This window comes from Saccostrea echinata, unplaced genomic scaffold, assembly GCF_033153115.1.
Source record: "Saccostrea echinata isolate AGI-Se365-2 ecotype Australia unplaced genomic scaffold, CSIRO_AGI_Sech_v1 ptg000048l, whole genome shotgun sequence".
Taxonomy (NCBI): Eukaryota; Metazoa; Mollusca; class Bivalvia; order Ostreida; family Ostreidae; genus Saccostrea; species Saccostrea echinata.
In genome coordinates this window covers 869,937-942,025 of record NW_026889797.1, presented here as the reverse complement: position 1 = coordinate 942,025, position 72,089 = coordinate 869,937, and the positions used below count along the sequence as shown (strand labels likewise).

The 72,089-nt window shown below is 32.5% G+C and overlaps 2 protein-coding genes, 1 long non-coding RNA gene and 1 pseudogene across 4 annotated transcripts; 3 read left to right on the top strand and 1 right to left on the bottom strand.

Annotated features, from left to right (window-relative positions):
- Nucleotides 1–1,954: 1,954 nt before the first annotated feature.
- LOC133203125 (uncharacterized) lies at nt 1,955–10,813 on the top strand. The gene is made up of 8 exons (XM_061338971.1): nt 1,955–2,021; nt 2,502–2,735; nt 5,389–5,415; nt 5,852–6,079; nt 8,512–8,640; nt 8,846–8,905; nt 10,425–10,536; nt 10,651–10,813. The coding sequence occupies exons 1-8, from the start codon at nt 1,955–1,957 to the stop codon at nt 10,811–10,813; spliced, it is 1,020 nt and encodes a 339-aa protein (XP_061194955.1).
- Nucleotides 10,814–34,058: 23,245 nt separating this feature from the next.
- Nucleotides 34,059–51,519, bottom strand: LOC133203124 (uncharacterized; annotated as a pseudogene).
- Nucleotides 46,487–47,802, top strand: LOC133203206 (uncharacterized). 2 transcript variants are annotated; one of them, XR_009723352.1, is made up of 2 exons: nt 46,487–46,718; nt 47,583–47,802. It is a non-coding gene; the product is annotated as an uncharacterized LOC133203206 (long non-coding RNA). The 2 variants fall into 2 exon arrangements; XR_009723351.1 differs by having other exon boundaries at nt 47,580–47,802.
- An 11,533-nt stretch (nt 51,520–63,052) lies between the features above and the next one.
- On the top strand, nt 63,053–70,200 carry LOC133203123 (multiple epidermal growth factor-like domains protein 10; the record flags this gene model as incomplete). Its single annotated transcript, XM_061338970.1, has 7 exons — nt 63,053–63,317; nt 63,691–63,945; nt 66,314–66,442; nt 66,734–66,871; nt 67,007–67,147; nt 69,760–69,897; nt 70,010–70,200. Coding segments are annotated over 7 exons (1,257 nt in total), but the record flags the coding sequence as incomplete, so codon positions are not given.
- Nucleotides 70,201–72,089: the final 1,889 nt, after the last annotated feature.

The following is a 72,089-nucleotide window of genomic DNA, read 5'->3' as shown; positions in this document are numbered from 1 at the left end:
TTAATACTTAATTTTAAATGGTAACGTTTCAATTTTATTACCTTTCTATGCATGATTTTTTTCCCAGGAGCCTATACATGTACATGTACTTATATTATACATAATATAGCGTTAACACATGAATCTGCATATTGGCAGCAGAAGGACATGATGCAGGAGTGTCTCAATTTTCCCCTTGATATTCAAAGTGGCTCGATAATCAATCAAATCCCAGTGGCTCGATGGCCAAGTCACTTCAGACGATACGATTAAGGAAAATAAGGAAAGTCTTGGAATTAATTCAGGTTCAGATTAATTTAAGTTGGCGCTTTAAAACTTCTTTGCTGCCGTAGTAGGCGGCTAAGAACTAAAGTCAAAAGGAACGCTAAGTTTATATCCATCTTCTTTCGGAATAATTGTTAAAGCTATATATGGCGTATCTGAGCTAAAAAATAAAAATACGAGATTGGGTGTAGCTAAACATGATATATGTTATTTACGTTGAAATTAAATTTTTCACCGATTTTGAATTTGAATAACCTCATGTTTCCATAGTTCGACTGATTAAAAAAAAATTAAACTGTGTCTGTTAATTAAAATCTGAATCGGTAAATAAATCGGTTTTTGCTTTAAATTTCTAATATCTTTGAAACGTGATTGATTTAAATTGTGTAATTTACAGGAAAGTCCTATTTTTATATAAAGTAATAAAACAAATAGAAAGATCTTTTTAACATAGGTAGTCTGAACTTATTTTTTTTTAAAAAAAACCGTAATATATGACTTTAAATAATTCTTACGAATATTTCTCAGTGGTTAGAATTTTTTACAGACATGATACAAAATATATTTAACCTGAATAAAGCATATTTACAACAGGTAAAATAATACAGGCACATAGCACCAGGAGGGCCGTCCCCTTCCACTTTTTTCCCCAAACATTGAAAAGGCGCACCCTTGACCCCTCTTCCACCTTTTGTTGCAGTATGGTACGTCAAATCATCCCATGAGAATGTATTATGATATAAAATATGTTTGTCGGAAAAGTTGTAATCCCTCCTTCCAAGAAAAAAAAATGTTGAGTTTGGATAGCCCCCTTTTCTCCTTGTCAAAGATTGTTCAGCTAAATCGTCGATTTTTTTTTTTTGTCCTCCACCCCCCATTTTTTCAAAAGCGATGCTACTGCTTGTAATAGCTGAGAAAATGATATAACATTCCACTGTTTATTCTGTGACATTAATGAAGCCAAAGAGATGACATTTCAGGCTTTCTGGAAAGCCAAACTTGTCCTACTGTTACTTTGCTTCTTAGGATACGTACAGCTGCTTTCGTAATCCATGCATGTAGGAGACTTTAAACCCATGCTAAAATATGCTAAACTTAAAACAGCTTTCTCCTGTACTGGTGATTTTTTGTGTGTGAGGGTGTGTGCGTTTTTATCTTTGTTGTAATTCATATCGATCTAAAAATAAATTAAAAAAAAATAAATAAGTAAAAACTTTCTGGTTAATAATCAGTGATGAAGATCGCTGGATCTTTTTTTTTTTTTTTTTTTTTTTTTTTTTTTTTTTTTTTTTTTTTTTGTCTGATCCTACTCCAAATCACAATTAACAAGCATTGTAAAACCATGGTATGCTATCTTCAGGTAAAACAATAACGACATATAAAATTAAAAGAATATTTCAAAACTGTCCTCAGAGTATTGCAGAGTAAAAAATACAAAAAAAAATATGAATGCAACATGTACCATACGGTTAGAAAAAAAGTAGAGATGATGTTCCATATTTTATACAGTATTTATCAGAAGCTATACATGCATTGAATTATAAACAATAAAAAATATCAATATGTCAAATCCAAATGTAAGGAAAAAATAATTACCCGTTTTCAGTTACATAAGAATGATTGAATATTTCTTACCTAACACCAGGATTAATAAAAGTCAAAGCAAAATTATTGATAATGCAACATAAGCATGATCATTCCATGTTTTCAGTTCATTTACGAAGAAGAGTTATTTTGTGGAGCAGTATATGAGAATTGTATTTTATTTGTATATGTTAAACAGTAATTTACTGACGTTAAGAGTATTCCCCATAGAATATATTATATGCAGCATAAGGTGAGTTTCTAATTTTGGCTGTCTGATTTTAGACACCACGGAGACATTTGTAGACAACAATCTACGTCTAATATGTATTGTTATTTTAAAAAAAAGTACAACATGTAGTAGTCAAACAGCGCAATACAGTGTGAAAAGTTCTTCGAGTATAACTCGCAAATTCGGAAGGACTTACACTTCAATGGATCATTTAGAGAAAAAATTTGCATTTCAATATTCCATACTGATTTGAAAATTCCTTGTTGTACAAGGCAAGATCAAGGCTAGGACTGCTATAAGAATAAAACGATCAGCATATGGAATAAACTGAAAAATCTTCGGAATACTTTTTTTTCTACAGTCATTTACCGACAAAGCTATGTTAATACAAAGAATAACTTGAGAATAATTGTCATTTTAGTGAATCTTGCTTTGAATAAACCAACATGGCAAGCCAATCAGTATCGTCCAGGAAACAGTTTATTCCACTCCAGCAACGCCGTCGATGGATTGAAATCTAACCTCAGCGGAAGGGGAGGTCAATGCACTTTATCATCCGGAGAACATAGAACTGCCACCTGGTGGGTGAACCTGACATCCGTCTACAGCATTCATGACATAAGGATTTATCACAGAAATGATAATAACAAGTTGGGTACGGTCATTTATTACAAAATTATTTTAGAACAATTATTACTAAAAGTTATGACTTTATAACAATGCAGTCTTTTTACTTCACGGTAGAAATATTCAATGAAAATAGAACATTAAAGGTCACATATTAGGAAGCTGGGCCTAATTTATACGAGAAATGTACTATGACATCACACATAAATAACAATTCTTCTAAATATTAAAAAAAAGAGATTTTTTTTTAATTTTAAACTATTAAAGTAATAAGCTGTATCAAAACATACATTCTTGTGAAACTTTGTCCTTAGATATAAACAAGGCCTTGGTCGACTTAAACTCATCGACATGACGTCATCCTGGCAAAAATCAGACGCATTTAGTGTGCAGTGAGAAGTGGATAAAGTTATTTTTAACAGTGAAAAATATGTTTTATAATGAAACAGTGTATTATTAACATATTCAATAGACCGTAAATTTTAATGTGATACCTTTTTTCAATATTCTAAGTAACATATTTTTTTTTTCTAGATAGGAACTTGTGAAGTAATATTGTCGTGTATTTATATGAAAATTCATGAACTGGTCATAATAAATATATCTATTGCAAGAACATACACTAAACTTATCTCCCTCATGCATAGCCTTGATCCTTCGACATATATGGCTCCAGTCTTTAGCACCTTTTCCCAGCTCTTTCAAGTCTTTTTTATTTAAATTTTTTGAACTTCCATCGTTTTTGCTTGAGCATCACTAAATAGACATGATTTGTCGAAATGCGCATCTGGTGCATCAAAATTGGTACTGTTTATGATTTATATAATTGTGGCTGGCCAGAGAAATATTAAATATGCGGTATTAAAGAGATTATTTTAATAATACAATAGTAGAATATGTTTAAGTTTGCAACATTTTTCACAAGATGCTAAAGGTATTTATAGATTAAGCTAAGATTATTATACTTATTATGCCATTGCAATATTAAAATTCATAGATGACCTCAATAATGCATGCATATTTGTTAAAACTACCTGATTGCCACATCACATTACCAGTCTAAATATTAAAATTAATATGTGTTTTTTGCTTTTTTTTTATCCGTGTTTTTTGTTTTCTGAGATTGTTTAAATTCTTAAAAAGAATTGCCCTATTTAGCTGGACTGTAAATGCTAACTTTGAAGAAAACAACAGCATATAAAAGTACTCAGTAGAATTCGCATTTCTAAATTTTACGAAAGCAGCAGGATCTATCAGGTTAAGAAATATTTTCATTTTCTTTTGTAAAAAAATGGTCAAGATCTGTTGAGTGTATGTCCCTGCGAAAAGGCGTTTTAACTATTCACCTCAATGTTAAACATGCCAACCCTTGACACAAAAACTAGGTATCATTAATTGAATTCATTCTCTCGATAATAATTAAACAATGGCCCTTAATAAAGATTAAGCATTTATATTATTAATTGACCATTAATATCTGTTTATAATATTCTGTTTAATAGTAAAATACACATTCACTGTGAAAAATTACTCGATCCGCCTCTCATTGCACTTGCGTCAAGTTTTATCATGATGACGTAATGTCGACAAGAACATTGCGATCAGTGATTCGTTTATGCGTTTCAAGCAAGGTCTGAGTTCACTTTTGTCATCACTGTATCATGGCGCATAGAAAATTTCATGGTGACGTCACTAAAAATTTTACAAATTGCATAAATCACCATTAGCAAACAATAACCAGAGCATTTAGAAGTAAATCGTGTATCAAAAATGACCTCATTAGCCTTGACGAGTGATTCATAGGAGTGATTGATTGATTGATTGTATGTTGTTTTACGTCCCATTCGAGAATTTTTCACTCATATAGAGACGTCACCATATACCGGTGAAGGGCTTCAAATTTTGACCTTTACTCGGCACTCAGGGCCATTGAGCAGTGAGGGATCTTTATCGTGCCAACGCCTGCCGTGACACGGGGCCTCGGTTTTTAAGGTCTCATCCGAAGGACCCGCAACTTTCACTTCAAAGTGCCGAGCGCATGGCGAAGGAACAGTTGCTACCCATTTTTTATCGACTTAGGTCAGTCGCGGCCGAGATTCGAACTCACGACCTCCCGATCACGAAGCGAGCGCTCTACCGACTGAGCTACCGTGAACGGTTCATAGGAGTGAATCCATTGGTTTAATTAAAACAAATATACTGAATTACATAACAAATTTTACGTCAATTTTGAAATTTAATCAATAAAACTAAAAGTAATTTATTAAAAGCAGTTTTATAGATTTTGATTTATTTAAGGGCAATGGAACTGCACATCAAGAGAAAATGTAACAAAGACACTGTCTGAGCTGAATTATTGAATACCAATATTATATATCTTAAAAGGTCTTGGAGCTGATTATGCTCTACGTTATATGATTTTTATTCATAACAGATATGAAGCAAGTGGGGATTTTCAACTACTCCCTAAATTTTCTGCAAAGTTAAGGGTACGCTCGAAGCAGCACAAACTACCTCCCAGCACTTTTAAGGTGTGTCAATTGTAATGTCCAGAAAGATGCTTATGCTTTGAACTAGCGTCATTTTCAACATTCAGCTATAAAAAGTATTTTGTTTGATACACTTTACGTGACACAAACCTGAAAAAAGTACAATGTAACTGCTTTTGAGTAGGGTGCAAGCCTATTCTACTGCTGTGCTTTTGCTGTGTAGGATTTAACTAGCGACCCAAATGAATGCAGCTTTTCTGTAGTTTAATACTGATACACAGTTAAACGCCACGATCTATTTCGTTTTCTGGTATTATGAGGGATTGTTTTCGTGATGTCACATTAAGAATCTCCCTAAGAAAAGCCCAATCGCCTTGGCTTTCCGAAGCCTTAACAGTGCTGTGTAGTCAAGGGTACACCTTTAAAACAAAGTCTTGATATTTCCATTACGTAACTTAACTGCATTGCATCTTGAAAGTTCAAAACCGTTTGAATAATAATTTCACATATATTTTTTAACTAAAAATATGTTCTGCGTCTTCACTTTTTTTTTTCCAAAATTAGAAAAAAAATAAGAAGAAAAATAATATAGTGTGTTTTGTGAAATGTATATTTTTTTGAATTACAGATGCACCCGACATGTTCATAAAAAGAGTTCTTGGATTTTCTGTGTATGTATCAAATACAACCAACCGATTACATGGATACCTATGTTTCCATGACACTAATTTTACCAAATCTACGATACCGGCCGTTGTCAATATACCCTGTATTATTCATGGGCAATACGTCATCTACTATAATGAGAGACTATCTAAAGTTAAATATCCTGATGGATATTCCAAGAAGGCTTTCAACGATATCTGTGAGGTTGAGGTCTATGGTAGGCTAGTATATTGCGTTCCAAAACAGTAAAAATATGTTTTCATCAAGTCAGGCAGCAGTGTTCATTTTTTTTTTTTTTCTCTTCCTAAAAATATTTCCTTTGCATTTGTTTGGTAGCATCTTACAAATAAATTCCGCCGTGTGTCATTGTGCATTTTCATATTAACATAGAACATGCTCATTTTGATATTTCAACATTTATTCGTATGCTTATTATGAATCAGCATCAAGAAAAAAAAAGGACATATATGTTTAAATTTGTTATGTTTAAATGCTCATAAAATATTTAAAGGTTGTAAAATTGGATACTATGGACACAACTGTTCTATCCCCTGTCCAGAAAAATGTCATTTTTGTCATATCGAGACGGGTAGATGCCATTTGTCTGAACCCGGGTATCAGGGATACCAGTGTGAATTCGGTAAGGAATCTAGAAATTGTAACAATTTTTGCAGTGCGTAAATTTCTATATGAGTGATTCCATATACAGAAATTTTTGGTCGCTGTGGAATAGTAGAAGGGCTCTCGCTTCTTGATCGGGAGGTCCGGTTTCGATTCTCGTTCCCGACGCCGTGTCAAGCCTAAGACGTTTAACAGGTAGTAAATGTTCCTTTGCCAAGCACCTTTCCTTAGAGGTAAATTTTCAGGTCTTTTGGACGAGACCTTAAAAATCGATGTCCTGTGTCACCGTAGGTTTTGGTTTTGATTGATTGATTGATTGTATGTTGTTTTACGTCCCATTCGAGAATTTTTCACTCATATAGAGACGTCACCTTATACCGGTGAAGGGCTTCAAATTTTGACCTTTACTCGGCACTCAGGGCCATTGAGCAGTGAGGGATCTTTATCGTGCCAACGCCTGCCGTGACACGGGGCCTCGGTTTTTAAGGTCTCATCCGAAGGACCCGCAACTTTCACTTCAAAGTGCAGAGCGCATGGCGAAGGAACAGTTGCTACCTATTTTTTATCGACTTAGGTCTGTCGCGGCCGAGATTCGAACTCACGACCTCCCGATCACGGAGCGAGCGCTCCTTATGGTTTTGAAGATAACAAGATATAATGCAAATTAAATGTGCATGTATGCTTTCGTCACTAGCTATTACAAGACGTTTCACCTCACCCGCCAAAATGACTCAGCTTTCCCCCTGTTTCCATGGATTCACAACTGATGATTTTAGATAGTAAAAAAAACCAACCTCCTTTTAATCTTAATTTTATATGTGCAAAAATTAGCAAAAGCTTGATAAACAATTTTGATGTATATTAATAAAAAGTACATTTACATTTAAATCCATTAGAATGGTTATTTTCATCAGATGAACGTCCAAACTATTTACCTATATCAGGATTTTTTAAATATATTTACATACACATATAAAATTAATGGAAACGTCTTTTTTAGCAGAAAAAAATATTATTTGTGCAGTGAAATTGAATTGAAAGATTTTATTGAGATGGAAACTAGTGTTAAGTTTTATCATCAAATATGGAGATAACGAATAGTTTCTTATAATGGAGGAAGTTAAAAATTTGATTTGCTATTAATTCGTAGATTAAATGTTTCATCCAAAGATAACTAAAATCTGCATTGATTCAAGACCTCCAATACCTATCCAAGTTCTCCACACAAAGTTAAAAAAAATATATTAAAAAAGTCACAGTGAATTTCTTAAATGTTCTCTGTACATAAATTTTACATAAAGAAAGTATTCGCTACATAAACTAGAAATATAAGGATTTAAATATGTCTTCTGCATAAATAAAATTATACTGCAAACAATTTGTCATTCAGTTGTTTCCTTCATTGCTGATACACGTTGTCATCAAAAACTTTAATATACTCTTTGAATAAAAGATTTAAATGTCTTTCGCTTAATAAGACCCCAATCATTTTGTACATTTATGTAAATTAATAGATCTGTTAAATGAAACGAGGGAAAAAAACCCTTAAAGATGATGAATGAAATGTATTTGTTTTGTGGGATATATACATGTAAGGTATGAAAATCACTCATGCAAGCCAAATTGCAATACACGTTAATTACCCAACAATTGGAATCCATTTGAAACCATTTTTAAAAAAAAAAATTTTATCTATTTTTTGTTGGAAGAGAACCAGAACCAAGTTACAATTACCCTACTACGAATTCAAATCGACAACACTTTTATTCAGAAAACTGATGCAAAACAAAGTTGTACATGTATACAATGCAAGAGCAATATGTGAATTGTGAAGAAAGTAATATATGCACCTGATCCAGCCTCAGATGTTTTTGGAGGCCCGTGTTTGCACTGCTTCTAATTTGTTTATATAAATGGTATTTGAGCTTGAATACAGATTGTTATCTCCAAATTTTATCCAACAATATAAATTATAAGCTTGCATAAAGTAAAAACCCACTTTTTATTATTGTTTAATTATTTTTTAAGATTGTAGAACTGGATATTACGGACCTAATTGTTCTCTCCCCTGTCCTGACAACTGTCGTTTTTGTCATGTAGAGACAGGAGAATGTCAGTGCTGTGAACCCGGATATCAGGGATATCAATGCGAAATTGGTAAGAAATTTAAATTATATTCATTTACCTGTAAAATATATCGCCAGTTATTCAACAACAGAATCTCTGTCTGGAATATGACATTGGGAAGCCGTATGTAGCCAGAGTTGTCTCTGACAATTTACTATTCATTAGATTTTTTTAATTTAAAAAAATGATTTAACACATTGTATCAATATTATTGATATTCCTATCTTAATTTTAGAGTGTAAAAAAGAAAAACTCCAGCATGACTTAGCGAATCTTGAGAGGGCATACATTGCTTGTAAACGATCAATGTCTGTCTACAAAGCAACTATAATATTCTCTGCTCCTAAATCAACTCTTAAAGATAGAACAAGGGATAAAATCTCTTTGGCATAAAAAAAAAAATTATCCCTCCGTTCCACTGTGCAAGTGTTGAGAGGGGGAGACACTTTTAAGTGCCCCCATTGTATAAACCTATATACTTAAGTAGTTGATAATCTTTGATTATCCTTAACAAATACAATATTTTGATAGTTTAATTACATGAAAGTATTAAATAATAGTTCGATTATAGTTTAGTTACACAATTAATATATATATATTTTTTACGAAATATGACACTGCTAGGCCGCCATAGACTACTGCCAACCGGATACCGCGATACCATAGAACTCTTTCGCGTAATAAAGTAAACAATGGTACAACTTTTAAATAGTTCCTAGTAAATAAACTCCCTGTTTTGTTAGATATTTTTACAGAACGAGTTAACTACCGCGATACCATAGGACCCCGGCGTAACATTATTAAAGAAAATATGAAAAAAATCATTCTGAACGCATCTGAATATTATAAATTTAAGAATTTTCTCTACCATTGCTTATTTAAAATTTGTAAATGTTTCCTAATAACCATGAAGGTGACAATTTTTTTTTTTTTTTGAACAATTTTCAAGCACTTCAAATTGACTTTATTCAGGAATTTGTGATAACTTGACCATTGCTTATTCATTATTTATCTATGATTATTTATTTTTTTATATGACATTTTAATTTGACATTTTTATTTCAATTTGCATTGTTTTCATGTTATAATGTTCTATATATTTTTTCAAATAAGTAAATTTGAAATTTGTCCCATCATGTTACGTCAGTAATCAAGTGTTATTTTTTTCCGAAGCAGAAAATAACTGTATTTTCCCGATCTTTAGTCTTTAGTCTCATTCATTTTTTTTTTTTAATTCAAGTCAATTTTTTTTTTCAAATTCAGCAGGACCCATCTAATTATTTAAATGTAGTATTTTTTTCTGTTTTGAAACTGCAGTACAACTACAACACCTCCAGGCAGCGAAAATAAAAACTGGATCAGAATATGGCAAACGTTTCTAAATTTACTTGAGACGTTTGTCCCTAGCTCTTTAACAGTATTTCTTTACATCAATGTAATAGAACTTCACCCTAGATTTTTAAACTTCAAAGGAACAATCAACATTTTCTTATTTTGTAAACAAAAGAGTTCGTTCCTATCCAGGGCACAATGAAAGAGAGAACAAATGAGGAAGAAACAATAAGGATTTTTTTTTTTTCATATCATATACAGTACATTAAACAGAGATCCGAAATTTTGAAATAAAAAGGTTCGTCATCCTTGCATAGGATACCATTGACAGGTAACAACACAACATTTCTATAAACACAAAACCAAAGCATAACGAACCATTTTTTCCTCAAACCAAGAAAATTTGACCCCAGAAAATGAGTGAATTTACAGTACTTCATAAAGTACATTTTAAGCAAGTAATATAATTTTTTTCATTGTAGTAAGCACAGAGGAAGGAACAGTCTGGAGGTTTAGATTTTATAGCACGCTCGGTGCTGTCTTCGTTTCCGTTACAGTTAATACAGTTTTCATCATTATAATCTGTCTGAAGTGGTATGTAAAGTTATCGAATAATTTGATTTAAATAAAATGCTTAAATTATAGTTGTGGTATAGTAAGAGGAAAGAAATTAATCATCAGTTACATTTTATACTTATATTTTCACAGGAAAAGAAGGGAAACAAAGGTACCACCAATCACGAAAGAATTCTGTACTCCTGTACAATGTGAGGCAAATAATATTTATGAAAATATCCCTGGTGAATATCAGGAACTTCAAAAGCTAGGAGAATCTTCTCATTATGATGCAATGCAGCAGAAAGATGGATAACATAATTCAGGAAATGAAAATTAAAATCAGAATTTACAAATCCTGATTGATTTTGGAAATACCAGGAAGAATCTGATATAATTGTTGCAATTGTCTTACTTTTAAATATATTTGAGTAAAAGCCCTTGGGGTATTTTTAAATTTTTTACTTTTTTGCATTTTTTAAAATTCCATTGTTATTCTATTTGGAACATTATTGAAATGCTTCTGTTGAAGTGAATAATTGACAATTGTTAGTTTTGGGCTTATGTTGCACATATGTACATGTATCACATTACCTATTCAGAAACTAGCTTTGAAAAAAAAAGAATGTTAATTTTATTGCTTAGCATAGAAATATAATGCCCATTTTTGACACATAGTCAAAATTTGAGGATTTAATTTGCAATAGTTTTAAAAATATATGTGTTTGAAAACAACATGTTCTATTGAAACAATAACGTCATTGGCGTTATTCAATAACGTCATCTTTTTTTTATTATTTTTAAAAATGGCGTCTTAGAAACAGAGACTAAGATTAATTTGATGATGAAATAGAATGTTAACCTAACTTTATCCTTACACATTTTGAATAAAAATATCACTAAGGACATTTATTAAATCATTAGTGTGTGAATCTGTACATGTTGCACAGTGAATGACTACAATAAATACATGTTTATGTATATCAACTTAATTTCATAAAGGTAAACCAAACCTCTTGCTTCCAATAAATATTGTTGAAAACGACAAAGAAAATAATTATGATGACAAAGAAATAGGAAACTAAATACAAAACAGAGCTGCGTCATTACATGTACGTTATTCAAGCGATTGACAGGCCCGATGGGAAACTTATGACCAGGTAAATGCTTGCGAGAGTCAATGAGACCAATGGGTTATGAAATAACTGGCCTATCCTGGTTACAATTTCTCGTCTTTTAATGTGCTGATCCTCACTTCTGCTAATGAAACTCATTCTTCTGCAGACACAATACCAAGCTCTGTACTTTGAAATCAGTGGTACTTTTGTCTTCCCCTTAGAGGTTTACGAAAGTCTTCCATTCCAGCCACTGTAATGCAGGGTACTGTGGAGCCGAGATTGCGACTGAAAACTGGCCCACGATTGTTTGAAGCTGATCAATGGAGTTGGTCTCTAAAGTTTTTTGATTAAAACAAATCCACCAGCTATGCTGCAAAGTGTATGACGCTGAAGTTGAATCATATATACTGTTTGTACTGCTGTCCCGTCATAATATGCCACTTAAAATGCATGCATTCCAATCATAAACTGTTTCTTGTTTTGGCGGTTGCAATTATCAGGATGAATTGCAAGTTCTATATTGAGAAAACGACTAGTTCGAAGAATTGAATCTGACCCATGAGTAGTTGTACCTTTACACACTATAGTTTCATGTTAAGATTTAAAAAAAAAATGCTTTAAGATATCGTCTACCCGAAACCCAAAGATCTTGGATTTTGCGAAGAGTCAAGAAATAGAGTGGCCCCATTTGGAGAACATAATGAGGTTTAACTCATTGGTATCGGAAATCAGTTTTTGTGATGTAACTGGATTATAACATGGTGTACGGGAGAAGTGCAGACCGCTGAAACTGCCAAGCTCCTGTAGATAAACCAGAACTCCATTTGAATGATGTTTGCCGAGTTAATAAATAATTAACACACATAAATTGAGGAGGGGGGGGGGGGGTCAGCCTAAAAGAAAATGTTAACAAACAAAATCAAAAATATCAATTTACTTTTTAAAAGGGAACAGCCGTAACTTAGCTTTACATGTATATTCTTTAGGGTTAAGACTTTTAATAAGCTTTGTTTTCTATTGTTAAGTATATAATTGTAAAAATATTGCCCCTTCCATTCCCCGGTTCTTATGGATATTATATATAGTACCGCATGAACGATGATTCTTTTTTCTTACGATGCAATTTAAGGTCATATCTTTCCAAGAGCACTGGAAGTTTGTGTAAAATTCAATGAAATATATTTAATATATGCAGGTATATAAGAATTAGTTATTTTCAATACAAACCACAAACTAAGTAATGTACTTCCAACAAGCACCTGAATAGTGGATAAAGGACATGGACTTATCGTCCCACCCCCTTCCCCGCCCATTCGGACGGAGTTTAAGTTGAGTTACTTTTCATGATATGCTCTACTAAAATCAAATCAACCATATCTCGGGAGACACATTTTAGGTGACTATCTTTGCTTTTAATTTATCTTGGTAGTATCTCCCCTTTTGCCAGCTTTTCCTGATTTTGTATATCTTAAAACAACGTGCACTTTTCGATCTCCAAAAATTCATAAACCAAAACTAGGAAAACACATGGCTGTTTAGATGTCAAAATTTAATTTGATATTAAACTTAAGTGTAATTTGATGCTATATATAGTACACTGGAAAAACTGATTTTTTGTATTTAATCGTATTTGTTTACACACTTTTGTTTTCTATGCTTGTACAGACTCGTGTTAGTTTCTACAAGTTTACTGATGATAGTTATATACAGTTATTTTATAAATTGTAAATGCTGTGGAAAATAATCACCCATAAAAACAAAAATACTATAAAATATATTGTATTTACCTAGTAAGGATTTTTTGATAGTCGTCACTACATATTTGTAGAATACTTAATGAAAAAATTATTCGATACTAACAAATATACACTACTACTTAACCGATTATAGTAAGTTAATATGTGAGTGAATTCTTAATAAAGGTACAGAATAATAAGAATGACAGATTTGACGGAGAATATTTTTAAAAATACATTTTGGTTATTAGGAGGAGGGGGTTGGTCCATCTTTGCTAGCCAATGATTTGTGAATCACAAACTCTTGGCTAGCGACACTCCAGCCAAGTTAGGGTGGTATATAAGTATCCCACTGTCTCTGTATCCCTCCATTATGTATCGGAATCGAGCAAGGATCTAGGATTTTTTTCCGGGGGGGGGGGGCGGGCTCCACCCCCCTAAAAATTAATCTAGACCCTAATTTGATGACGAGTACAAACGCTTTCCTTCGAATTCACTTTTTAAGCTTCAACAGAATTACTTCTCCTCCTATTTTAATAGGTGTCCTTGCTTTTTAGGAGAGGAAGAGGTACAAGGTCATTTTTTGTTAGTTTACTATCTATATTTGATTACTCCACAAATTTCGGAGGAGGGGTCCGGACCCCCTCTAGATCCGCGCATTGGAATAACATTAATATACGTTATGTGTTTAGATATTGATTTGATTTAATTATTCTTTTAGAGAAATATTCAGGATTTTTTTTTATATAATGTAAAATCCAGAAGCAACGCCGGTGTAGCACAGAAAAAAAAACAGCAATGCAAACGTGGAACCTGCTTTTAAAGTATTTGCTGATTTGTGAATATATAAAATGTCTATATGAAGAACTGCAAGCAATACAATGAGAAAAAAAAATCTTAAGGAGATTTGATCCTGCCATTTAAAGTAATGAGAATTTTTTTATCAAGTATATTTTTAGAATTTATACACATATCTTAATTAAAAATCTAAACAAAAAATGGGGGTCAATGCGCTTCTTTTGGCGCTACAGAGCATTTAGTTTGACCTTTTTGCACTGTAAATACGTCTTACACATAAATTAATTTCTAAAGTTTTTCCACCAATATTTTTTATTCAAATCAATTATGGGAACAAACACAGTCTTATTTCATCTTGAATAGACACATTATAAATTGTGACAACGAGAAAATTTTCAAATTACTCAGCATGTTCAATTATTTGACCTTTTTGTACTCAAAAAATTTCATTTTTCTAGCTTTAAAAATTTAACAAGCAAAAAAATCATTTAAAAGTAATGCCATTTTACTGAATTTAAGAAGAATGGTTAAACGTATCTTATATATTCAGAAAAGAAGATAAAAAGTGGGGTCTGTGATGTTAATTTTTAGATATTACTAAAATAGTGCTAGTTTTAAGCTTAACTTAGGGCTATTTTTTTCTTGATTTTCACAATTTCTTTGCTATATTTATCAAATATGATGATATAATTCATGATATTTCATTGATTTATAATTTAGGAACATAAAACAGTTCACTGTTCAAAATAACTGTGTGCAGACTGCATGTAAAAATAGAAATCTAAACCTAACACACTTTAAATACTTCGAAGGAGAAAAAATGAAATTTTCTTCTAAAAAAAACCTTCCGCCACAAAATATAGTTCCTCACTTAATACTTTTGGTATGGAATTTCATCATGGAGTTTTAACTGAATATAGTTTAACTGGCATTGTTGAATCCAAATTTATTGTAAGAATTAAAACATTATTTAGAATATTTGAAATAAAGGTTAAGATAAAAATCTGCTCAAAAGCTCAGGGGCGAACCTCGTTAACACGAACTGCAGTTTCATACATGAAAATTCAGAGAAAAAAAAAATAATTTCGATCTACCAACCTACAAATGCTCCAGAGAACAGTTGCTGTATGTTACGTGAACGCATGAAGATCAAAAAGTAATCAAACTCATTTAATATTGTCAATTTTCATGAATGCAAACTTTCAAAGTATAAACATTTTATACTTATATAACTTACAGATAATTCATCGTCCTTTCTTCTCTCTGTGCTTATCCCTTCTCTCGCTTTGAGGTCTGGCTCGAGTGGCGCAATGTAAATAAAGATGGCTTTTCAGCATGTGATGTTTGGTGGATCATAACACTTTACATTCATAGAGGCGGGTTTACGTATAAATAGAAATTTTGACACTGACTCTATTTGTTTCGGCATATGGTTACTTATTTATTATACTAGGATATTAAAACTTGCGAATTAAATGAACAAAAGTTTAATAAATTCATTTGTATATCGTGTACATTCAACTTAAAATTGTTCCTGAAGTGCACATGTAGGATTCAGACATTTAACAGTAAATACAATGTAATAGTATTAGAATATTCATCGGTGGTATCTTAAGAAAATAGTCAAAAATGGCAAAGAAACGTATTCTACACGATATGACGATCAACATACCTATTCATTTATACTTCCACTTTGAAAATAAAACTGAACAACGGAAAGTGGAAAGGGAGAAAATGTGCGTTTTAGACGCCGAAATTTGATGTCACAATAATCACGTTTTTCTCAATTTCAAAGCTTATGTCATTAAGCCCGGTTTTGTCAGAGAGCGGTCCTTATTTAAGTTACAATGTAGAAGGGGATGATTACAAACAGTGGTCAATTCAATATATCCAGTAGATAAAACGATTCATGAACAGATACGATCCAGCGATTGGTTGCATTTACAAGGAAATTATTAAAAAGAGAGTATAATTTCCGAAAATAAGGCAAACTGATACTCATACTTCACAGAGTTTTTGTTTATGTAGTGTTTAAGGATATCGGGTTTCAAGATCAGGGATATAAAGAAAATCCTTTGCACCGATTTAGTTTTAGTCATCGAATACACAATATAAAATATTTTCTTTTTTTATCCACAAATAGCTATACTTCTTAAGGTATGTCACTTGTCAGCTTTCAGGAAAAGTTTAATGAGAACAGCTCACTTCGAAACTATTTATTACAATTCAATTTCTATTACGTATTTGAATTAAACAATGCAAATTATACAACAATCAATTTAAAAACTTGTAATAAAATCATAAAGAAACAAGATTTATTGGGGACTATTTCTTGTGGTGGAAGGATATTTAGAAGAAAATTTAGAAGAAATTCTTGAAATCTACACATTTATTAAATTTGATATCTTGAAACAAGCCCTATATATTTTTATTCAGATTTTTTTTTTCGTTATTATATGCAAGGAATTTAAAATGTTCTTTTCAATAAATATTTTTAGAAGGAAGTTTACACATTCACTGAACAGACTTTGCCAAGAAATGAAGATATATTGACGAAGTCAAGATAAAACAATTTTTTGCCTGAAAAACGCATATTTTTACCAACACCCTCAAATTTACATCACTGACTCCATCTCTTTCTTTCATTATTTCAACCTACACGACGCTTCCAACCAATCAGCTCTAAAGTAATAAAAAACATTGATACAAGAACTTGTTTTATTGCCTATTTAGATTTTTAATACCCCCAAATTTGACACTTTTATTGCAAAAAGGTCACACAATAACTTATGCGCATTAATTCACATGATTTATCCAATGATAAATAATATTCAAACAATTTTACGTAAAATAGGATTAGAATTATTGCTAAGATAGCATCTAGTAAAATATGAAACGGGTTAAAGTGATTAACCTAAGAGTTACAATTAGTGTAAAAAAGGTCAAAATCATTGTATCGTTGCTCAATAGCATTCACACTTACTCCCAATTTTCTTTAAGATTTTTAGTCATGCTTTATAAGTACTTATCTAAAAAATACTTTTCAAAATATCCTTGATATAACTAATTTCACGAGTGACATGCCTTAAATAGATATATGTTTAGATTAAAGAAACACAGAAATACACATTTTAAAATAAAAATCCATCTATACAATGACGTCGATTTTTTAATCGTATAATTATCACGCGGTCTACACCAATGAATTATGAAGAGAACGAACGGTAATCACGCTCAAAAGTTCATTCGAAAAATACATTATAGAAGCAAACAAACAAACAGTTGCCACTTAAACATCAAAGATGGGATCAAAAGGCATGGAAGTGTAGGCACCCCCTCCGACTGGGCAAACCCGCCCTTTACTCCTTGTAATGACAGGGTACCAGGAAAATCTGTATATAACTCAGTGAAAAAAATATTGCTCAAGAATTTGTATGAAAACTACCAGTCAACATTCGATTTAACCATAGACTGAATTTGCTGACAAAGCCACTGTATCGACCATAGAATCTGCAAAATCTTAACTTTAAATGAAACTGTTGACATTCTTGAATCATCAACTTATTTGTCAGTGGCATTTCTTGTTTTAGAGTCTCCTTACGCGGAACTTCTTCCTGTGTATCAAACCAAGTGGAAGATATAATTCCAATAACACGTGGTAATGGTATACTGCTATATAAATAAGGAAAGTTGACATTAGAAAAAAATAAAGTCATTGCATTTATCTTATTGTTTTTGTACGTTTGGTATTCATGTTTTTTTTTCTAATAAAATATCCGAAGATGATACAGATGTGTCAGATTTTAAATGGTCCTTTATTTTGACTTTAAAAGGATATATCGAGTCAACATGAGAATGGAAATCAATATTGTTAAATTGTAAAACATCTTCGATATATCACAAAAATTGGAGGCCACAGCAAAAGACTTTCTCTTTTCATATAGAAGTTTTTAAAAACTAAAATATGCTTCGTTCGAATAAAAAGGTAAGTCAGCTTTGAACTCGGTGAAATTCGTTCCCCTGGCAATTCCAGTAGATTGGTGGATATCGAAAAACAACATAAACTTTTTCAATTTTCAATTTAAAAAAAAAAGCTTATTTAGTATAAAATTCAGAATACTTCTGAAAACGATGACAATTTTTTTATTACAATTTTTAGACGACCAATGACAAGGTATATTAGTTGAAGAGTTCAATTCTTATTCAAAAAAAAAAGAGTTGTCTATGACGTCAAAAATTCTAGACATTAATGTTTCGAGGGAATTATAAAGTTTTGAAAAAAAATGTACGCTTTGATGTTATTGATTTAATTAAGAAATGAAAGTTCAAAATGTAATATTTTGTTACTTCAAATTTTCTAAAAGTTAGTTTTTAAATATCCACATCTGATTAAAAACCACTTCAAGAACATCTTGTTGTACAGAACTCTTGAATTTTCTCCTTCACTGCTGTTGATATATTTGTGAGAAGTAAAGAAATGAACAATATACGTGTCGTACTTAGATTTCTACCTGTTGAAACCTGCATTTAAAAAAAGATAACGTTTTAAGCTGCATGTAACATAGTTATTTTTTATTATGAAGCTTATTATATATGATGCATGTCAATTAACATGCAGCCATAATCTAGAAATAAATTTTCTGACTTCTCAATTATTTTCAATCGGGTGAACTTTTTTTGAATACTTTACTGATTTTTTGTAAGGTAGAACCTATGTCGGAAAAGTCTTGTCACGGGACTTTCAAACTTATCAGAATGAGTAATAAGCACTTGCTTATTTATCAATTAAAAATACATGTCATGCTATTTTTTTTTTATTAAATGTAATGTAGCCGGCGCAATTCAGAATGATAATTATACACTGCAACTATAAGTGATGACTAAAACTAAAGCTAATAAACTGCTGTTCTTCTTATATTTCAAACGTGTGGGACAGAATTAAATCAAAGATATTTTTTGCTCAATTTGTTTATTCCATAACAATAAAAATTGGAGGTCTTTTCAATTGAAATATAATTCAGTGCAAAAATGCATGCGTGTTATATGATGTTTTATAAGTTTCTTAAAGTTTTACTTTGTTTTGCACATGATGCATGGAGAATTAAAAATCGATAACATAACGAGATTTTAACGGGGTTTCTTTCCGTCATTTTGTCACTATAAATAATAACGCCATTATTCTTTTTATATGTCTCGTAATATTTACAAAGTGGAACAACAATCCGCATTATGTGTTGGTGTGTACTAACTCGTTTCCTTTCACTATTTCACTAAAATATGTACATGATATTTTTTCACACCAAAAACCTTAAATTATTAGTAACTATCGCCTTCTCTCAAAATCCGATCCTCCCTCACATTCAAATGAAGTGGGGGAAACGTTTACGTTCATCTCTCTCCGCTCTCCCATTCCAATTTCCTTTTTAGTTATACATGTAAATGTTTATCAATGGGCATATATTACATACAAAATTAATTTAAATTAATTTGATTATGGACATAAGAAAAACTGAACTTTTTAAGACTCCATGTTGAAAATTATTTTCATTAATTCTCAGTTGTCGGACATAAGTTAATTCAATAAGTTTTTGTAAAACAGTAACCGAGGAAGGTCGTCGAAATGAAGTTGATCTAAAAGACTGCACAGCCTTTGAATACACAGAAAATGCTATATACATTATACAAATTTCATCAACAAACAAGTAAGTGCTCATGTACTCAATTAAGTGCATTATATTAAGTAATGTTACAATTACAGTTCATTGATACATATTGTAATGCATATATAGATATTAAGTAATCACTATTAAATAGCACCATTCTGTTGATTCTTGGACGTTATACAGGAGTACCATCACAAATTTCCCCCTGCCATGAGTTAATCTGTATAATCTTGATCATCGGGACAGCTGAGTGACACAGGTTAGGCAGTGGAAAATTTTCTCTCTATATATATTACATTTCCCTAAATATATATCGAGGCTTTTTTTATTAATTAGCATTTCTCTTTATATCGAGGCTTTTGTTTATACATTTCGCATTTCCTTTCTCTCTCTCTCTCTCTCTCTCTCTCTCTCTATATATATATATATATATATATATATAGAGAGAGAGAGAGAGAGAGAGAGAGAGAGAGAGAGAGAGGTTATTTTTATATATTTCGCATTTCCGTTATATATATATCGAGGTTTTGTTTTTATATTTCGCATTTCTTTTTTATACTGAGGTTTGTTTTTATATATATTTTTTTCTTTATGTATACAGATTGGCACTAATGAGCTCCCGTAGAAAAATGCTTAAAGCATTTTTAAATTAACTTATAAAAAGTTTTAAGATGATTCAATTAAATAACACAAGAAAAAACAATAAACAGATCTAACTTAATAATTAGGTAATTGCAATTTTATACTTTAGATTTTTGGTTGTTTGGTATTACAGGTTAGTCATACAAAATTAATTGACATGTGTTGGTTTCATGCTGTTATGCTGAGGAAAAAACATTACAATTCAAGACTGCCAAATATACATCGTAATGACTGTGATCAAAGTTAACAGTATCAAAGAATTTCATCAGAGAAATATTTCAGTATTTCTGAGACAAATTAAGCCACAGCCAAAACACATGTTTAACAAGTCATTACAGAGTATGGCTCTAAGTTGTTGTTGTTTTTTTTTTCTACTGTAAATTGACAATGTAGAACATGTATGTGTTTAGAACAAATCAAACAGATCACAAATCGGAAACAATTGATTGAAAAGAAAAGAAAATATCACCGTAAAAATATTATTTTTTTTCAAATATATGTTGTTTTAGAAGCTTTAGAGATAGAAAACTATCAAAAATCAAATTAAAAAATGAAAAATGTTTACAAAATGCAACTAGAGCTAGCACAGAACTATGAGTAATATAGAGAAGGCATGAAAAGGTATATGGTAAGAATAACGCTGGGAATTACAAAAAAAGATGTTACTTCATGCTGAATGTGAAAAAATATATATTTATAACAAACAAGGCAATAAAATCTAACAGGACATCAGTCAATAAAGAACACGAAAGTACTCTCTCAATATTAGGGAACAATCCTACAATCCAATTTAAGCAATGTTCTCTAATTTGATTAATAATATTCTTAATGTAGCTTAATGTAAAAGTTATCAAATATAAAATTGTTTTGCAAAATGAAAGGTTTTGTTTGTATTTATTGTATTGTCTTCATTTATTATCGTTATGTTCGTCTTTGAAGTTAAAAAATATTATATAGCACCAGTTTAATCTATATGACGCAAGATTTAATGGAATTCTTCATAATCTGATGGTATCGCAATTTCACCAAGTTCTTGATATTTGCTGCTGTCATCTTCATCTGTTTTACCAGAAATGATGTAGAGGTTCAGTCCTCCTTCTTTAGTCTTCAATTCTCCTTTATATTTGTGTGTCTCATATTTTTGCTTGATTTTTCTTCTACATAGATAAAATATAAATTACAAAGTAATCGTCAACTTCATTCTTGAAATGAGAAATACTCTTTCAACATTTTCCAAATAAATTGTAATGATTTGCAACATAGATGTTTTATTACATCACAGACTAACAAGATATTGCAATGATATATACACTGCAGATGAATATTATATCTCATCATCAAAGTCAACTTTTCAAAAAGTACACACGTGCAATTAAATGTACATATGAACTTTTGAAATCGATGTTGTCATATTTTCAAAATAATAAAAAAAAAATGATAATAAGAGAAATGGCAGAAAAAAAAAATCAACAATGCACAAACAGTATCGTAAAAAAGATTATAAAAAACAAACCTATAAAGAATGATGTAGGCGACCAAAACTACGATGATTGTTATGCAGATGCACATGCCTGAAAGAACACCATTATATCGTGTCTTGGGAACTGAGTCATCCGTTTTCTCTGCAACTTTGAAATAAAACCATGAATTAAAAAAATGGTCTCGATAAATAAAAAAAATATGATTAAGTAATCAGTATTGAACAATCAACAAAGGTTGACATTTACAAATACAATAGGACCTTGTAAACATTTTGCACCATTCCATCCACCAGTACATCCTTCGTTACAATGTCCAGTCACGTGGTGACAGTCACTTGATAACTTGCAGAATAGGCTACACTGCCTTTTACAGCCATTCCCATAAAAGCCTGCATTACACACTGTTTCAAAAGGTACAGGAAATAAGTACAGAGAGTAAATCCTTTTCGTGATTTTAAAGAATAGGTCTTTCATACAGTAGTAGATAGAAAATTATTTTTCACATGTTCGATTGTTTTGTAAGGAAAACAATAGTTTGTCTTTTTAAGCTATTTTTTGGACATCGAATTTCCCAATTTTATTTAAATTATTTTTTTAAGAGAATGTCTACCCTCATTACAAAAACTTCCTTGATATCCTTCCATACAGCCCTCTGCACAAGTTCCATTCACATGATGGCAGATAGAGAGCCGGCAGAATCCACATGAATTAGCACAGTGTTTACCGTACCTATTTTCCTTGCAAGCTGTGTATGTATGAAATCAGAAATAATAAAAATGATACTCTTCTTTAAATATTTTAATATCATTCTTGTTATTATATTTGATTCTTGGAATTCCAATATCCGTATTTTAATATTTAAGCGCAGTTAATGCACTTTATAGAATATACATATAATAGGGAATACAAAACTGAAAGGGTTATTCTTTTGGCAAATCTTTTGGATTTTCTTTTATTACTGTGGGTCATTCTTCTAGAGTAAGGTAGGCGTCTTCTGTCGGATTTGCAGGGACGTAATTCCGTATATACAGAAAATTCAGTAAGCAATTTTTCATTAAAATTCTTTTATTCGTGGAAATGAAAATTCGAAGGTAAGGTTTGCCTATGAAATCCTCGAATATTGGTACCAAAACACAGTGAAGTTTTATTCACCTATTTATTTATTTATATTTTTGGAATATATATACTAAAAAAATACCTTATACTTACCAAAGATTTCCCTTATTTTACATACCTTGATCGCAAAGAAGTTCTGTCCATCCGGGTTGACATCCGTCCTCACATATCCCTGTTGTTCTGTTGCATTGACATGGTACAACACAATTTTCACTACATGTTCCTTTACAGTTGATACCAAATGTTCCAGCGGAACAATCTTACAAAATTTAAATGGATTATTATTATTATTATTATTATTATTTTCATACGATAAAATAACTACCAAACAAAATTAAAAATTGTCACATGTTCACATGTTACATATTTTGAATTTTGTTCAAAGTACTAGTAAAAATGATATTTTAAAATTTTTCGCGAAATGTATCAGATGATTCATAGAACAAATTCACAACCATTAATACAAGAGCCATTTATGTGATGACATTCTTTATAACCCAGACAAGGTCCACAATTCTGAGCACAATCCTGCCCATATCTACCATCATCACATTCTATTAAATGAAAGCAATATATATGTTTTATACGCAAGGCCTTCGTAGTCAATTTCACAAATGATAAAGGGATGCATGTACACGTATAAATACATTTACTTTAAAACTGTGAAAGTAAGTATAAGATGAATCATACTTTTACTACATTGAAGTCCCTCCCAGCCTGGTTGACATCCTCCTTCACAATCCCCAGTGGTCCTGTTACATCTATTGGGTACACCACAATTGTCACTACAAAATCTTCTACAGTTTGTTCCAAACAGACCGCTTGAACACTTTGTAATACACATATGTACATACATATATTTTTATCAAAATTATGCTGAATAAATATAATGTAAATCATGTGATCACATCATTACATGTAAATATTAATGTTGATGATATCATTGGATTCTCACAAAATATATAGTACAGTGCTGCTATCCCATAAGTTGACAATCCTATCCTATCCTATCGTGAATCCTGCATCCACAATCCTATCCTGTGATTTCAGTCTAATCCTATCCTATCCTATCCTGCTACTTTCAGTTTTTTTTAATATTTAGGAGTTGATTTGACAAAACGAAAAAAAATTATAAAATGACCATCATATGAAAATCAGTTATAATTATGGATTTTATTTAATATGTTTAAATGATAAAAAATAATTGAGATCGATATCCATTAATTCCCGACACCCCGCACGAATTAATTTTCAAGTACCCAGTTAAAATGTAAACAAAGGGACTGTAATAAAACATAGGCAAGTACTGATCTAGCGAACGTGTAAAGAAAGTAAGCTTTCAAAATAATTTTAGAAAAAAATATAATCCGACTTTACTTTTATTTAATTTCACATACTAACGATGATCGAGAGACATCACGGTATTTGCAATTTCTTTTCGAATTTATACACTTTGATAAATAAATGGGGTTAAAGTTAGAGAGGGGGAATCGTGGAAAAAGGGGGGGGGGGACAACAACTAAGACTTCAGATACTTTTTAATGTTATGATTATTAATAAGTAGACTAAACGAACAAAATTTAAGCTCTTTAGGTATGAGAATCAGACTATAAATGTCTATACATTCATGCGGGGAAGGTAAAACACTGTATAATAACCGTACCCGTTGAAAATACAATTTCTTTACACATACTAAATAATGAAAAAAAGGATATGTTGGATGTTTTAACAGTTATATATTTCATGTAAAATTTATGCAAAATTATTTTTCCCTAAACTGTAAACTGAGCACCATGAAACATAATAAATGTATATATACATGTACCTAACTTAGATTTTATTAGAAGATACATGTACATGTATGACAAGACCATAAACCAAGAACAGACATTTAGAATATCTTGACTTTTATTTATTAAACATGTAAAAAAATATTTAAATGTATGATTAAAATTTGTTTTATATTCATTGTTTAAAGTTATTCTTGTTTGAGATGTTCAGTTCATCATTGTTTGAATTTGAATATTTTACAAACATGCAAAAACTTTATCATGTTTGCTAAATAAAAAAATCAAGATATTCAAAATGTTAAATTTTCTTATTTCACTTCAATTTGTTTTTAGTTTATGGTCAATTCAGTGTCATACAAATGTATCTCAATAACCATTTTTTTATGAGTGAGAATTTAATTCATGATTAACAGAAAACATTTTCATAAATCTTCATAGTCAGATAGATTGACAGCAATAATTATTGCAGTGAACACACACACATTCCTTCGAATTCTTTCTTATAAAACATGTATATAAATTCACAGTAGTTTCAGTATTTATAAGCCATATTTAAGTAAATTTTGTTTTTGACCTTGACATTTGATCTTGAATGTTATTCAGGGTCTAAATGAGGAACAAAAATGCTTAACCAAGTTGACAATATTTATTCAGGGTGATTGCCTCTTCGGTGTTAAATATATATATATATATATATATATATATATATATATATATATAGATATAGATATAGATATATATATATATATAGATAGATAGATAGATAGATAGATAGATAGATAGATAGATAGATAGATAGATAGATATTGGACCAAATAAATCTCATCTACAATTTTATTTATTTATCTACAATGTATAACAATTGAATGTTCCATTATGAGACAAATTCATCAGAAGTATACATGTATATCATTGCCAAGCTCACAGATACATGTACATGAAATCTGTTTAAATTTAAGTTTATCAATGTCTTTTTCCAATTGTATGATGTTTTACATGCATATGATTTCGCCTGCTTGTCCTTCGCTCAAATTGAATTTCAAATGTCAAAGTTTGTGTCAAAGAGCTAGTCATAAGTAACCAAGCAGTTTCAAAATTGTCAACAATGCACAGAAAACAAATATTTCACACACCGATCTCCTTAATAAAAAAAACATCATGATTTCAGACTTTAGGGGGCTCTTGCACAGTGGTTTGAACATCTTTCATATTTATTCCAGCAGCAGATGAGATGAACTGCAATATGTACAGCAGCAAATATGCAGGATCGTCCTAAAAAAACAACAATTATTACTATGAATATAACAATATATGCATGTAGATTGTGCAATTTTGTCATGTACAATATACATTAAAACTGTATTTTATTGTGATTATCTTTTCATTTCATGTACGACTGGCTGAATTTTACCTTTTTCTCTCCCAGAGTAATGTATTTAAAGAAATCAAGCAAACCCGAATCTTATACTGCAACTTCATAGTCATATCTTAATTAAACAATCATAATTTAGTTGTAAATTGTAATTCATTTCATCTCGTCAACTTGTTAACTAGTATGAGTACCTTTGTTTGTTTGGTTTTTTTTTCTCTATTTTAAATTTTTCTGCTTGTATTAATCTAATATTGTTTTTTGTTTGTTTTCTTCTTTGCTTAAAATTTGATTAAGAAAAAAATATGAAAATACATATAACATGATGATGACCATGATGACCAGAACAATAGCACATTGTTTTCAGTTTCGCTCTTTTTTTATAAGAAGAAAAATGACTTATTCAGAGAATCTACAGAAACTTCATCTCAACTCAGATAATAATATGTATTTATTTATACAGAGATAAGAATACAACACCAAATGTTAGTTTTATGTTTAATTTATGGCGAGTATTGGTCGTGGCACAATAAATCACAAACAATATGGGATGCCATTTCAATAGGGCAATCCCATCAAATCATAGCAACATGTGTACACACTAACCGTCCCGGGTTTACCGCGGAGGGTCAGCACACATCAAACAAAGTTCAAAGTTCAAATGTCAAAGTTCAAATATCAAACTGCACATATCAAACATTAAATTTCAAACTCACAGTAGTTCAAATATCAAATATCTCAAAATTTCAAATCTCAAACTCAAATATGCATTTTTCTAGTTCACAGTTAATATCACTGTCAAATAATACTACACTTAACTGTGGTTCACACATCAACCCAGTCCAGTTGAGTATAGTACAAGTTTCACACAAATATTGTCAACAGTTGGCTTGGTGTGCGCAGATGTTCATCAATCCTGGATAGCGCCACGACGATTCCTTATGCATGTATCCAACTAAATCCTAAGGGAACTGATGCCCCAAAACCTGAAAAAGAAGAGGAGAAAAAACCCAAGCACCAGAAATTCCTTTTTTAAATTAACATACAACTTCATATCTGACGTGGAGGGAGGGAGGGTATTTGAAATTTACAACGCAAAATTACTTAAATTTTTTAACAACACTTTCAACACGTCTTTACCTTTGAAAAGTTCAGCAGAAAGGAAGGTGAAGGACAAACCCGAGCCTTTATATACTTCTTCAGTCGGGCCGAGCCCGACTCAAACAAAATACTACTCTCGTAAAATAAAGGCATCTATTTTGTATGTAAGCAAATAGATGCTATTATTTATACAGAGATAAGAATACAACACCAAATGTTAGTTTTATGTTTAATTTATGGCGAGTATTGGTCGTGGCACAATAAATCACAAACAATATGGGATGCCATTTCAATAGGGCAATCCCATCAAATCATAGCAACATGTGTACACACTAACCGTCCCGGGTTTACCGCGGAGGGTCAGCACACATCAAACAAAGTTCAAAGTTCAAATGTCAAAGTTCAAATATCAAACTGCACATATCAAACATTAAATTTCAAACTCACAGTAGTTCAAATATCAAATATCTCAAAATTTCAAATCTCAAACTCAAATATGCATTTTTCTAGTTCACAGTTAATATCACTGTCAAATAATACTACACTTAACTGTGGTTCACACATCAACCCAGTCCAGTTGAGTATAGTACAAGTTTCACACAAATATTGTCAACAGTTGGCTTGGTGTGCGCAGATGCCACATGGCTGCATACTGGCACAGTTTGCAGTCACCCCACACATGGGGAAAGCCACAAGTCAACTGTTCCACGCCCAATACTGCCCAAGGTCCCCCCAACTCTTTCTAGGTACTTACAGACTTGTCTGGATACACGCAACCCCTTTTTTGGGCAAAGTATTCAAGACCTCCTTGAACTGTATTAGAAAAATTGAGTTTCCTAATTCTGATAAATGTACACCATCAGGTAGCAAAAACTTGGCGATATCTTTCATCAAATCTGGATGTTTCAGGTAACAGCCCCCCTGTTCCAATATGTATTTGGCTACTGCCCTATTGAGACGGTTTCTATAGTTTTCCATGGTCACTAAATCTTCGGAATACCTCCATTGAATACGGGGAAGGATTTGAGACCATATCAGGATGGCCTGGGGAAAGTGACCCTTAATTTCAGCCAAATCTGTCTTGAATTTTTTTATAAGTTCAAATAAAGAATATGCTTTGGTACCAATGTCATTGCCGCCACAATGTAGAAGAATAAAGTTAGGCTCATTCTCAAGATTCTTCAAGTACAAAAGTTTTTTCTTTAACTCAATGAATTTTAGTCCAGAGTAGCCTTGCCACCATAAATTTAGTCCGACTCTTTCTAAGGCTAAGTTGACCCCCGAGGGACTTTTAAAGGCTTCCAAGAATGCTCTTTTTATAATGGAGGAACCAACACACCATACTTGCAAGGGGGCTGAAAAAACTTGTAAAGTCTAAATAAAGAACTAGACTGACAATTAATAAGTTCTAACAAACAATTTAAGTGACAATTGTATAATAACTAATGCAAGTGCAATTTATTGTGAACAGCTTTTTATTTTTTACTTCATGATACCTATGGTACTAGCATGTGAACAACCCAAACCTAGAGCTAGATATCATCAAAAATTCTATTTTTTCTTAAACCTGCCAATGGAGACCTAATGTAAGATTTGTAAACCTTAGATTTCCAACGACCTGCCTCCATTATTGAATCTTCTGAACAACCCAATTCAAATGCTGCTGTGGCTGCCCCTATGCGAAAGGAATGAGATTTGTAATTGCCCCCAACTTTACAGACCTTCAACACCTTGCCCAAAACCGATGAAAACTGGGATCTAGTTAGTGGTTCACCTCCAAAATGACAAAATAATGCTCCCTTAACTTTGGGTCTTATAGACAGAAACTCCCTCAAGCATTTGACTGGACAAATACTGCCACCCACTTCTTCAATACATATTGTAATACCCTTGCCTGTCTGATCAGTTTTAGATTGTTTAATGACTAATAACATATTTGCTTGATCTTGATCAAATTCAATATCTGAGGCTTGCAAAATTGAGTTACTGTCATTGCCTGCAGATAAACAAATTTCTCCAACTCTAAGAAATGCAAAGAAAGCCAATGAATAAGCTGCCTTAAAAAGCAAAGTCTCATATCTATTGAAACACACTGAATGCAACATATGTAATATTTTATTGAGCAAATTGGGGGTAATAGGAAGTCTAGAATCAGCTGGTTTGTTTAGTCTCCTCATCCCTTCCAAGAGTTTTGTAACCATGAAATTCCTAGTAACATCATCAAAATTTTGAATTTTGCAGTTAAAGCTTATTGCTGATACATAAGACCTTGCTGTTGAAAATGAGTATCCTAAGCGTGACAAATAAGCAATGTATTGGATCAGATGACTTGTTAATTTTGAATTTTGCAGTTAAAGCTTATTGCTGATACATAAGACCTTGCTGTTGAAAATGAGTATCCTAAGCGTGACAAATAAGCAATGTATTGGATCAGATGACTTGTTAATGGTGGCCAGTTGTCGTCCAAGTCAAAAGTTGACCTGAATTTTTGAAAAGATGCTAGTCCTGTCTGATGTGACAACTTGGTGTTCTTAGAAATTGATGCCTGAAGTAACCGGTCTATTTCAAATTGTATATCATGTTCACTAACTCCCTTGGTGGGACTTCTGGGTTTGGCTTGGCTGATGGTGCCAATTCCTTGAACCTCTGCCACTGTTTCCGAGAAATAGAGTCCGCAATGTTATTATCAATACTTGAAATATGTTTAGCTTTAAACACAACATTATTTAACATAAGTTTGAGCACAAAATGTCGAACAAGCTCCATAATTCTCTTGGATTTAGAGGTTTGCTTATTGATTACACTAACTAAAGCTATATTGTCAATATGAAATAAGACTTTTTTCCTAACTAACAAATTCCCCCAAATTTCAATTGCTATCACTACTGGAATTAACTCAAGAAATGTAATATCCTTCATGATTTCCTGATTCTCCCAATGTTTTGGCCAAGGAAGAAAAAACCAACTACCCTGAAAATAAGCCCCACATCCTAAAGCATTAGAACCAGCACTATCAGTATAAAACTCTAAAATATTAGAATCCTGCCAAATCGTATCGGAGAAATATGCTACCCCATTAAAGTGCTTTAGGAAAATCTCCCAAATTCTAAGGTCACTTTTCATGTCTAAATTTAATCTAATGTGGTGGAATGACTTAAGACACCCAGACATTGCATCATAAAATCTGCGAATAAAAGCCCTACTAGATCTAATCGCTTTACAAAAGAAATTAAGAGTTCCCACTAATGATTGCAATTCCTTAAGAGTCACTTTTTTTCTATCAAGAAAAACTTTAATAGTTTGTAGTAGAGCATCAACTTTATCTTGGGGTATTTTAATGATCATTTCTACTGTATCAATCACAAAACCCAGATATGTTAACCTTGTGGTAGGCCCTGTGGTTTTTTCATCAGCTAATGGAACCCCAATGTCGAAAGCTATCGATATAAATTGAGACATGAGAAGAGCACATTCCTGAGTTTCTTTTCTCCCCGCAAAAATAAAATCATCTAGATAATGATCCAAGGTTTTAAGCCCAGATTTGTACCCTGTCAACCAATGTAAAAACGTGGCAAAAGTTTCCCATATTTTACAGCTTATGCTACAACCCATAGGTAAACATTTATCTATGTAATACAATCCATCTAATGAGAAACCAAGCAAGTCAAAATCTCCTGGGTAAATAGGTATCAACCTAAATGCACTTTTGATGTCAACTTTTCCTAATAGAGCCCCCTTTCCCAACCTAGCAATCATGTCTATGACTCCATCAAATGAAGAATACTGTACCGAGCAGAGTTCAGGATCAATAAAATAGTTGACACCGCTTAACTCGGGGTAAGAGAGGTGAGATATCATCCTCCATCCCCCATCAGATTTAGGGACAACACCGACTGGAGATAAATGAAGGTTTGCTATTGGTAAATCAATGAAAGGACCCAAAATTCTACCCAGGCTTATTTCTTTGTTGATTTTTTCCAAAAGCTGATCATGGTATTCTCTTGCAGATGACAAATTTTTACATGAAACATGGATTCTAAGACCTTTATAGCAAATCTTAAAACCTTTTGTAAATCCTTCTTCTAAAAATACTACAACCTTTTTATCAGGGTAATCTTTCAAATGCTCCTGAAGTCTGTCTATCTTAATTGGGGTTTTTCCTAGTTCCTAGATTTGTTTGTGGTCTGAGGGGTCGCGTGTATTGAGGGTTGATGGGCATTCGAGAGCGAAAAAAGTTGTTAGGACTCTGAGGCAACCTTAAACTGTTTCGAACATTTGACGAATATGCTGGTTTAGCTTGAGCCATGTAATTATTGCCTACAGGACAAGTAGAGAGTGGGTGAGCCCCACTGCATTTTAAACAGCAGTGCATATAAATGCACTGAGCCCTACTACAAATACCCTGAAAATTGAAATTGTAACATTTCATATGGCCTGTTTGTCTAGAATTAGTTCCTCCCACCACAGAAGGTGAACTTACAGGTGACATGTACATTAACCATAGTTCGGAATCAATAGTGCCCCAAGATATAGCAGGGTTTAAGCTTCGTCGGAGCCTGAATTGCTCATCATATGTCTTCCAGCCCATAGAACTGCCACCCCGTGAAGCCCCGAGCCTAATATCATGCAAATACTTAAAGAGATCTTGAACCGTCTCTGGGTGGGATGCAGAGTAAATACTGGCATAAATGATAAATGCATCTGTCCATTTATCTATTGAAGTTATTTTAACTTTAGTTTGGGAACTTTCCCTCGTGATTAGTTCCCCCTTATCGTTAAAATAGATTTTCTTTTCCATTGTCTCACTAAGTGAAGTGTTATCTAGAAGCACTGCAATATCAATATAAATAGAATTGACTATTTTGGTTCTAATGTTACTAGAGACAATGCTTGCTAGATGTGAATATACTGATTCAACCGAATTGGGCAATTCAAAGGGGGCAGATGTACCTGGTACAGCAGGGTTTGGTGATGAAACAACAGTTTCTGATCTCTTTCTTTTGGTACTGGAAGGTCTGTGCATATCAACTTGAGTCTCTAAATGCTTTTCTCCACTTGTGCCCTCTTCTAATATTGGGGCTACACCAGCTGGACTAGGTGCACTGCTTGTACTAGCACTGGCTTTTTTCTGGTTGGCTCTCCTTTTCTTGGGTGGCATTTTTTCATTGATGAATTATGAAACATGTAAATAGAATATAGAATAAATTAATGCTGAACAAATAACACGAGTACATGAAACGTGCGCGTCTGATAATACATAAAAAATTAAAAACAATACCATCCAATTTCCTTTTAAATTATATACAGAGACAGCCGACGATGCAATAAATAAATTAAATTGCCAAACAATTTTTTTATGACTGCTTATGTACGTGATTAAGAGATAACGCACGTGTCGTCTGCCACATGCAAATTAACAATCCAGTGTCATCCGCTGTATTTATGAATTAAACCTAGAGAATATTGCTTGAAATATGTTGGGAATTTAAAAATAATAAAGAAAAATAAGATATTTGAAATTTACAACGTAAAATTACTTAAATTTTTTAACAACACTTTCAACACGTCTTTACCTTTGAAAAGTTCAGCAGAAAGGAAGGTGAAGGACAAACCCGAGCCTTTATATACTTCTTCAGTCGGGCCGAGCCCGACTCAAACAAAATACTTCTCTCGTAAAATAAAGGCATCTATTTTGTATGTAAGCAAATAGATGCTAATATTATATTGATACCCATGCATAAACACATGTTAATAATCATACCTACCTTTTAAATGTAAAATCCTTTTTTCCTCACAAAATATTTTGATGAGGGCAGGCAAAACCAAGTATCATTCTCTGCAATGAATAATAATGCATGATTAATTTATAATTCATAACCCAGAATAGGTCATACATACAATGTACATGTAAGTGCTGAGTTGGCTTATAATACAATTTAAACAGTACATGTAGCATAAGAAATGATTCTGTCTTTATTTTATTATAATTGCACTCAAATAAAAAAATATTTTTTAAACCACAGTAGGGAAATAATATAGTAATAACAAACTGAAAAAGGCATTATACATCTTATTGTTTTAGAACACATTGAATCATGACAGAGTATTTGTAATTTTTTAACCCCCTCCCCTTCCCACACCACCTATTTTTCCAACCCGATTTTGTCTATATTATAATAGAATAAAATTTTGATAGCTCAAGTCATTATAACATTGTTTAAAGGGGGAAATGTATAAACATGCACACATGTACAGTGTGTAGTATACTTACATGTTCTTGCACCAAACAAATGCGATATCGATCTGCTCAAGTCCGCCGTTGGCGGTTTGTGTAGAATTACCCAGACAAACAGAGCACATTTAACACAGTTACATGTTATTGAACTTTAAAACACGTAGGAATTGGCTTAATCATCCAAACATGCTGAAGAAAATAAGACCTCTTGATGTCCGAACTCTTCGTTGTTAATTGTTTACATGCAAAATTCTTCCGGTGATCGTTCACGGTTAAATCGCACGCGATGTCACTCGAAGTTTATTATTAATTTGTGTTAAAATAAACAAAATATGTTCATTTTCTATCGTAATTTTATAAATATTTCTTTTGTAAACGTTTTAAAGCATATTCCGTTTTTGTAATTAATTCTGAAATATGAATCAACCTTTTCTCGAATCTGATTGGCTGTAGGATAAAGGATAGGATAGGATTGGATTGGATTAACTACTATATGTTTTTATCGTGAATCCTCAATCTGAATCCAATCCAAACCCATCCCATGTCAACTTGTGGGATAGCAGCACTGTAACAATATTTAGAGTAGTCATGTTACCTCTTTTACAAAGAACCCCTTCATATCCAGTGTCACAGCCTTCAAGACAAGACCCATTGATGTGGTGACATTGTTTATATCCCAGACAAGCTCCACAACTAATTCCGCAGTCCTGACCGTATTTGCCACTACCACACTCTTTTGAAAGAAATAAAAACTTTTTTTAATTCTCGAGATAAAAAGAAAATATTAAATATATCCTTACCTTAAGTACGTGCATTGACAAAAGTGTAATATCTAATTGTCATCAAAGCATACATATGCTGTATTCTATTTTCAAATAGCCTTAGATCAATAACCATACAGTATATCAATATATATTGTTTGTAAAAGGTAAAAATATTGGAAATGACCATTGAGGCAATGATTCGTTTCAATCCCTAAAGAAGAAAAAATGCGTTGCCTTTCCATGCTCGAATAAAACGATTCTCATTTAGATTCTTACCAACTTTGCACCGATATCCCTGATATCCTGGTGTACACCAGGAACACATTCCAGTCTCTATATGACAATAACGACAATTTTTAGGACAGGGAAGAGAACAGTCAAATCCATAGTAGCCAGTAGTACAACCTTAAGATAATGAAAATAATTCTGAAGAAAAGTTTAAAATTTCTTTAGAATTCATACTTTGTGAGAAATCATTTCTTTTCCAATTTAGTATAATCATTCATATGCTCGTATCTCTGTGACATTTATTCCTCTTCTTTTTAAGGAAGTTGTTTTGAAAATGACGTTTCTATAACCAATTTAGGTAGAAGGAAACTATAAAAAAAATTCTTTCTCTCGAAACTAAAGCAAAGATATTCTCTAATTTGAATATAACTTTATTTATATGCCTGCATTGCTTGTGTCTGTTAAATGTTTGTGTATTTGGTATGTTGCGTATCAATATCCTCAATATATCTCAAGGTCCATTTAAACAAAATCCTACATACCTATTGTTGCAAACAAGTTAATAAACAGATAAGCTATGCTATAACGTATGCATTTTTTTTTTAATTATTATTTTTAAAGATTGCGTGGTGTGACGTTCATTTCTGCATGGAATATTTGATTATGATGACTATTAATTTTATTTGTTTTATTCAGTAAAAAGAAAACCAGATCAGTTTGTTTATTTAAAAAAAAAAATACAAAGAATTGTTTAAGCACGTGTTTGAGCACATGCCAATTTGGAATCGCAAACTTAAAAAAATGCCAAATGTATTTAATCAGGAAAACTTTCGAGATATAAGATACGTTAATATAATTTAACATTTATTTATTCATCATTTGTTCTATCAGTTGCGATATCGAAATTTGTTTGCAACCTATAAAATAGCACACATTGCATGCATTCATCGCATGGCTGTCAAGTGAGGTGACCTAACTTATTTCTACACTAAAAAGAATTGCTATGTTATTTCAATTAATATCCATATTAGAAGAACACATAATAGCTTCACAAAATATTTCTGTTAAATGTAGGTCGCAGGTTAGCTTTTGACATCAATTTCTGTACACAATTTCGACGATTCGAGCGTTTGTTTTGTGCGCATTTGATTATGACGTCAATTACATCAAAAATGCTACGTTTCATTGCGTCCCTATTATTTTTTCTGAAAATTATTCTAGCAATAGATTCTAGTCTGTACGAAGCGTAAAAAGTTCATGTTATTGTCCTTAAACCTCGTAAGTGTATGAACCAAGGGTATTACAAGTTTGAATTCTTCTCTGATAATATGTGTAATGTATGGGAACAAACTAATAAAGCATAATAAATGCGATGCAAAATGCAAGGAATAATTTATTTTGTAAGTGATACTAAGCTGCTAAAGGTCAATCAAAATGAGTCATTTTAAAAGATATGGTATGCAAAAAGAAAGTTACCGTAAATTGCTAAGCCGAAAAATTGAAAGGTTGTATATGTGCACATAATTTGCAACGAAGGGAAGGTGCGTAATACACCATGTTTGCCCATCTCAGCCGGAAAAAAAAAAAAAAAAAAAAAAAAAAAAAAAAAAAAAAAACTTTGTATATTTTTTAGGATAAAATCAATCCTCAAATCTAAAAACGGGTGAAATTCAGTAACATTTATTTTCCTTTTTAAATTTGTTTTTTGTTTTTTGTTTTTGGGGTTTTTTTTTTGGTATTTGAATCTGACAGAGTCGCTCTCGATATGCAGGCTAGCAAGCAATTAATTTAACATAGTCAAATGCATTTAACATGTTAAAATAAGTTCATACAAACACTCGGCAAATCGGACCTTTATGACATTGTAAACAGATAATAATATACTTTTAAGAAATACAAGTGTCAAGTACAATTATTTTCTATATAACAAATGTTAAGCTGTCTGTGTGTACGCTGAATGCAGGTATTTTACATTTTGCTGATGAAAAATTGAAAAAAAAAAAAACAACGAAAAACAAGAAAGAACAAATGTTTGAGTGTTCGAACGATATACTGACCTGCAACTGATATGAAAAGAACATTGCCGATAACCCCCCCTCCCCCCTCCCCCTTCCTTTCCTCAGTAGTGGGGTGTTTTTTTCCCTATACCGATGTCGACTGAAGTGATAAACTTCACGTGTTACATGTATACTTGAAATCTTAATAATGAAATTGAACATCCTTACATTACTTGAATTAATATATTATCAATCGCAGTGTTGTCGCTGCATATTAATTCTAATCAACGAAGAATTTTTGTATCAATTAACAGCTCATTCTGACTTCTTGGGCAGAATATGAATTTCACAATACTAGAGTTGAGAAGCCGCATCTTCTTAACACGTTTCCGCAATAAGTGAAATGCTAAGTAAAGTTACAGTGTGCATCTAAATTACAGTGTGCATCTATGAAACCTTCAGATCTTGTATATTCCACATATAAAGATACATATATGTAAAAGCAAACTTTAAAATTATTTATCAAAAAACTAAAAAGAAGACATGCGGCTTTTTTTATCTCAATAGTTTTAATTTTACCTCATCTTGACATTTTGAAATTTCTGAGTAATTTGTCTATGTCTTTAAAAAGTTATCCGACCTTTTCTAAAGAAACTTTTTCGGTACAATTGATATAAAAACATTATCTTCTGATATATTTCTATAGTAAAGCGAAAAAATAGTACCAAAAATTATTCCGTGTTTCCAGTAACATAGCATGAAAACCACGTAGGTAAATTTAATAAAAAAATTCAGATAATATGCCGCAAATTCCAACGAACATTATATCAAATTTTCAGGATATGTTTTCTCGTAAGAATTTTTATACAGTAAATCCGCGACCTACCTTAAAAAGTTGTCTTACTGGCCATGTTTTTTTTTTTAATAATTTTGTTGATTTCTTCATAGTTCACCTACCGTTCATGGTAGCTCAGTCGGTGGAGCGCTCGCTCCATGATCGGGAGGTCGTGAGTTCGAATCTCGGCCGCGACGGACCTAAGTCGATAAAAAATGGGTAGCAACTGTTCCTTCGCCATGCGGTCGGCACTTTGAAGTGAAAGTTGCGGTTTCTTCGGATGAGTTCTTAAAAACCGAGGGCCCGTCGCACGGCAGGCGTTGGCACGATAAAGATCCCTCACTGCTCAATGGAACAAATGCCGACTAAAGGTCAAAATTTGAAGCCCTTCACCGGTATATGGTGACGTCTCTATACACTGTATGAGTGAAAAATTCTGGAATGGAACGTTAAACAACAAACAATCAATCAATCATAGTTCACCTAAAAAATTGCCACGTATTATTTAGCGACAACTTTTAAGACAATGGTGAGATTTCAGTGTATGATATGTTTAGAAATCTTTGAAATTTACAAAGCGCTTCAAATTTTAATTGGCATGGAAAAAATAAATTAAAACAGTTATAAGATTTTACAGGGTGTTAAATTTACTTGAAAATAACTTGAGGATGGATTGAAGTTTGCAAGAAGGTAGTTATACATGGATTAAGGCAGCTAATTATTATTTTTTTTAGCGATTATGACATACGAGCTGCATCTTAAAAACAGCTTAAGTGTATACTTCTTTTACATCTCAATAGACGATTTTTTGACATCGTTAAGATATCTTTAAAATATTGTCCTGATACCCTCGATCCAGACATTCAACAAGGCTATGAACAATTTGTTTTATTAAACAAATTTATATAATTGTGTGAGTGATTTTTTAAACAAAAAATGTTATTTTTTGAACTGATGAGAAAAAAAGGATAAGATATTGAGCTTTCCTCTCATTTTTAATTTTTATTTAAAGATCGGTGCACACATAAACTAACATCTTGATCGCCTAGATATTCCAAATAATACCATAGTTAACAGAATGAATATATAACACCCCCCCCCCAAAAAAAAAAAAAAAAAAAGAAAAACTTAAGTTATTGAAACTACCAACTAAACTTTTGATACATAAATGTTTCGATAATTAAAAAATATACCAAACACCTCCACTTCACATAGCTCAGTGTGTGCATATTTGGAATAATCAATTGGATAGGGAACATCAGTAAGTCTCTCATTGTAATAAATGACGTATTGTCCATGTACAGGGCACGTTATATTAATTACAGCTGGTATCGTGGATTTGTTGTAGATTGTATCATGGAAACATAAGTATCCAGCTTGCCTGTTTGTTGTGTTTGATATATAGACATTAAAACCTTAGAAATCTTCTTGTGTAGCCATTTGTTTCATCTGAAATCAAAGAAGAACATCTATCTTGTAAAATATATTATTTTTTACTGCAGATTTTCTTTTGTCTTTCTGTTGAGTATATTTTTATAGATTTAATATTTTAAAGGCAATCAGAAGTTAGAAGGTTATTCCCTATTCCCTATTGACTATTCGAATGGCAATCCGGATGCTGTTCCCTATTCAAATTACCGTAAGTGTCCTTTTTTTTCTCCAAAAAATTGAATAACTCATTATAATTCATGTTAAAGAAGCAAATCAAAGACATCACTTAAACAGGAAGAGTGAGGACCCCAAACCAATGTGGCTAGCCTGACCAAAATGATGGCAATGGATAGAAAAGGTAAACCTTGAACCAGGAGCTGGTTAACATCCTGGATCCCATATGAAGACCTTCATCTTTTTACAGGAGAAGGGTCTGGGAGGGACCCCATTGACTGTCAAAAGGAATTGAGTTTACAAGAGCGGTAAACCATTAAGCTAGCCCGGTCAAAATTGGAAAAATCCCGTATAACACAGTTATTAGAGTACATAGTTCTAGGGGCTGGCTAACACCCTGGACCCCACATTTTGAACTTCATCTTTTTACAGGAGAAGGGTCTGGGAAGGACCCCTTGACTGTCAAAAGGAATTTAGTTTACAAGAGCGGTAACTCATTTAGCTAGCCCGGTCAAAATTGGAAAAAATCCCGTATAATACGTTCTTTGTTTTACTTTTTGAATAAACATCGGGTTCGGAAAGACTGTAATCAATATACAGGTGGGCATTGTAAACAAAAGCCTTCTTACATCCTTCTAATTACGCTTCATGAATTTTGAATTTGCGATAAATATGCAACCTGTAAATTGTTACAGACATATTTTCTTTCGTCTTTGTATTTAAAGAAACACTGCACAAACAAAGAGAATGATAGAAAACAGAAACTTCATTTTTTGAGTAGCACTATCTGCGTGGTCAATGAATGAACTCCTGTGACCCCGTCTCAACCAAAAGAGCTACGCACGCTAACCCTCAATTTTTGCCTATACTTTACACCCATTTAAATTAATATTAATGACAATTATGTCCTTAATTTTTTTTCAATGCAAAAAAAAAAATTGATAGTAATTGATCAATAGATTTAATACAAGTGCTAAATAGTTTATCACTCTTAACGACAGGGCTTTTAAGAGGTTTTTTTTTTTTTGTTTTTTTGTTTTTGTTTTTGTTTTTTTTTTTTTTTTGGTAGTGGGTATAAACAATGATATCCATTGAGGCTCTAAAGCTTCACCGGGCTTTTGAATACTCATGGATATGGATAAATGTCCTTTTAATATTTCCGTGTTTTATGTTTAACTCATGTAAAAACAAACATATGAGGTTGATAAAACACCATTTTTAGATGGAAACTTTTTTTTAAAATTGGTGATAACGTGAACAAATTTGCTATAAACATATGTTCCCCGTGAAACAACAAAGAATTTGGTATTTTTGTTTTACGGGAAAGGGGAATGTCCTTTCAAAATATATTCCTTTTAATTTCAATGGATTTCTATTGTGAAAAAAGTTTTACTAAAATTATAGACTTCTTTCTCTGTTAAGTTGTGATTTGTAAAAATTCATATAAATATTTACGTAAGTATGAAAAATCATTCACATATGTTTACTTCTGAAAATTGACTTGGAGGTTGGCGGCATAACAATAGTTTTGTTCGCAGTTCTTTGAATATTCCTGTGAATATTCCTGCAGCTTTCTATTTTAAAATAAATTCAGAAGAAAAAAATCCAAATTCCCTTGAAGACCTATCCATTTGATGTCCATTAAATGTACGTAATTAAAAACTTGGGTTGTATGGGTTATTTAAAGTGAAGATTCTAATTTTAAGGCAAATCCTGCAATTTCAAAAAAGGGGGGTGGGGGCAAAAATATTTTTGAACCGTAGTAGATCATATCCAATATTTTTTTTTTTTTTTATTTAAATCGACACGTGTATTATTCAATACTGTGTATTATTTAATACAAGATGTTCCTTTGATATCTAATATTTTAACTCGACAAAGCTTATAAAACTTTATAAAGGCACGTTTTTTCTTCTACGGGATGACAGATATTTAACATGATGATATTCGGAAAAATGCACAGATGTCCAACTTCTGGGCCATTCCCTCCAAGAATTTTCTTACGTCATGCTCTCAAAATCGTTGTGAAATGTAATCAAAAGATTAAACAAGTCAAATTATTTTCCAGATTATTTCTTCTTATATTAAGCGACAATGCCTTACTTTAGCGCAGTTTTATTATCTGCGTAGTAAAAATTATCTTCATTTCTTAAAAAGATTTATAACATATACATGTATCTATCTGTATCATTCAATCTAATAGTGTGTAACAAGTAATTAATTTCAATACTTTTATCAATCATTACATTTCAAATAAAGAAAATCATTATCAATAAGTGAAGTCAGTGCATTTTGCTCAAACTTTTAACAAAAAATTCCATTCCAAAAATGCTCATTTCAAAACATTACTATAATAATTCACATAATTACCAAGTCTTGAGGATGGTATGGGGTAGCATGAGGGGTGTATGGCGATCGATTTACTTATAAGATAGACAACGCAAAGAGTAAAATATGAATAAGGACATATTATACTTATTACTTACTTATATGTACTTACATGTAAGAACATATTATGATGATGTGTTAATTCTATAATCAATAACGTAAGACGTTATGGGTTGTAAAGGTAAAGAAGGCTTTGATTTATAAGAGTTTTGCGTGTGTGTGTGTTGGGGGGGGGGGGGGTCATAAATCTAGTTGACTTCATTTTGTAATAACTTCATCTTTTTCCATAAATCGTTCTCTGCAAGTTTTTTAATTGACTGATGTAATCTGATGGCTAGAATCTAACTGTACGTGAAAATTGTAGAGGTCCTCAATGTTCCTGGACCCGATGTTTAAAGATTCTCAAGATTTGAGTGGCGGATCTCACAAATTCAAATTCCATATCATAAAGCATGTTGAGCCCGAAGTTTATTGACGCAATATACAAACAAGAGGCCCGTGGGCCAAATCGCTTACCTGAGTTATTTGGTTAGTGAAAAGCAGAAATCAGTTTAGCATTGAAAAGTTTAAATATAAAAGAGGCCTCACCCAACCCCAAATGGAGAGGGGGGATAAGTTCTGAACAAATCTACACTCACTGAAGATATTTCCATATTTATATGACTAATCATGGCTTTAAAAGATTTCTTATAAATTTCTCTTATATATTCCATGTAAAACATTCATCTTTTATCGTGGCCCGTCCTACCCCCGGGTGTCATCATTTGAAGAAGCTTGAATCTAAACTACCTGAAAATGCTTAAATATTAATATGACCAGTCATTCCTTTATTTGTTGTTCTTGAGGAGAAGATATTTATGGATTTTTCCTGAATATTCCCATGTAAAACTTAGATCGCTTAACATGGCCCCACACTAGCCCCAAGGGCCATGATTTGAACAATATTGAATCTATACTACCTGAAGATGCTTCCTTATAAATATTACTAATCTTGGCTTTGCTTTTCTTGACAAAAGAATTTTAAAATTTTAAAAGATTTTTTCCTATGTATTCCTATGTTTAACCCATTGTGGCCCCACCCTAGCCCTAGGTGTCATGATTTGAACAAACTTGAATCTACACTATGTAATGGAGCTTTCACATGTTTCATTTTTTGGCCCAGTGGTTATTGAAAAGAAAAAAAAAATAAATGATGCCATTAAATTTTCACAATTTCTTAATGATCTCCCCTTGAAAGTGAGCTTGACACTTCTTGTGAACAAAATTAAATCCCCTTTAACCAAGAATGCCTCGTGGAAAGTTTGGTTGAAAATGGCTCAATGTTTCTTTGACATGAATTCAAAAATGTCGATATAGCCACACATTAAGACGGACGACGGACACTCTTCGATCAGAAAAACTCACTTGAGCCTTCGGCTCAGTTGAGCTTAAAGTAAGGGGCAAATCTAAAAAGCTACAAATGGTAACTTTTTTCCACAGAGTTAGAAGTTGACCACAATCCTATATATTAGGCATGACAATTTGTAACCGGTTAACCGTTTACTCGGTCGGAACGATGGTAATCGGCTGGAAAATCTGTGATCGGTTAATCCAAAAAATTGGGAATTGAAGCATAATTTCGTATATTCAATTAAAATTATTTAAATTTCTGAAATGTTAGCATGTTCACACATCTATTAAAGCTGTTCGGAGATAATTAAGGTTCTCCAAATTGACGTCGAAGGGTAATCGGCCAGTTTGTGAGATGTTAACCGTGAACTGATTATAATGTGTATCTTACCACTTCTATCATTTGCAGTTACCTATCAAATTATATTGTAAATTCAGCATTAAGCACCGACTCAGTTCTGATTATCCTTATATCATCATTTATAATGTTAAATTTGAAATAAAATATATACTAAGACCCTTTTAGTCTTCTTGTTTATCAGTTGAGTATACATGATAAAATATAATTTTTGATATGATTAACCGATTAATGGGTCGGGAGTCCAACGTTAACCGCTTTGTAATTCTGTATTCCATTGTATGGTGTACAATGGAATATTGTACACCATACAATGGTGTACATTTGTCGACTTGTCAGATGTTATTGTCGTCTTGTCAGATAATTATGTCGACTTGTCTGATTTTTTGTGTACTTTTCACTTATTCACGAGTTCAAAAGTTCAACGTAAAAAATGTGCGCATGCCCAGATTAGGCCATCAGTTGACAACATATTTTTTCTGATAGGTCAACATAAGTCTCTGAAAAGTCAACATAAAGATGAAAAGATAAATATAAAGATCTGACAAGACGACATATTATTGGCAAGTCAACATAATTTTCTGACAAGTCGACATGATATTCTATAAGTCAACATCATTATCTGACAAGTCGACATAACATCTGACAAGCCGACCTGTCAGAAAATTATGTCGACTTGTCAGATAATGATGTCGACTTCTCAGAATATTATGTAAACTTATCAGATATTATATAAACTTGTCAGATATTATGATGAAAAGTAGATGTCAGTTAGTGGCTTTAACATGCTGTATAACAAGATAAGCAGTCAAACTGTTAGCATGATTGTAGTAAGCATTGAGCCCTCTACCTAAATGAAATTCATGGCCCCAGGTTAGGAGGTCTGATGCTAGGATGGGCTATGTGGAATATAAATGGATAATGAAAATGCTTTTAAAATCTTCTCCTCTGTTCCTGGGTATTAAACAAACAAACCAAATGCATATTTATGATGAGCAAAGATGACTCTTCAAAATTTGTGAATTCTGTGGCCCCTGGGTCAGGGGAATTGGTGTTAGGGCGGGGCTCTATTGATTGCATAGTGAAAACGCATTAATTCTTTGAAAATCTTCTTCTCTACCTGGGTATTAGTGAAATAAACTAAGTGATTGGTTAAGATAAACAAGGATGTTTCTTCAAAAATTGTGATTTTTATGGCCACAGGGTCGGGGATTCTGGTGTAAGGGCGGGGCTCTATTGATTACATAGTGAAAATGCATTAATTCTTTAAAAATCTTCTTCTCTGGTCCTAGGTATGAAATCAATGAACTATGTACATAGTTATGATGAGGAAGGGTGCCTCTTTCAAATTGTAAAATTCATTGCACTTGGGTCAGGGGTTCTGGTGTAAAGGTGGGGCTCTATTGTTTTTGTTAGTGAAAATGCATTAATCAATTCTTTGAAACTCCTATGCTCCTGGGTATTATGTCAATGTATGCCGATGATCTAAGTACATAGTTATGATGAACAAGGGTGCTTCTTCCAGAATTGTGAATTTCAAGGGGTCAGAGGTAACCGGGGTTGGTTGGTTAATGATTATATACTGAAAATGAATTAATGCTTTGAAATCTGCTCCTTGGTATTAATGAAAATTATTAAATTGTGAAATGTGTGACCCCAGGGTCAGGGGTCCTTTTTGGGTGGGGCACTATTGATTATATAATAGAAATGCATTTTTCTCTTTGTTCCTCTGCTCTGCCTATTAAATTGGGTATTAAGTAATAAAACTAAGCATGCTAAGTGTATAGTTATGATGAGCAATGGTGCCTCTTTCAAAAGTGTGAATTTCATGGCCTCTGGTTTAAAACAAGAACCAAATTCAATTGTTTGAAAGTTGATAAACGATACTCAGGGGACCTATAAGGTCCATGGGCCCCTTGCTTAAGGAATGTGTTATATAACGGGGGGACGCTAAGTTTCCGTACTAATATACAACGTTAGGTGTCCTCTTGTCACTGGATTGATGAACCACATAAGGTAACCTCTTATGTTCATTTCATATGCAACATTAGGTGACCTTTCTTGTAGGCAAATGTAATGTTTTAAAGATACAAGAAAGTACAGGATAAAGGATCGTGAATGTTATCCAGAACATAGAACTGTGTACTCCTATAACAGTATTATACGCTTTGTACCTAATTTTAACCGGGCTAGCTATATAGGTTCCCGACGATTAAACTCAGTTCACTTTGACAGTCAAGGGATCCCGCTCAGATCTCTCCACTGTAAAAAAAAAGAATGTCAAAATATGGGATCCAGGCGTATAGCCAGTCCCTAGAACTATGTACTCTTAAAACTGTGTTATACGGGATTTTTTCAATTTTGACCGGGCTAATAAATAGGTTACCGCTTTTGTAAACTCAATTCCTTTTAAAAGTCAAGGGGTCCCTCCCAGACCCTTCTCCTGTAAAAGATGAAGGTCAAAATATGAGATGCAGGGTGTTAACAAGCCCCTAGAACTATGTACTCTTATAACTGTATTTTACGGAATTTTTCCAATTTTGACCGGGCTAGCTAAATGGGTTACCGCTTTTGTAAACTCAATTTCTTTTTAGAGTAAAGGCGTCTCTCCCAGGCCCTTCTCCTGTAAAAAGATGAAGGTCAAAATATGGGATCTACGGTGTTATCCAGCCCCTAGAACTATGTACTCTTAAAATTGTATAATACGAGATTTTTCCAGTTGTGATCGGGCTAGCTAAATGGGTTACTGCTCTTGTAAACTCAATTCCTTTTGACAGTCAAAGGGTTCCTCCCAGGTGCTTCTCCTGTAAAAAGATGAGGATCAAAATATGGGATCCAGGGTGTTAGACAGCCACTAGAACTATGAACTCTTATAAATGTATTATACGGGATTTTTCCAATTTTGACCGGGCTAGCTAATTAGGTTACCGCTCTCGTAAACTCAATTCATTTTGAGCGTCAAAGGGTCCTTCCCAGACCCTTCTCCTGTAAAAAGATGAAGGTCAAAATGTGGGATCCAGGACTGGGTTGCTCAAAACATTGGTTAATTTTGGCCACTGGTTAAGTTAGCCGATGGTTAAATTCTATATCCACTGGCCAACTAACCACTGGTCAAATATTTGTTGCTCAAAATAAAATTAGCCTCTGGTTAGCTAACCACAAGTTAAATGATTTAACCAGTGGTTAGTATCCCACAATGCTATACATTTGTCCACTTGTCAACTAAAAAAAAATGGCTACCATGGTAAATATCATATGAGTGAAATGTGAGAAGTTATAATGTTACAACTGTATTGAAGAAGTGGAGAAACACCCATAGATGTAACAGTTATCAACACTAAACAAACGGTTTAAGTTACAAAAAGTCAAGAAGCACAGGTTTGGCTAAAAATTTAACTATGCTGTAAATTCAAGTGGAGGATCAATAAGAACATAGAGTTGTATAGAAGAATTAGCACCACGGCGAAGATGGATAGTAGGCTGTGTAGAATAAGACCGATGGTGGGAATCAAAGCCCTCATTGAATGTATAGTGTTCAAGACAATGCAAAGTGACTCGCCATATCTCTTCGGAATAATTCCTATTTAATACTTGGCTATACTTACAAGGTAAGCACATCAACTTGCATCATCTCATTCTTAAAAAATAACTGATTGAACACCTTTACCTGTTATCACAATGTAAACGTCGTCTGCTACGCATCCTGAGGAAATTCGCACTGGCTGCGTTTCTCAATTTAAATAGTTACCTTGCCAGAAGGGACTCATTTCAAACACTTACAAAGAAAAAATAAACTTTCTTCACATCTGTCTTAATAACACCGATAGTTGGTAGTCACTACTATTTGCACTTCTGTAAATAACGGAAATGTCATGGTCGAATACATGTACATAGATAAAGTGAGTTCGTCACTGAGGCATTTCTCTCCGTACCTATACACTGTGTAACTAAAATGCATTAATGCATTATCCAAAGTTTATTACATAAATACCACACCTTTTAATAAGTATCAATATTTAGAGAAAATAAAGGACTGTATATAGATATCTATGAATATCAAATGTGTAAATCATTTTCTATAATTATTTTTATTTATTTATAATCACAGAGGGACCTAGTCAACATGAATGTAAAATCATAGGAAATAGGGGATACACTCTTTATTTAATGCAGCAGGCAATTGCAAGAGGCATCGCTTAACAAAATGGGGCCAATAAAAAATCATTGTCAAGCGAATGATAATTAATACATGTATTGTAAAAAATGATTAAATAAAAAACAAAGCATTTGAAGAGAGGGGGGGGGGGGATGTCGATTCCCAATTTATTTTTTAAATGTATTTTAATAATTTATGTTTGCTTACCAAACTAATATATCAATTTATTTGTATCCGTTATTAAGCTTATATACAAATGACAATTTTTAAATTATTCATTTATACATACATATATTTATCATCTTTTTTTCAGCAGGGGATTGCCACTTGATGAAAGCCTTTGCAACACCAAAAATTTAGCCTTGAAAGAACCCATTCGAAACATTCTTGCAGATGCTGAAGACATGAAATCCTATTATATCTCTGAAAGTGTTGTTATCCCCTCTTCCATATTGCTGCAAAGCCTTTTCTACTTGACTTATAAATGACTGTGTCTTTATTAGTACTAATCAACATTAAATTCGTGATTACAATGTATACAAGACTTTGTTTCTTTTGTTATCCTCCAAAATCTACAAAAAAAACAATAACAAGGTAGCCATGCTTATCCACTGGATAAGAGACTTAACCCACCTCTGTGGAATGGCTAACATTGGCCAATATTTAACCACTGGATAGCATGGTTAACCAGCGGATAAATTCTTAGCAACAGAATTTAACCAAAGGTTAAAAGTTAACCGCTGGATAAGAGATTTAACCAGCGGTTAGCGCTAAACAAGGTTTTGAGCAACCCAGTCCAGGGTGTTAGCCAGCCCCTAGAACTATGTACTCTTATAAATGTATTTTACGGATTTTTTTCCAATTTTGACCGGGCTAGCTAAATGGGTTACCGCTTTGTAATTCAATTTCTTTAGACAATAAAGGGGTCCTTCGCAGACCCTTCTGCTGTAAAAAAAATGAAGGTCAAAATATGGGATCTACGGTGTTATCCAGCCCCTAGAACTATGTACTCTTATAATTGTATTATACGAGATTTTTCCAATTTTGACCGAGCTAGCTAAATGGGTTACCACTCATGTAAACTCAATTCCTTTTGACAGTCAAAGGGTCCTTTCCAGGTGCTTCTCCTGCAAAAAGATGAAGATCAAAATATGGGATCCAGGGTGTTAGACAGCCACTAGAACTATGAACTCTTATAAATGTATTATACGGGATTTTTCCAATTTTGAACGGGCTAGCTAATTAGGTTACCGCTCTCGTAAACTCAATTCCTTTTGAACGTTAAAGGGTCCTTCCCAGACCCTTCTCCTGTAAAAAGATGAAGGTCAAAATATGGGATCCAGGGTGTTAGCCAGCGCCTAGAACTATGTACTCTTAATAATATATTATACGGAATTTTTTCCAATTTTGACCGGGCTAGCTAAATGGGTTCCCGCTCTTGTAAGTTCAATTTCTTTAGACAATAAAGGGATCCTACGCAGACCCTTCTCCTATAAAAAAAAAAATGAAGGTCAAAATATGGGATCTAGGGTGTTATCTAGCCCCTAGAACTATGTACTCTTATAATTGTATTATACCGGATTTTTCCAATTTTGACCGGGCTAGCTAAATGGGTTACCACTCATGTAAACTCTATTCCTTTTGATAGTCAAGGTGTCTCTCCCAGACCCTTCTCCTGTAAAAAGACGATGGTCAAATTATGTGATCCAGGGTGTAAGCCAGCCCCTAGAACTATGTACCCTTTAACTGTATTATATCGGATTTTTAAATTGTTGGCTGGGCTAGCTAAATGGGTTACCGCTCTTGTAAACTCAATTCCTTTTGACAGTCAAGGGGTCCCTCCCAGACCCCTCCTCTGTAAAAATATGAAGGTCTAAATATGGGATCCAGGGTGTTAACCAGCTCCTGGATCAAGGTTTACCTTTTCCATCCATTGCCATCATTTTGTTCAGGCTAGCCACATTGGTTTGGGGTCCTCACTCTTCCTTTTTAAGTGATGTCTTTGATGTGCTACTTTAAAATGTATTATAATGAGTTATTCAAGTTTAAAAAAAAAAAAATATTAGGACACTTACGGTAATTTGAATAGGGAACCGGTAGCAGCATCCGGTTTGCCATTCGATTAGTCAATAGGGAATAGGGAATAACCTTCTAACTTCTGATTGCCTATTTTAAAACGATGATCCAAATTTAATTTCCAGTAGAAAATGCACTTACCCCATACAACATTATCTGTCCTGTAATAGATCCTTATATCATGAATGGTGTAGATTGATTGAAGATTTACCCACCAGGTTGCAGTTCTCTGGCCCCCAGCTGATATTGCACACTGTCCTCCCCATGCACTGAGGTCAGTCCTCAGTCCATCCACAGCCTTACTGGATTGGAATCTACTATCTCCTGGATTATACTGAAATGATTGATGCGTTGGTTTACTCAAAGCTATATTTGCTGAAATAAAAAAAAAAATCCCCATTTAGTATTGGTAATTATTAAATCGTACAACAAGGTAGCATTAAATATGACATGAGAATCAATTCTTAAATTCTGTAATATACATGTATGTAAAGTATATGCTACAATATGCATATCAGAATACCGTTACCGGTGCATCAAACAAGCTAAACTTGATGATTAAAAAAGTTATAAGGCTACATATATTTTCTTAGCTTAATTCTATGACCAAAAAACCCAGATATTTGTATTGTATTTTATAAATAAAATGCGTCTTTCATATTGAACATTCAATAGCCACTTGCCATGATCCATACAAGTTCCGAGTCCAAGTTAGGATTTCAACATCGGAGACCAACGATATATTTTTCAGTATTAGCATATTTGTACATAATTAGCTTTTTTTTTTTAAGGAATAAAAGCAAAATAAGATTTACTTTATGACTCTGAAGTGAACGAAGGAATCAGTGGCATGGTTATTTGTAACTGCTAATCATAAGAATCCTTGCGTGTTAATGATTATAATAGCTCCCTGTCTTCATTGTTCGATGAACGCCGATTTTCAAGATTCTTTCTTCATGAAGTGCAAGGGTGTATATCAATGCTATATCTCCTAATTTATAGCAATATTTTTTTTTAATATTATTTCTGTTTATAAGTTCAATGCGATGGTATCGCTACTAGAAGAAACAATAGTCAAGGAGTCCGAAAAGAAAATTTAATTATTTCATGGTTTTAAGGGAAATAATAGAGTTAAAATCCAATTATGTAAATGTTTGTCAATGTTTTAATGTTCCACGTGCTCACTATTATGGTGTTGTTTACTTACACTTGACCTTATTAGCAAATATAACCTGTCATTTGGTCGTATTTTGGCTGATTTATTTCATACCATTTGTTAGGTCTTTGTTTTTGTACTGAATTGACTACAGATAGTTCCATATACCTTTTCAACACATAGGGCTCACGGCAGGTGTGACATGTCAACAGGGGATGCTTATTCCTCCTAAGCATCTTATCCCATCTCTGGAATTTCCACGGGTCCATGTTTTACGCCCTCTTTACATATTTGTATTGTTTATGGGTTTTTTTCTTTAGATCGATCACTGCTCCTTATCTCTACCTTTTACAATATACACTCATCAGACTCCAATGCTTTCTTTCAACAGGGGAAATCAATCTTCATAGAGTTATGTTGTTTCTGTACGTTATGATAATATTTACTTACAAGAGATTTGAATTATATAACTGCAATTTGAAACAAATGTTCTTGTTCCATTGAAGAAAAGTTACTTATTTCAGACATAATTGTTTAGTTTTTGATTTGTTTGATGATATATACATATGAACAATTTTATTGGTAATAAACATCCACTGATGCCTGAACTGCCATGAGATCAAATATACATATACTTGCAGGATCATCCCAGATAAAACTTTATGGCACACCTTCACGCTAAGTTTGAATCACAAAGTGTGTATCCATTGTCATCCAAATATTCTATTGAAAACTTTGTGAAGCCAAAATGTTTTATCATTGTTTGATATCAGTCAGTATAAATAATTGTTAAAATTAAAATCACGAGTGCTTACCATACCAAAGTGTACATCCTATAATATAGGGTAAAAAATATATTGCAATATTTATCGTCGCCATATCCAGAAAAAAAATAACATATATCAGGAAATAAATTACATTGGCTGTTATCTATCTTCTTTCATATCAACAAAAACTGAATATATATTATCTATCTTAAAATCAACAAAGAAAGTTTACCTTTGTTAGGTTTTTCAACCATTAGCCCGTTCAATTAAATGCCCTACGCCATTATGTACCTCTACCCCTGCGTAAAATTGTTTTTGTTTGTTTGTTTGTTGTTTAACGTTCCTCTCGAGAATTTTTTACTTATATGGAGACGCAAGCACCTGCCGGGTGATGGACTACAAATTTTGACCTATACTCGGAATATTATACAATATTATACAAATAACTTAGGGCTATTTAGCAGTGAGGGATCTTTTTCGTGCCAGCACCTACTGCAACACGGGACCTCGGTTTATACAGTCTCTTCCCAATGACCGGCCTTCACCTCCAGCAGTGGAATTCGAACCTGCGACGTAAGAATCAACGCCTTACACCGCGACTTTAGAGCAAACGCTCTAACCACTACCCCACGCGGGCTACTGTGTAAAATTGAGAAAAGCAGAAAGATTTGCGTTTCATTAAAGAACGCGTCTATACGCCAAACTAAATTTATGTCAAATTTCACCTCTCCTAATGGGTAGGCATATGTGTAAATGTAATTGAAAACTATAAGAGTTGGTCATTCCGAATATTTTTGCTTTAAAAAAAGATCTTGTCAGCTTTTTTATATTTTCGATGCCTTTTCCCATACCTCTTTTCTTTCAAAATTCACAGAGAATAAAAATATCCGATTACATGTATTTATCGCGAATAGTTGACAAAAAATATTTGTATTTCCTCGTGATTATTCTTCCTTCCTTAAACTAAACTAAAACAACAACAACAAAAAAAAATAAATAAATAAATAAATACCTTCTATTATATCACAACTACATTCTGATATCATATTTCCGTTTTTGTTACAAGAGTGCCTTTACCACATTATAAGAAAATATTATCACACGGTTTTTTACTTTTTTTTCTTTTTTGCTGAAAGAAAAAAACTTTTTTTTTTATCATTTAAAAAAAAAATTGGCACTTAACAATTTAATTTGGAATAGCAATCACATCTAAATCAAACTGATGAGGTCAAAGTCTATCATTACTTCCAATACTTTTTTTTTCCTATCCATATTTATGAATACATTTCTCTGCCCAATTTTCTCCGTTAATATACACCATACAAACAACGCATGTTAAGGCTATTCGTATGTAGTTTTCTTAGATTGAGGACTGGTTTGCAGTTGAAGTTTATTGCATAGTTTGCTTTGCTTTATCTACAGGAGATCATCCCTTGGAAAGCGTACAGAGAGTATATTTTTTAATAAATATTTCATTTTTATTATGTTCTGTGCTAACTCACTTCATAGATTAAATGATCATTTTTTCTATTAAAAGGGGTACAATTTTTGTTGTATATCAAGTTTGCAGTTACAACGCATAAAATTTTACTCACTTAATTTACTTAATTGTTTCCCTAAAAAGATATAAGATAAATCTTTATCAACAAGCTCTTTTTATTTCGATGGTAGTCATGTGTCAACACAAATTCATTTGATCTGTTTATTTTGCAAATGTAAAAGGGAAAAAAGTTATTCTTATTTAATGTTTGCATTAACAACTTCCTCGTGGCTAAAGTGCAGCTTTCCAATTGCATTACTTACGGTTAATGCAAAACGAGTTTTAAAAATACCTAATCGGCTTGAGTATTTTTTTTTTCTCATTTCACTTATTCTCATTCAAGCTTAAAGGAGCTTAAGCCTCAATCTTCTTAGATTCCTAGATCGTATTTAAAACATAAATAATGATAACCAATACTTAATAAATTGTGTAAATATCATGGGGGTAAAAAAAAAAATAAAAATAAAGACCGATATTTACTCAAAAACACTTATTATACAAAAATCCTTGTAGTCCATTCTTACAGTTTATTGTTGTCACTGTAATAGTTTTTTTTTTTTTAGATATATTTTTATTCACAAAATAGACATCAAAATCAGTTGTTTTAATTATGTATATATTTATATAATGGATCGCCAAAAGTGAACCAAATTGAACTCAAAACCTATCAACAAAATTTAAGAGGTGTAAAAAAAATATTTGACATGCTAATGAGTAAACTTACAAGACTATCATATTTCAGAATTACAATGTACCTTTCACTCTAATGCACAAGCCTAGATGCATAAGTTGGATTCCTTGAACGTCAATCCAGTCCATGTTATAATATTAGTTACATATTTATCAAGAGAGAATGTGTTTTAAAGGATGACAAATAGAGATTGGACACAAACCCAAGACCTTATCAGCTCTACCAACTGATCTATCATGTTATTGACAGAAAGCACCTGCTTTGCCGCCACTTTCGATGTCCTAAAAGAGCATTAACATGTCACAAAAATGTTCACTGTTTGCTTTTAATACTTCAAAATCATATTAAATGCATTGTTTCAAAGCAGTTCTCTGCAATTCTGTTAGACTTAAGTTTAAATATTATTAAGAATATTTTAAAATCGCATTTTTATTGTCAAACTTCATGTTTGAATGTTTGGGGGGGGGGGGGGGGGGGAGTAAGGTACAAATGGCCGAGGAATTGGAAAAACATAAACCATGCTCTATTATTGAAACATTTTACTTGGGGTGGGGGGGGGGTGGGGGGTTAGGATTCATATTCATATTCCAAAATCTGCGAAAGCTAATCTCCTTTTAAGTTATTTATTCATCATTATATAACGTATAGTAATGCGTTTATTTTTTCATGACATTTATTCTCGATATTTGTCTATTTTCAATGGAAAAAAATATTTGACCACAACAGAATAATCAACTTTCCTGTTTTTTTTTAACCCTTTTTTGTATGGATTTTTATCATTAAGAAATTGTTTTTTCTCTTATTCTTTTGAATCAGTCCTTAATATGTATATTTTTCAGTTCATTTCTTTCGGTTAATTTGAAGATATTCTACTTATTATTGGCATTGTAGAGTACAAATTATCATAATTAGTTGACGTATTTCCTCAATTTATTTTTAATTATAAAAAATCTGATTTATAAACATGAATCTATATATATTACATGAATGACTGGCAGTCAAATTTATTGTTTTTTGATATGATGTGAAATGAATAGTCCGAACTTGCAATGCGTTTCGCTGCGTAATTAAATCATTCTAAACCTGATACGTTGTGTTTTGAACGGTGTAGGGATTCGTTTTAAGAAACGAATTTAATTTTTGAAGATTCGTGAGGACATGAATTACGACGCTTCACGCCGGCATATTTCATGAAGCGCTTCGTGATAAATATGCAGATGTGAAGCGTTGTAGTTCATGTACCTCATGAATTTTCAAAAATTAAATTCATCTCTTATATTTATATTATTTTTTCTGTTTGACGTCAAGTAGGGTATTTTCACGTAACAATGGAGATATTCATGCTCATCCATGGTAGTTCATGAGAAAATGAACTGTTATCTATTTGGTAAAGAATCATAGGGGAAATTTATTGGAAATGTAAACAAAATTGTTTGTATTTAATTTTTATAAAATTCAGAACTCTTTAATTAATTCCTAACCAGAATACCCTTTTAAATTAGTATCGAACTATCCACTATTAGTATCGAACTATCCACTATTTTTATCGCCGAAATATGGCTGAAATATTGCCGACTCGGCGTTAAACAATAATAATCAATCAATCCACTATTTTTATGTTCAATTTTCAATGTAGGAGAGGCATCTTTAATTTCCATGTTTGTATGGGAATCGAAAGACGTCTTAGCAAATAGACAAGCAATTTGGATATTTTTGCATTCTTAGCTAATGTCAAATACTCCTTATTTTCCCCTACAGTAATAATTTAAATATTTGTTTTAATTTTACATTCTGATGAAACACGTAAAACGTGTTGCTTGATGCTAGTAATGTTCGAAATCCCAATAAGTAAAAAACAAACAAACAAACAAACGGAAAACAAAACAATGCCCCAACTCAATCCCCCCCCCCCTCAAAAAAAAAAAAAAAAAAAAAAAAAAACAGAAGAAAAAAAATTGCCAATACAAGAACAACAGTTTAATGTCAAAACATGTTATATATTAACTGATACAGGAATTGGATACCGTTTATCATTTTTTAAAGACAAATAATATACATTAAACTTTTTTTCCTCCTTTGAATATCTGCAAGAAATGTAAGCCATTCAAAAAATCACTTCCGTTAAGACTAAGGCTGTCGCTTATATCCTTGAACACCAGTACATTGAAAAAGCAGTATCTGTTTTAAATCTGTTTTAAATAGATTCTCAAAGTAAAGCCTTCTTTTATTTTGTGATTTTTGATATGGTTGATGATCACACGAGAAAAGAGAAAGTCACATCACTTACTCCCATTTCCACATTTCCTTAAAGATTGTAGATATTTACGGATCATGGCGCTGAAGAGCATAGTGATATATGTTTTGATTTATGCAAAAGATTTTACACATGGGCAAGGTATGATTTCAAGGTTTTTATTGAAAAAAAATTATCTTAGTTTAAGTGTAAGACCGTTTAAAATTTAAATGTTTTATTTCATATCCATAGACACAAAGATGTAACATTTTACAAGTAAAGATATTTGTTTTTAAGAATACGATATCAGATGTACGTAAAATTGTTTATTGCATTGTAAAAACCTTGATATTTTTTTCCGTCTGTCCTAAAACAAATTTCAGGACGAATAAAATTATGGTTCTAATTTGAATATACCTTCAATAACCTGAACACCTGGAACCTTATCTCAATGGTTTTCTATTGACTCATTTACTACCAAGGCCATTCCAAGTTTTTTTTTTATGTTTAGCGTCCACGTGCGCCTTGGTTTTTGACACCCCATATTAGAAAAAACAAACAAAATCAGGAGTCCTGAAACTGATTATTCTGGTCAAAATCTTTAAATTCTATCAGTTTCTCTAAGTATCTGTCTACAATGTGTGATATTAGGTATATTTTAAACATTTAATACCTTACTTTTGCTAAAGAATAGATCTTTCTACGAGAATAATAGATTTATGAAGTCAAATGCTTTAAATGACATACGTCATTTTAAAGACTATATTGTCTGTGTTTTATTATTTGGCTTGTGTGTTTTTTGCGAATAGGTAGGTAGGTTTTTGAAAGATGGGTGGACGCTAAACATAGAAAAAACTTGGAATGACCCAATTGCAAACAATCTGAGAATAAAAATGACAATGGTTAATTTTTTTATTTAAAAAAAAAAAAAATCTCTTCCTGAGCTACATTAAACAATCTTACGTAGTAATTAACATGGGGACTAAGTTCTATTGTTGCTGTAAAAAGGTATTTCTAATTATTTAAACGATTATCTTTATGCAATTAAATTTCTACAGAATTTACATGTTTGATAGTTCAAGAAAGGTTATTGCTTGGCTGTATTCTTCTGTTTTTGACAACAAAGCTAATTCTGATCGTTATTAACTCACTTGAGCCGAATGCTCAAGTGAGCTTTACTGATCAAAGAGTCCCCAGCATCGGTCTGTCGTCTGTAAACTTATCACATTTTCGACTTCTTCCTAAGAGCCACAAGGCCGATTTCAACCAAACTTGACACCAAACATTCTTTGGGGAAGGAAAGTTTGCTCAACGGAAGTGCCGCGCCCTCTTTTAAGGGGAGATAATTAAAAATTAGTAAAAATTTGGTGTCATCTTTTAAAAATCTTCAAGAACCATTGGGCAAGAAAAGATGAATCTTGACATGTGAAAACGTAATTACATACTCTAGATTCCAGTGTGTTCATACCATAACCCCCGGGGGAAGGGCGGGGCCGCAAGAGGGGGTTTAAGTTTTACATAGGGATATATAGGGAATGGCTTTAAATATCTTCTCGAGAACAGCAAAGCCATGATTAGTCATGTTATGATAGAATTATCCTCAGGTAGTGTCGATTCAAGTTAGTTCCAATCATGACCCATGGGGGTAGGGCAGAGCCAACAGGGGTCAACATTTACCACAGTTATATATACGAAATATATTTTAAAAATCTTCTTCTCAAGACATTTAAGACATTATCAGTCATATTGATACAAATCTAGAAGTAATCTCAGGTAGTGTAGATTCAAGTTTGTTCAATTCATGAACCCTCGCGTTAGAGCAGGGCAAAAACAGTTGGTCAAAGTTTTACATAGGAATATATAGGTATAATGGTTTTGGGGCATTTGAGTAAAACCCTTTTTGAAACTTCAAATAGTGGAAAACTTGTGACCTGACAACCCTTGGAATGGACTAGCAAAACCAAAGGGTATGTAAGGCAAAGCTTTTCGAAAATTAGGCATTCAGAAGCTAGCTGAAAAAGTAAAATGTTAAATCAGCAATTCAGAAGTTAAGGTATTACATCCCTAAGAGCAACAGATTCATTGAAATTGAATACATAATAGATCTGAAGGGGGTTTAATACTACATATATTTAGACACAGTTCCTATTTATTACCATAAGTATATAGGGATGAGATGTGTCCTAATTTATGGCATTAAATTGTGATAAGAGTAATCTCTCTCTGTTTTTAATTAATAAACAAAATCGTTTTCTATTGTCATTCTATTTCTAATGTTTTAATGCATCTTTACACCACAATATTTATTGATATTATTTGAAGTTTTATTTTTAAAAGAACTTGCTTGTCACCATAGACTTTAATGCATTCTTTGTTAAATAGTTACTGCTAAGTTTATTGCATTTTTGAAACTTTCTCTTGGTAAGTTCTTTTCTACTAAGTAGTGCTTTAAATTAATATCAGAGTATCATGTACGTGATAGACATTCGAGGACAGAGAATTTGGTCCTATTGGGGATGGAAAACCTTAAGGGAAAGAAAGAAATAAAAGTGCAAAAGCTATAAACACCAGTGGCAAATATTCTAAGGGATTGATGTTCAGTTCTAGGTGTAGTAAACCTGAATAAGATTGAGACACCCGGTTCTTATCTATCAATGGGAATCTAGACACACGGTGCTAGTGGTACCTTACTCACTCTAGATAAGAGAAAATTTAAGTACTGTGTTATATACCCTCAAACAGAGGTGTCTTAATAATCATTCTAATCATTAACTCAGATCGAGTAAAAAGAAAACCTATATATCACTTGTAAGAACCTTATCATACATCTTACATAGGAAATATCTTTAAAAATCTTCTTCTCAAAAACAACAAAGCCATTATTAGTCATATTTATACAGAGGCAACTTATGGTATAGTAGAATTAATTTTTTAGGGGGGGGGGGCAACAGAGGGTCTTATTTTTGCATAAGAATATTTAGCAATCATCTTGAAAAAAAATATTTAGTTCAGGAACGGCAAAGCCATGATAAGTCATATTATTACAGAATCATCCTCAAGTAGTGTAGATTCATTTTTTTTTTTTTTCAAATTTAGGGTTAGTAGGACGGGGCCGCAACTTTCACTTCAAAGTGCCGAGCGCATGGCGAAGGAACAGTTGCTACCCATTTTTTCATCGACTTAGGTCAGTCGCGGCCGAGATTCGAACTCACGACCTCCCGATTACGGAGCGAGCGCTCTACCGACTGAGCTATAGTGAACGGTGAGAAAGAAAAAAATCTTTAAAATTCTTCGATTTAAGAACAGGAAAGCCAAGATAAGTAATATTGATATGGAATCATCCTGAGGTAGTGAAAACTATAGTTTACCCCAACCTACCGTTCAATACTTAACTGATTTCTGCTTCTTTCCAACCAATGTGTTCAGGTGAGCGATGTGGTCCATGGGTCCTTCGTAATAACATTTATGTATCTTTGTTAGACTTATATCATTTTCAGTTTCAAAGTTTTCATTAGTGCATTTTGTCAGTGAAAGTTATATAAAATTTTTCATGAGACGTAGCATACACTTGTACATAAACCATGATGAAAAGCATTATCACATGTCTACCTATAGAATAAATAATAATCAATAATATGACCCATTATTTTAATTAAGAACCTTTTTATTCCTTTGAGAGAACATCTAAGAATCAATTGTCATGTGGATATAAATGCATATTCTTTGTAAGATTTATGTTTGTTCAAGTCTTGGCCAAAAGGATAGACTGTAACTAAATGAGGTAAATGTAATGTTTCACATTCAACTACATCAGGAAAACCTATAAAACCTATGATATTGTAAGAATATAATTCAACCTATTAATGTGGTAAGTTATAGTTAAGGACATACGCAATGTAGTTTGAACTTTATTGTCTTTTTCACTGGAGTTGAAGAGTTCCAATAATTAAAGGAATTGTGTACTACATCTGTATGTCTATATATGCTGTTGTACACTTCTTCTAAAACAAGTTTGGATAAACAAAACATCTAAAATATGTGTTTAGTAATTTTTGTGTATTTTTTCTTTGAATTATACAAGAATTTTCATCAATTGATATCTATTCAAAACCCCTGGTAAAGCATGCTGAATTTTTGTCGACGAACAGCTGATGGCACTATAATCGTAAATTAAGAATATCTTGAAAAATTATCAGTAGGTAAGGTACGTTGCGTATGCCCTTAAGGTACATTTTTTTCTAGTGTATCATGGATATATCATGGATTTTGAGAAGCAAAGGAGTGTCCGCCCCCCTCCATACTTCACGAGATAAATGTAATTTAACCGATTTGTATCGACGAATCAAACAGAAAGCTCGAAATATTGTTGCCAAAAATTTCCATAAAACAGCATGTGAATATATCATTTAACACAATTCCCAAAAAATATTGGGGTTTTCCATAACACAGCCCGCGAAAGTAAGGCAGGTCGCCAAAACATCGTGGTTTTCCGTAACACAGTCCGCAAAAGTATCTTCAGAATTTGATCAATTCTTTTATATTTTTTCGCCTCTGCAGTCGGTATTTTATTGGTTCTTTTAACTTTCGGGCCATTTCGCTAATTCCTCGTCATATTCTGCCAACATTGCTGCGCGTTTTGTCATTTACGTAGATAGAGTTGAAGAGGATGGACGTATTAGAAGATTTGTTGACTTTTAACTCCGGTGATTTTAGGTGATTAAGACTTTTCTAACATATGCGGAGCTATCAAAGAGGATATTGAATTTCGCAGGTACGTGATGAAATTGAAGAAGAAAACGCCACATCCGAGGGTCTGTGTGAATTCTGAATTTGAATGGTGCCGAATATATGGGCAATGCAACTGGAACCGAGTTTGGTTCTTTCAAGCTAGAAACAGTGGACCCAGTAGCTGATATTTCCGATCAAAACGCAAAACCCTCTGAAGCGCGGGTTTTGAAAGGCGATTCAACAAGCTGAGTTGAAGAAAGGATGTGGAAGAACAACATGCCATGTTCTACTATAACTGTAAACTCTTAGGTTTAATGGGACATGACGAGCATAACGAACTTGAGTGTAGCCAGTTTGTTGTTGGGGAGGACAGCTCTGAAATATACGTGGATTTCATGGGACGCGCCAGTAAGACTTAGAAGGGTGAATTGGCCTAAATGCAGCTGAAAATGCCTCGTTTCTATACTTCTGAAAGTTTGTCCGACATAACTAATGGACATTATTTTCTTAATTGTAATATTTCTTTCAATTTTTAAGAATGAAGACTATTAATGAATTGAAATGTATGAAACCATTTGGAGGCTAAAAAACTTTGCTACAAGCAGTGATAAAAAGGTTTCTTGAAATTGTTTCCCTTTATTTAAAAGGAGCTGGGACTTCCTGTGATTTGGTTAGAAGTTATTGTACAGATTTGTTCTGTTTCTGTACAAAAACTTCCTGATATTGGAAGATACTCCCCCTTAGTGTATCAAGATTTAAATGCACTACTACAAGCAAAGGAAAAAGAATAGGTTCGTGATACAAGGATTCAAAGAAACTGGGGGGATAAGCCGAGCCATATGCCTACATAACGATCGATAAAAAATCAATAAATTCATTTTACAAAAATTTCACTTTTTGTTGAATTAATGTAATGCTTATTACCATTTGCATACAAATTTGACAAAACCTGAATACTGTAACAGCGAAAATGATTCTGATTAACAGAACAAAATGGCATCACGCTCAATTTTCACAGAAACTGACATAAATTGGATGATATAACTACATTTTTTAAATAGAGTGGGTCATCGTACCATTTTTTTGAGAACGATAAATGAAAGGCAATGGAAAGATGTTGCTTTTTACATTTGCAAAAATTTGGTATGAAGACCCACTCTACATAAAAAATTAAGTTAACTTACTTAGATTTTCACCGTGGTTTTAAAAAATTCTAAGTCCAAAAACGCTTGCTAAATATAGAGAACTGTATGCTATTTAAATAGACATGTAAGTGCGACTCCGTGGTCTAGTGGTTAGCGAGGAGCTCTTTAAAGGGACGTTTATTGAGGAAAGTGTTCGAGTCATACTCTGATTTTTTGATTTTTTTTTTTTTTTTTTTTTGGTTTTAATTTTGTTTTACTTTATAAAAAATGTCTTTAGGAATAACATATTTTTCACTGAAAATAAAATATATACATGTAGTAATGAACTTATTTACAGTAAATTATTTAATATGCCGGATAAGAATTATAATAGATATTTGAATACTTTTATTCCCGTTTTTATTCATTTTAAATAAAAGCTCTTCTAGATCACCATTATCATTATAAACGATGTTAACATTTTTATAATATCTCCACAATAAGTGTTAACACTCAATATGCAGATTAATTAAATAGAAGTCCTTACCCATGTTAGACATTTGTGACAGTAAATGAAAGTCAACTGTTTAGCTTGTTTAGAATATAAATATCATTTTGAAAACTACGGTAAACATTAAAATGCTGAAGTAAATTCGAACAATTGAGAGATTTTTTCCAATAAATGTTCTTGCATAGCCGAAAAATGGGCATGGGCACATGGCTCGTCTTATCCCCCCAGATTCTTTGTCAAAAATAACTTTAAAGTTCGTTTGACATTAAGAAGATAAGAGAATAATCTCCGTAAAAGGGTGCATTGTAATAATATTTGAAATATGGTAAAGTCCATTCTAGACTGGCGGAAGAAATTTATTCCAGATATAATAGTGGAGGCGAAAAGGTAAAATTTTATGTGAAATTATATGAAATAGCCTCAATCACAAAATAAAAGAAAAAATAATAAGATAAAATAAAAGTAAGTACAAGCAGTCATTGGCATATTCGTGTACAATTGAGATGGAGATCATGAAATCATTCCTGCCGTTCATATTTTGGTTAGACTTAAGTGCCTTCACGATTCAAAAGTTTATTATGTTTAATTCTAGTTACTTGACTACATTTTATCTTAAATATGTTAATTTCTGAATTTGAGCATCAGTAGTTATTGAACAGTGAATTGACTTTTAGAGAATGTTTTAAAGTTAAAAAAAGTTTTGAACTTGATGAAATTTTATATAATTTAGTTTTCACATATTACTGTACAAGGAATATTGTGATAGGTAAGACAAACGTTGCTTCTCTTTGTAACGTTCCATACAGTACATTATATAGCGACTTTCTAAGTATTCTAAAATATATTTTGTGTGTACTTGTTGAATCTAAATTACTGTATTTTAGAAACTGCCTCGATTTCTTTTTTAATTTCTCTGAAAATGATTTTCTTGGATACGTTTCACAGATTTCTTTGCTCTAACAAGCTGATAAACCAAAGTTTAAAATAATAATTTTAGTGAATGTGGCTTTGAATAATCCAACATGGCAATCACAACAGATTAGTTCATCGACCTACTACTCCTCCAGTAATGCAGTGGATGGCCTGAAGACTAACTTAAGCCCTGGTGGAGGACAATGTGCAATATCAGCAGGCCAAAGGAGCGCCACCTGGTGGGTAAACCTGACATCAATTTACAGCATTGGTGAAATTTGGATTTATTACAGGACCGATAACAATGTGTGGGGTAAGATTATCTTTGACTGAATTCTTCAAAATGTTTCAGAAGAAAGCCTCATATTTCTAAAATATGTAATTGAATCTTATTAATGCATTTGTAATTCAAAGACAAACTTTTAATAAATCATGTTAGAGTATTCTTATATTAGAAACTTTCAGAAAGGTTAATGAATTATTTGTGTACGAGAAAAAAAATAGACATAATATTTGAATAACAAGCAATGTTATCCGCCCGCGCTTTTTTCTTCAAGTAAGAAGTTTTTAAGGAAAAAGCTGCTTCTTTGAGTATGAATATAATCAAATGTTAAATGAATCAATTTTGAGTTAGAGTTTACCTTGGAATTAATTTGTATATGTTAATTTAAAATTCTAAATTCTAGACGCATCAAATCTCCACACATCAAGATTTTTAGGATTTTATGTTTATATATCGAACACAACAGAGAGGTCAAATGGTCACTTGTGTTTCCATGACACAAATTATACCAGATCAACTATACCTGCAGTCGTCAATATAACATGCCCTGTGCATGGACAATACGTCATCTACTATAATGAGAGACTATCAGGTGTTAGTTATCCCGGGGAATATTCCAGCAACGCATATAATGATCTTTGTGAGGTGGAGGTCCTTGGTATGTTGTTAGTTAACTCTTTCATTATTAAGATGTAAAATCTATTTGTCTTTTCCCACAAAGTCATTGCGTCTCTTACGAAGTTATGTTTCAGAGATTAATTCTATAATAGACAATGGTGTTAATTATTTGGTTTGTAAATAAGTGTATACAAAAAATATATCTGATTGAAAATGCCACTTAAGATGAGGCTTCTTTAAGATTCAATATCCTTATATATTTCTAGGTTACTATAACATAATATGTTCTATCTTTTATATTACTGTAACAGTAATTTGAAAACAACTATTTTAAAATAACGCTTGTCTTTATCGAAAAACCAATTCCAGTTCGAGGCAAAATAAATACCTTTAATGAAAAGGGGAAACTAACAAACAGTGTTTCATCAAAATAATAATAATAATAATATTAATAATAATAATAATAAAAAAAAAAAAATTAAATCCGTGAACAGGGCATAAATACGAGGGTTGTCCGTAGAGTTCGCGGACAAGCTAAAATTTAAATAAAAGTTGTGTCATAAATATTTATTATTACCACATTTAAAATCCTTTGCTATATGTGAATTATAGAAAGTAAAATTCCATTCAATTTTAAATGTATAATTACAATTATGTCTTCATTATTAGACTTAGGATGGTGACCCCGACAGCAAAGTCTTAATTAAAAAGTTGTTTCACTCTATACATTTCATTTGTATTTTGTAAAACTCCGCGAAAGTTTGGATGACATTCGCATTATGACGTTGACAAACGTTTTAGCGTCAAACCTACAAAATTTGAATGTTCAATGTTTCGAAATGGCAGATAAATCGAGGTTAGAATCTATTAAGACAGGATCGTCATTGTTCGAAAAAAAGGGACATTTTCGGAAAAGGTGGAGCAGAAAACAATGAAAAAATCGTGTGTAAACATCGGAAAAACACCAACAGAGACCCATAAATTCCTAAAACAGTCGGGGAAACATAGTAAAGTAAGCCGTTCGTTACTGTTTAAGTGACAGAGAAGATTTTCAGACGGATTGGACAGTTCACACTTTGACATGCGTGAAGAAAGGCAATCTTTCCGAGATTGCAGTGCTGTAAGAAATAAAATTCATGACGTGATTGACAGTGATCGGCGACTAACAGTTTGAGAAATTGCAGGAAGATGTGGAATTTCAAAGACTTCGTTACATGAGATTTTATCTCATGATCTTAATATGAGTCGTATCTGTGCTCGATGGGTGCCTATAATTTTGACAATTGAAAATTTGGCGAAGAGAGTAGAATTGTCAAGACCGTTCATAAAAAAGGCGGTGCAAGGTTTTAGGGCAGAATTATTTCAACCGACGAAAGCTGGTTCCACTACTATGATCCTGAAACAAAACAACAGTCCAGTCAGCCCGGATTTAGCGCGTATGGACTTTGACGTATTTCCATACATAAAGTCGTTTTTACGCGGACAGAGGTTTGATAATTTGCAGGATCTGAGACAGGAAGTGTTGAATATTATTTCATGTATGGAACCAGAACAGTTTGTGCACATTTTTACTGCTGGTTAAAGCGTCATAAGAAATGTGTTGACTTAAACGGTGACTACGTTGAGAAAGGTTAAATGTATTTAGCTTTTGAAGTCGACTAACCTTAAGGATTTTCAATTTGGTGCTCCGGGTATGAGTGGGCCTTTTTTGTACCTGATAAAAATATAACTATTTGTGCTTTGTTTGTGATGAAAACTTGCATATTAATGAAATGAAACATGAATTTAATGAAAGTAATAATTTCATATATTTTATCAATGATTGTCAGTTAATATCAAGGTGGTCCACGAACTTAACGGACAACTCTCGCACATTACTAGAGTACCAGAAAATCTAAGGTGGGATCAGGTGCTTGGGAGGAGAGGACATTCCCTGTTTACAGTCCACCCCAACCGTAAGCCCTTTGATTAATTTCAAGAAGAAGGGTAATTCTATAATCCTGTATTAAAACAAAGACCTTACATTTGATATGAAACAAGTCAGCCAAAATACGCCTTAGTGATTGGTTATATTTACTAACAAGTTGATTATAACGACAAAAGATCTACGAAATCCTGCCTTAAAACGAAGTTGCTGAAATCCTGGTAACATTAACTATGTGCGAAGTGCTTCCTCGGTTTAAAACTTGATCGTATTCAGATCGTGCTCTTGAGTAGTGATTAAGTTGGAGAATAAACACCATAAAAGCGGAATATTATTATATAGATAAGGAAAGTTCATGATGGACAAGCTGAAGTCATCTTGTTTGTCATATAATTTAATTGTTGTTATCATCTAGCATTTTAACACATTCACACACAAAAACACTTTTCTTTCAAAATTATTATATTCTTTTTTTCATTCCAAGGTTGTATTTCTGGCTACTATGGATCTACTTGTTCCCTCCCCTGTCCTGTCAATTGTCGTTATTGCCATATAGAAACAGGAGAATGTCAGTGGTGTGAACCAGGGTATCAGGGATATCAATGCAAATTTGGTAAAATATCTAACTATCATATCACCTAAATGTAATTTTTTCAAAAACTATTAACGTGTGAAAAATATATCTCTCTCCGCGTCTTAAAAAAGACAACATTTAATTTACGTATCACATTTTCCAAAAAATCGATCTGTACATATCTTTTATATGTCATGTATTTCCGAGATAATTTGACATAATGTTAATTTTTACCTATCGAACAGCATCTGAATTTGTACCAAAATATTACAGTTAAAAAAAAATCTTTTATTCCGATTTCTTTTTATGTAAGAAATGATATTTTGATAGAATGCAATGGCGGCACATATGGACAGGATTGTGCAGATAGATGTGGAGCCTGTCTCGATTATAAACAATGTCATCACAGCAATGGTTCATGCCTTGAGGGTTGTGACGCTGGATATGTTGGAAATCTTTGTGAATTAGGTAAGTTTTTCCATAGCAACACGTCATTGTAATTATAGCTTTGAATAAATATCTCATTTTTTGTACATTATAACTAATATAATTAAATCAAATTTAGGACCCGCTCATCAAAACATTATTGTCAATATTATTCAGGATGTTCTGTGGGAAAGTTCGGATATAACTGTGAAAGTTATTGCAGTGACAAATGTGGTGTACCCCATAGATGCAACAGGGCGACAGGAGAATGTGATGGGGGATGCCAGTCAGGATGGAAGGGGCTTCAATGCAGTGAAGGTATGAATTATGACTTTAACTTCGCCTTGTTTTAAACGAAGGACTTTGCATTTTAAATACTATTGTCTAATTAATTGATATAACTTTGTACGAGACAGATTCTTTAACATTTATCACGGAAAAACAAAAACCTGTAAAGAAATTTAAATGAAAATAAATTATGTGAAGAATTGTTTCTTGAGTGATGCCATGACACCATGCTTTACATATACGTAGCTTGTAATCTTTGTGGTATTGATATACGTGAAGATACCCGTTTGAGTTTTGTAGTTTTACGTCCCATTCTAGATTATTCACTCATATGAGACATCAACGTATACCGGTGAAGGGCTTCAAGCTTAGATCAAAAATTGACATCCTAAAGACCTTCAACTTTCACCTTAAAGTGCTAAGCGATTTGCAAAGAAATATTTACTCTCTCTTTTTTTATCGTCTTAGGTTTGTTACGTACGAAAGCCCAGAAGGCTCATACGAGATACGAGTTTCGAAATACGAGATTCGAAACTCGAGTTTCGAGATTCAAGATCAAAACTAACCAATCAAAAGGCGGATTCAATATTTGATTACTCCCCTTTATTAAGTTTTTACTATCAAGAAATCACTGAATATATTTATAACAAATGGGTCATTTGTTTAAATAATAATGCAAGAAAAATGTTACATGTATCAAAACAAAATAAAAATGAATTTTGGGTAACGTTTTGAATGTATATATATATATATATATATATATATATATATATATATATATATATATATATATATATATATATATATATATATATATATATATATATATATATATAATGTTATTTTCCTCATTAAACAAAACAATAGATACATATATAGAATATAGAATATTATATGATCTTATCTTTTAATTGCCAAATTAGTAGGTTGGTAAATTATATAATAAGCACATTGATAAGCACATTGATATGAAATACTAACGATTGTCTTTACACTACACAATATATTTAATTAAGGATACATCTCATTACATTTAAGGGTACATTTGTGCAGTTAGACTGATCTACTATTTGATATGGAATAAAATAAATTCCAGTCTGTATTGTATATATAATTTTTAATTAATTCAAATCTCCAAAGCCTTAAACCAAGATAAGTAATTGAAAATTTATTTTTTATGTATTTTTCCTATTGGGAAACAGTGGTGTATATTCCCTTCTGCTAATGTGTAGGCTAATGTGAAGTCACAGATTTCACCTAAAGCGCATCATTGCCGAATTCCGGAAAGGCCAGGAGGGAGTCGCCCCCTCTCAATAGAGGGGGGGGGGGGTGTCGCAGGACCACTTTCTGCGATCTTGGAGACATCTATCATTGTCATTTTTTCAGTGAATATGATAATAAATCTTATTTACGGTTTGGGTTATAAATGAAGGATAAAGCCAGAGACCTCGGAATGGAAAGCTCGGAAGTCTCTGGTTTTATCCTACCTCCAACCGGAAGTTGTATCCCATCTAAAGTCTTAATATTTATCGAGGTAATTTTCGAAGAATAAATGAGTGGTTTACAATAAAGAGGCTCGACCAGAGACGTCTGAAAGGATTTATTTGACAAGAAAAAAGCCTTTCAAAGCGAACAATATGATTTTAAAGCAGGTTAATGATTGATACAAATCTATTATAATATTTAAGAAGTTATAATACAATCTGAAATATATTTTGAAGACCAAAACCCAATATTTTTTTTTCTAATTTCGTTCTGATATATATATAACACTCTTCTCTTTCTTGCATTGTAATATAATCAAATGACTTCTTCGGTTAAATATATTCAACGATTTCTAGAAGGTCAAAACTTTGCAAAGGGGAGTAATTGAATCTTAAACAGCCTTTTGATTGGTTAGTTTGGATCTTGAATCTCGAAACTCGAATTTCGAATCTCGTATTCCGAAATTGAATCTTTAATGAGCCTTCTGGGTTTTCGTAGTTACGGGCTATATGGAACCCGCTGACGTAGCCTTCGTGACATTTTGATTTTTTTTTCTTTTACGCAGAAACATTACTACATACTTCTTAATGAATATCATATAAATGACAACAAAAGATTTCAAAATGAAGAAAAAAATGTAGATTTAACGTTCATTTGCAATGACAAGGACGATCTCTTCAGTAACAAATTGTATATTTTCTTACAATGCAATTTAAATTCAAAGTGGAAGAAGATATTTTGAAAAATTACAATACCCTTATTTACAGGAGGCGGGTACCTCAAACATAGTAATTAAACGAGGACATCTGTTTGTGGTAGTTACTGAGTAATACATTAATTTTATTCTCCGTAGATATCAAAGTTTCTTTGTTCTATAATACTGTAAACCTCTTTTACTTATACAAATATTCTAATAATATATTATGTATATTTGCTATGGTATGCTATATATTTTACATGTACTATTCATATGATCTTTTCACGTGAAGGGAAAAGGTTATACCTACAAGTAAATTTATTGTTCTTGATCCCTTTTGACTGAACGTTTTTGCTACGTTATTTAAAAACAATAATAGAAAAAAGAATGCATCTGTTTTTGGTACAATGCTTGTTATAACCTTCTCTGAAATATTTTGTTACTCTTATTTAAATCAAAGAATGCAACGATGGCAGATATGGACAGAAGTGTGCAGATAGATGTGGAACCTGTCTGGGATATAAACAATGCCATCATATCAATGGTTCCTGTCTTGAGGGTTGTGACGCTGGTTTTATAGGAGAGTTCTGTACGACAGGTAGCATTTCATACTGTATCATATCAAAACACATACCGATATACATGTAACTAGTCTGATGCAAAGCCCTTGTTCACACGTTACAGCACGATCAAACAACTTTAATTTCCAGGGTGTTTAATCGGAAAATATGGAAATAACTGTAGTGAAAATTGCAGCGTCAATTGTGTGGAACCCAGAAGATGTTACGGGACCACGGGAGAATGTCAAAGAGGATGTTTACAAGGCTGGGAGGGAATTCGTTGTGATAAGGGTAAATTGCTTCTGACAGCAGACACAGTGCTTATTTCCTTCGAACTTTAACAGCGAAGTCAAAGGATTTTTTTTTTCGAATTTTTTAAATGTTAACAAATATGAATGTTTATGTTAATTTAATGAAATTTCAATACCGATCTTTATCAACCACTAATTGCTTGCACTACAATCTTTGAAACAAGATTAATGAATTGACATTGCAGTTCAAACAGAGGAAGAATCTGTCTGGCAGTCCAGATTCTATGGCACATTAGGGACATTCTTTGTCTTATTCACAGCTAATGTTTTCATCATCGCTTATGTCTTTCTGAAACGGTAGGAAAAAATTAGCATTATCTTCTAGAGTAAAACAGTTTGGTTAGATTTTGATTTTCTGGTGCATTTCACCATAATTACTCTATTTTAGGTCACCTGAGTAACTCAGGTTGGCTATTGCTTTCTGTTTTCAGTCGTCGCTTTGTGACATTTTACGTGTTTTGATCGTTTTTATTTTAAAGTTTTCCCTGGTATAAATGGACATTTTATGAATTCTACCTTTTAATCTGAGGGTGTGGCAGTATCAATCAAAATAAATATAATCTTTATTGTTCTTTTCCCCAGTTCTAGATATCAATTAGTGAGAACCATTTAAATATTATATAAATTCTTTACAAAATATATTAAATTAGAACACCTCTTTTTTTTCAGAAACACGTCCCCGTATTAGGGTTGAGTTCGTCATATTTTTGAAAATAGTCCCATGTTTCTCCCTGGACAAATAGGAGGTATATGTCTTATATTTGATGATGGTACCGAGGAATAAGCTCCTTAACGAACGTGCCGTATTTATTACCTAGTTTCAGGATTAAAGAAGGCTTCCTATACATTTTGGAAACATAGATCCTTTTAATAGAAAATTTTATATCCAGTGCATTAGGCTATTGATGAATGGTTAATGAATATAATGAGCTAGGAGCTGCTCTTAAACGTGTTCACATTTCTTTTCAGCCTATGAAAAAGACGAATATGCACATATTTGTTTACATCTTTTCGTTTGCTAATGTTCCGTATGATTCCTTTTGAATCAGAAAGTATATTGCAGAGGTGTGTTACATAAAAGACAATCTTTAAAAGATTTTTTTCCTAAAGCAGTTTGATAATAACATCATTACAAAATATTCTGTAATATGAATTGAAATAAGATAGTTTATTCCATTCTGCTTTGCGTTTAGGTTAAAAACCTGATTTGAGTCACGTAAAAATGTAAATAATGCGCACCATTGTTTTAATGATTCATTCATTCAATGAATATTGTTTAACGTACCTTTTGTGAATTTGTTCACTCATTCAGAGACTTCACCGAATGACGGTTACATGTCACAAATTTAGACATATTCGGATTTCAAATATGAATGGTCTTTACAAGTTTTTTTTTTTTTCTTGTTTTTTGTTTTAATATATTTATGAACTACGTGTAATGCTCTCGATTTGAAGAAAACATCAACAATTTAAAAGTTAAGAAATATTTTCATTATTTCATTATATTTAAAAATGATCATGAACTATTAGGTGTTTGCCCTTAAAAAGCGATTTGATAACTCACCCCGATGAAAAATTGCCAACCCAGCAAACAAGAGCAAGGAGAACAATAATTTAATAACTTCCATGAATAATAATAAGATTTAATGGCATTCAATACAGGGTTTAAATTGGAATTGCTGCTCTATGTAAAATCTTTCAATATTTTTTTTTAATTATAAAATGTATCTTTCACTGTGAAAAAAATTACTTGTTCCGCCTCCCACTCCACATAAAACAATAAAGACTTCACGTCGAAAAGTGCATTGTGAACTATGATTTTTTTTTTTTTTTTTACATCTTTATGATATGGAAGTTAAGTTGATTTAAGATTGGGACAATAATTGAAATGCAGTGTACCTTTTGATAAATTTTAATAA

Excerpts from the sequence above, each read along its gene's own strand:
- LOC133203125 (XM_061338971.1), top strand. The coding sequence starts at position 1,955 with ATGATCATTCCATGTTTTCAGTTCATTTACGAAGAAGAGTTATTTTGT. Across the intron at positions 5,416-5,851 it reads TACTGCTGTGCTTTTGCTGT|TTCTTGGATTTTCTGTGTAT; the intron begins GTAGGATTTAAC and ends TCATAAAAAGAG. Across the intron at positions 8,641-8,845 it reads GGGATATCAATGCGAAATTG|AGTGTAAAAAAGAAAAACTC; the intron begins GTAAGAAATTTA and ends TCTTAATTTTAG.